The sequence below is a fragment of the Haliotis asinina genome, unplaced genomic scaffold, assembly GCF_037392515.1.
Source record: "Haliotis asinina isolate JCU_RB_2024 unplaced genomic scaffold, JCU_Hal_asi_v2 scaffold_17, whole genome shotgun sequence".
Classification (NCBI taxonomy): Eukaryota; Metazoa; Mollusca; class Gastropoda; order Lepetellida; family Haliotidae; genus Haliotis; species Haliotis asinina.
In genome coordinates, this window is record NW_027133889.1 from 1,837,986 (window position 1) to 1,910,074 (window position 72,089).

Sequence of the window (72,089 nt, forward strand, 5' to 3'; positions counted from 1 at the left end):
AACTCTAGCATTGATCCCCTGAGTGAGGTTTAATGAGAGTAACTATAGAATGTGTTAGCACCAAGGGTTAGGTTAGGGTCGAAAATGTTGTAAATGGGCTCCGGGAAGGGTAGGATGTGGATTAGGTTAGGGGCGAAGATATTCTATAGGATCTCCCATTCTACTTACACCTTGTTGCACTAATTTACACTCATGGCCACGCATACCCACTTACAAACACCCATAGCAACTTTAAAAGCGCACACAGGATATTACAATACAGATTACAAACTAACCTTGAGAGTGCGCAATAGTGTTCCCATCTCCATATATCCAAATGGGGGAACTCTGATTCGCGGAGTTGAACAACTCGACGCTTCGACTGCTTGAGAGTGATTGAATAATCAAATCCATCAGTTTCAGAGATTCAGCAATTATATAATCCAAACAAAAGGCGGTAGTGGGTGTGATGGATAGATAATCTCTATTTCCTCCGAAATCGAAGATACATATATATGTGTATTTACAGGTTATAGAGTCTCACAGCCCAAATTAGTGCAGGTATTTTAGTTGATATATCCAGGGTTTCACAGGGTTTGCTATTAGTTTTATACATTTAAACCATATGTCTTGTTCAAGCTCTTGGGCATAAGCATTCGGAAGACCACCCAGCATAAATGAGACAAAGAGGTCTTCGTCATTCCATAAACTCACAAAGGTGTCAACATCTAGAATGTCACCTAGTGACTCGATCATGGCGTTTCTATTACTTTGTTTGGGGGAACAGTGAAGAGATACATGTTTCACAATGTCATAGGCTACCATGCCACATTCACACTCAAGAGACTGAATGCTAAGTGTGCTGATACGTAGAAGTGCAGAAATATTACAGAAACATTCTGGCTATTGTGGATGGACCGCACTTTGAGAGACCTTGGATACTCTTACAAAACTGGTTTTGAACAGTTTCCAGCATGGCATATTCCTTTTCAGTTAAACGAGTCCAAACATTACAAAAGTACAAACCGCATGGAAGAATAACTTTTTCCCAGATACGGACACAACAAAATGGGTTAAGTCCACCAGAACATAGGCCATGATTCTTATTGGAATTAAAGAGTATCCTAAGCCTTTCACATACAGATTGCATACGTTCTATAGTTCTGCCCGATGAATGGATTTGGAGACCAGCAAATTTTACCAGCAAATGTGTATTTGTAGGTATTTCCTTCTCACCAATGTATATTATAGGATGGACATTCCTTTTCTCATCTCCAAATACAAGAAATAGGCTCTTTGAGGCATTATATAACGCAACTGCCATGTGCGTGCATACTTGTGTACAACATCAAGCAGGCTTTGAAGTCCACCCGGGTATGCACTTAACAAAGTACAGGTCGTCAGCTAACAGCACTCCGGGTGTTTTGCCCCATGGTGGACATCTGCCCAGCCCAGAGTCAACAATACTATGAAGTAAGTCGTTTATATATATCGCGAAGAGCCAAGCTGATAGTGCACGACCTTGACCTATCCCATGTTTTACATCAAATACATGAGAAGCACAGCCACCAGTGCTGACACATGATTTCATTGATGTATACATAGTGTATATAATTCGCCATAGTTTTCCTCGAATTACAAAATTGTAAAGCTTATAGAGAAGTCCATTGACACAGACTCTCTCAAACGCTTTCTCATTATCAAGGAATGCACAAATAACCTGGTGAATTCTTTCGACACAGTAGGCAATACTTTCAGTTAGCGTAAGCGCTGCCGTTTCCGCCCCTGCACCCTTCCTAAAGCCAAACTGGTGAGGAAAATCGTTTTCAGCTTTCGTCCATGTTTCAATTCTTTTGAGCCGTAGTCTCTCAAAAAGTTTTGAGAGAACAGGGGTAAGAGTGATACCTCTATAGCTGCATGGGTCATGTTTGCTTTTACCATGTCCTTTGTAAACTGATAGAACATTACCAACACTAAATGTATTTGGTACATACTCAAATGATACAGTGGCATTAAATAATGATACAATATGGTCAACAACAGACTGAGCAGCATATTTTACATGCTCGTTTGAAATAACATCTGGCCCTGGCGATTTGGCTTCTATTTATTTATTTTTTTTAGGCGTTTTACAGTATCAAGTACCTCATCTTTAGTAAACGGGGAAAGAATGACAGAATCGCTGTGTTTATTTACAGAATTACGTACAACATCTTCTACAAACTTATCAATGTGCTCTGTGAATCCGGTATCAAAACATTCTAGGCCTTGGGGTATTGACAGGTCACAAAAGTACCTTGTAAAGAGATGTGTTACAGGAGTCACCCGTATAAGTTAGAGGCTGTGTTTGCTCATTTTACGCTTGAACCGTTTTGTAACTCTAAAATACTCTTGGAGGTCTACCTCAGCTGCTTGGTAAAATTCATCAAATGTTTCATTTCTGTAACGCTGCTTCGAAATGCACGTTTAGCTTGTTTATATTCAATAAAATATTTGTCATCTGAGCGATGGCTTTTGCCGTTAGAAATCCATTTTTTTCGGTAATTACACATGTGATCATGGTGTCTCTTAAGTTCATACTTTCGCCAGTATGGCTTTAAATGTGTTTGGAATTTGGAAGTAGGGATTGCAAGCACAGTTGCATCATGTAGACATTCTGTGATGTAACAGTTGTGATACTCGATGTATTCATCGGGAGATGAAAAATAGCTCTACATATTTCTAAAGTAATTTTCAGTTTCATACAGCATAAAGTCAGTGCAGTTTGCTTTCCGTCATTTTGGATGTGCACCGTCATAGCTTACATTATCATCGTCCATATTGAAACATACTAAGATAGGGCTGTGATCAGATACAGAATATGGGACGCTTGTATCTACAAAATAGCCTACAACACTACTGCGAAGTTCAAGGTCTATGAACACATAGTCAGTCATGCTTCTAACACTCCCGCATTTACTCCTAAATGTGTATGTACTGCTGCTACCAAGCGGTACAACTGAGATAAGGTTTCGAGCTGCGACAGCGAGTGCTAATGACTTTACCCAGCCTTTTAAAAGAATGACGATATTGGCATTACAATCACCAAGTAAGATTGTTGTACCTAGCTGAGCGCATTCGTCATACACGTCTAGCATATCATACATGACATCAAAGTACATACTGTCTAGACTGAATAATCAAGTCCATCAGTTTCAGAGATTCAGCAGTTATATAATCCAAACAAAAGGCTGCAGCGGGTATGTTTTTTGGCCATTGTTTGGCTGCTATTCGTGCCTTGTTTGATGGGCTTTTTGCGCTTACATGAATTTTACAGCAGCTGTCAGGTGATATCAACTTATGGTTTGCCTCACACCAACATAAACAGATATAAGTATACAGTAATCAGTCTGCATGGGACCATCACTGATATGGTCAGGAAGAAGTTGTGTGCGGTTACTGCAGCTGGGAATCACTGACCGTGAATAATTATAAATTGACATGTGCTCAGTTGCTATCGCTGTTGGACATACATTTTCTGATATACGTGTGAAATAGCGAAGTACGTGCATGTTTGGTTGACAGTGTGTCGTACATTAATGTGTAGAGTACTGGTAGCGGCGGTCGGGATACACGTGTAAGTGTCAGGGGGACAATTCAATTTGATCTTTTAAATGTAGTGAAAAGTATACCTCAAAATGTTACGTAATCTTATATATGAGAGTCTCAAAGCTTTCCATCCGCATTCTGGCTGAAAGACTCTATCAAATGCACACTTACAGATCAGATTACGTAGTCATGGAATGCTGACCTTCAAAATTCATCAATAGGTAAATATTACTCCTTATATTAGAATACTCCAAACTTATGTAATCCGCCTCCCATTGAAACAATGTGTCTGGATACCACAACTCCGAACATGCAGACACAGATTACCGATCGAAACCGGCAGATAGTGTAAAATAAACACAGAATAAAGACTATGTACAATCTGTAAACTCAATGCTATATGTGACGAATCTCATATTATTTTATCATGCAGAGCACTAAATGATTAAAAAAACGTATCCCATATTTATTTTTGCAATAATCCCCATCTTGATAAATTTATTTTCTTTATGAATTCTGACTATTATCCTTGATAAACGATTGTCTTGCTTGACGAAAATTGTATTACCCGTTTTCTTTGCACGTCTACATTATTTTCATATACATATAAGCTATAATGGCACATTGTATCTATCAAAATGTTCAAAATTTATGTGTGTTCTTTATATCATTTTTTGTCTTATTTATGAGAACAAAAATCCCGATTTCTAATTCCTGTAAGATACACTCATGGTTCCCGAGGTGCATCGGTCAACATGCCTTCTTAATCAAGGGTACAGCCTACCAATCATAGACACAGCCATCCAGAACAAGTGTTGGTTTATAACGGGTCTGCGTTTTGGGAGGATACCGTTATAGGCGTGGGGCCAGTTAACAAAAAACGCGCTAAGGGATGGTCGCGCATAGAGATGGTCGTGCTGTGTCTCTTTATTGGATGTCCAGTGCATGAACAACTCAAGTCTGTCTCAACAGTACACGTACTGTCCTGATAATCTGCTTGCATACGTAGACAAACGCGATAAGCAGATAGTGATGAACTTGAATTAACTAATGACTTCATATATGTTTCCTGATTATCTGCTTGCATACGTAGACAAACGCGATAAGCACATAGTGATGAACTTGAATTAACTGATGACTTCATATATGTTTCCTGATTATCTGCATACGTAGACAAACGCGATAAGTAGATAGTGATGAATTCTTTGAATGTCATTTAGAAGTGAAAATACATAAGAATGAAGATTTTTATGGATATCAACTTCTTTATGTGAGAACACAACGTTTCGGAGTTAATGCTTACTCCTTCATCAGGTGATTGAGAAAGGGGATACAGAGGTGTATTTATATGTACAGGTAAAACAATAACAAAGTAACAAGTGGAATGAGTTAACGAAAGCTGGAAGCCAGTATAAACAAGCACTGATAGGAAGCCGATAAACAAGCACTGATAGGAAGCCGATAGTTATGATAACAATGATGGAAGCCAATGGTAATGCATTACAGTTGATTGGATATGTTTACATAACACAGATACGGGGTAAGACGTGACAGACACCATCAAGCAAGCTCCCAAGCCCCGCCCCAACCTCACGCACCAAGAGAGACAGGCCATCACCGAACTCAAGAAGGATGACAGCATCACCATCACCGAAGCTGACAAGGGCAAAGCAGCAGTCATCATGGACACCGCAGAATTCCTCCAGCTCGTCAACAAAAGCCTCTCAGACACCACCACCTACCTCAACATCAAGAAAGATCCGACGGCCAGACTGGAAAGACAACACAAGAAAACCCTGAAGGACCTCCATGAGAAGAGAGAAATCAACGACATCATCTTCAACCAGCTGAACCCCATCAACTCCCAAGCCCCATACGGAAGAGCCACCATCAAGATCCACAAGAACCCGCCCAAAGCCCGGATCCTAGTCTGTTCAAGAGGTTCAGTTTTCTACAACACCGCCCAGTTCCTCACACGTCTCCTCGCTCCACTTGGCAAAGATGGCAAGTCCTACATCAGCGACTCTTCATCCTTTGTCAACCAGCTGAAAGAATCCAACCCCACAGGCACCATGGTCAGCTACGACGTCGTGGACCTCTTCACGAACATCCCACTAGAGGAAGCCCTGGACATCCTTCGCAGCAAGTTAGCCAACCGGATAGAAGACTTGGACACCCCGCTCACCATAGACAGCATCATCAACCTCGCCCGCAGCTGCTTTGACACCTCCTACTTCACATTCAATGGTAAGATATACAAGCAGATCCACGGTCTCCCCATGGGCTCACCTCTTTCTCCTCTCATTACAGAAATCTTCATGACCTCCTTCAAGGAAGCAGCCCTCTCCACAGCTCCGTTCCAGCCCCTCTGTTGGTACCGCAAAGTCGACGACACCTTCACCACCATCGCCAATGACAACGACCCCAATGAGCTCCTCAACCACCTCAACGACCAACATCCAAGAATCAAGTTCACCATGGAGACTGAGACCAACCAACACCTGCCCTTCCTCGATGTATCCCTCCACACCACAGACGATGGACTTAGAACCTCAGTATACCGCAAGCCGACGCACACCGACCAGTACATCCACTACAACTCCTGCCACCATCCTCAGATCAAGCAAGCTATCATCGCCACCCTTACCAGACGTGCCAAAGCCCTCTGCCACCCCGATGCCCTAAACAATGAACTGGACCACCTCAGAAAGACATTCACCACACTCAACGGTTACCCTCCCCAGCTCGTCACAGCCACCATCAACAAGACCCTCAAGGACCGAGAACCCCGCCCCAAACCTTCTCCATCACCCATCAGAGTAACCATACCCTACCTTGGCCCCATCAGTCATCAAATATCACGCCTCATCAAGACCAAAGCCAGCATCGATGTCACCTTCTCCAGTGGCAAGACCATCAAGACCTACCTAAAAGCCAACGGTAAAGGACCCAGCTGTGAACACCCTAACCCAAGAGGATGCATCTACCAGATCCCTTGCAACTGTGGCGACCTATACATTGGAGAAATGCTGAGACCAATCAACACCAGAATGAAGGAACATCAGACCTCAGTCAGCAAACTTGACCAGAAATCGGCCATCTCTGAACACATTCTCAAGAACCCTGGACACTCAATTCGATGGGAGGACACTAGGATACTATCTACCAACAACAACAACTGGCGCCAAAGGAAACTGCAAGAGGCCATCGAGATCCGGAGACAGAAACCAGCCATCAACCGCGACCAAGGAGTGTACCTACCAAGTGCCTGGGACTTATTGATAAATTAATCTCATCTATCTGTGTACATTCTATCTATGTAATTCATGTATAGTCAGTCTACCCGAGTACATCCTTACCTACTTGTGTTTGTACATCATCAACCCTCATGTAAACATGCTCACCCCCTATCGTGTGTTATGTACATCATCCTATCATGCGTAATGTATCACCATTGGCTGCCATCCTTATCCCCAATCATGTACATCGTCCTTACCCCGTATCTGTGTTATGTAAACATATCCAATCAACTGTAATGCATTACCATTGGCTTCCATCATTGTTATCATAACTATCGGCTTCCTATCAGTGCTTGTTTATACTGGCTTCCAGCTTTCGTTAACTCATTCCACTTGTTACTTTGTTATTGTTTTACCTGTACATATAAATACACCTCTGTATCCCCTTTCTCAATCACCTGATGAAGGAGTAAGCATTAACTCCGAAACGTTGTGTTCTCACATAAAGAAGTTGATATCCATAAAAATCTTCATTCTCAGATAGTGATGAACTTGAATTAACTGATGACTTCATGTATGTTTCCTGATTATCTGCTTGCATACGTAGACAAACGCGATAAGCACATAGTGATGAACTTGAATTAACTGATGACTTCATATATGTTTCCTGATTATCTGCTTGCATACGTAGACAAACGCGATAAGCACATAGTGATGAACTTGAATTAACTGGTGATTTCATATATGTTTCCTGATTATCTGCTTGCATACGTAGACAAACGCGATAAGCACATAGTGATGAACTTGAATTAACTGATGACTTCATATATGTTTCCTAGCCTCATTACCTGTATACCTGCTGTGTTGCTAGTGTGTATCTCTTTTGGAAGCATACGAGTGACCACTGCGAACGACTTATTGTGGGATTTGTTTGCACGCTATATACGACCGCGATATGATTCATGGAACACAGGAAAAGCGATTCAAATATAGAAATTGTTTTTATGTCGATTGCTGGCAATATATATCAAAATGAACCGATGTAATAGTTTTCAAAGAAATTATATGCTTTCGTTGTTTAGAGTTACATCGTTTTATGACAACATGTCCTTACTGAGTTAATGTCTGCGAATGTGTGTCACTGTAATAGCTTTTAATGAATTCCCTATTCATGTGTATATCGCTCTTGTCACGGTATGGCATCACCAGGCACTTAAAAGGTTTGCACGATGAATGTACTGAAGTGTATGCATACAACCGTTTCGGTATCTGAATACAAAATTATGATGTATATGTGAGTCCAGCGGGAGATATACATGGCGTGTTGACCTTGATATTGCAAGTAAATTTGCCCTCAGTACATTTCGTTACACTCCTCTACTGAGTCTAACAAAACCTTATGGGAGGTCGCGTCACGTAACCTTTGAGATTGACCAATCAGAACACAGCTTACCAAATGGCAAAAGGGGACATTCGCACATACATTTTAAACTTTTTATCTCGAAAAGTTTCGGACCCGAACGATTCCGAATAGCGTACGCTCGCTTCTTGGTGATGCACACTGTCAATCGTAACTACTCGGGTCATTCCAGAAAGCAGGTTACGGAAAGAGGCGAGTAGTTACGAATGGCACACTGTGTTAGTCACAACTATGACAACGGTGAGTGAACAGTCGCTAAAATAGTGTTTTTGACAATATTCAAGGATGTCATCTTGCGGAAATATTAGCCAATGTTAACCATGTCAACAGAAACTCCAAAGCGTATATCCTGCAGGTGAAATAACTCTGTTATATGCGGATCTTTGTTTTTGGAGAGATCTGTGTCGGTGACCTAAATATTTTGAAAGTACCTCCGATTCCTAAACAGTAGCCGTTGTCTGATTGGTTCAGTCCATTTAACCCTCTCTCTTTTGCTTTTGATTGGATGGTCATGGGTCGCTCAAAGGTTACCTGACGCGACCTTCTACTAGGTTTTGTTAGATTCAGTGGTGGAGTGTAACGAAATACACTGAGGCTAAGTTTACTTATACTGGCTATTGCTACCTATCTGTGCTTGCATGGCACGTGTCGTGCCACACGCTCTCGTCTACTTGGGGCCACACAACTCAGAGCCAGTATGCCATCTCACTTGATATACAGCACGCCCATCCCTGTCCTTTCCTGACCCATCCCAAAGTGTGCCTATGGTATTTAAGTCATTAGGACCACACCCTTCACAGGCGGTCTTGCATTCTGGAGGTCTGCCAAAATAAGTTTTCGTCTGTTTAGTTGTGAAACTAAAGTAAAATAAACCCGATCTGGCCAAGGTGTTGTTTTAAACCTGCCACGCCAATGTCCCATTGAAGGTACTGGGTAGAAAATCTTATGTATTTCGAATAAATTTGATGGGTAATGACTTATTCAGGCCCACACATTGTATTTCTACGATTTCCTGTCGACAATGACGGGACACAGATTTTATACCCTTTGTCATTCGTGCCCTCACAACACTTCTGATTTGGGGTGCCTGTGTTTGTATGAGACTGACTAAACCAAATGAGGAGAAATTCATAAATTAAAAACAAATCAGTCCATCTGGCATATTTGCATTCCCGGGTGTGAGGTGGGCACTAAATGACACACAACTTGTGTATAAATGTAAGATTCCCTTTATGATTGTCTATCAATATAGACCAAAAAACTCTCGCAAAGCTTACCACCTTATGTATTGGCACAGATAATATTCAAATGATTTATAACTTTTAATGAATTTACACCCATAACTGAAATACTAATCTGAAATGCCATTCATACGATACTAGTGAGTGAGTTTTACGCCACACTTAGCAATATTCTAGCTATATGACGACCAGACAATCCAGTGATCAACAACATGATGATTGATCTGCGCAATTGGGAACCGATGATACGTGCCAACCAAGTCAGCGAACCTGACCCCCCAATCCCGTTCGTCGTCTCATACGACAAGCACAGTCGCCTTTTATGACAAACATGGGTTGTTGAAGGCCTATTCTACCCCGGGACCTTCACGTGTCTTATGATACTAAGGTCATATGTTGTGATGTTTTGAACAAGCGGAATAACCTCTCTGTACATGCATCGTATCCTATTCATGCAGCATCTAAAATTTCACTGAAACTGAATGTTTCCTAAAACAATATGTTGAGGGTCAAGATTACAGCTTGGTACTTTCCACGGTTGGGTGCTATTAGCTGAGGTATCCAACTTCAACAGCTCCATTCAAACATATGTGAAATAAGGAAAGGTGTCATGATAGTCTTTACCCATGAAGAGGCGATTAACGGATGGGCACAAGTAATCGTATCTGAATGGGCACATATTGTTGTATCCGAATGGCGTAGATTGATCGTCATGCTGTTGATCATTGGATCTGTCGGAGACTCGATCATTTACAGACCACCATCATATAGCTGGAATATTGAAAACTAAACTCACTTGCTCATTCATGATAGCCTTTATGGTGTTATGTGTAAATAGATTCCAAGTCTCCATGACCTCCCCGACTGAAGAGGATTGTTTGTTCCGATAACTTGACCAGGTGAGTCCTTACAACACCCTGAATTTCGATGTTCTCCCAGCTGCAGATGTGTCACTATAACACCCTGAGTGTTGATGCTCTCGCAGGTGTATGTCCTTATAATGTCATGTGTGTTGATGCTCTTTGAGGTGTATGTCCTTATAACATCATGTGTTAATGCTCTTTTAGGTGTATGTCATAAGATCCTGTGTGTTGATGCTCTCCAAGGTGTGGGTCCTTATAAGACCATGTGCTGATTCTCTTTGAGGTGTATGTCCCTGTAACACCCTGAGTATTTATGCTCTTACAGGTGTATGTCCTTACAACACCATGTCCTACTTGCACACAGCGATCTTAGCGCTATGACTATCTAAAGCCTATACATTCATTGTAGCACTAACATCGCTCTGTGCATCGCTCTGTGTGTTGATGCCAGGAGTGTGTCCTTATAACACCCTGAGAGTTGTTTCTCTCCCAGGTGTGAGTCTATAACACCCTGAGTGCTGATGCTCTCCCAGGTGTATGTTCTTATTACACAGCTAGTGTTACTGCACTCGCAGGTGTATGAACTCTTAACACCATGTGTTGATGCCCTCCCAGGTGCATGTCCTCATAACACCCTGAGTGATGATGCTCCCGCAGGTGTGTGTGCTTATAACACCCTGAGTGTTGATGCTGTCATAGGTTTGTGTCTTTGTAAAACCATGTGTTGATGCTCTTTGAGGTGTATGTCCTCACAGGACCATGTATTGATGCCCTCCCATGTGCATGTCCTCATAACACCCTGAGTGATGATGGTCTCGCAGGTGTGTGACTTTATAAGACCATGTGTTGATTCTCTTTGAGGTGTATGTCCTTTTAACACCCTGCGTTGATGCTCTACCAGGTGTGTCCCTTTAACACCCCGAGTGTTGATGTTCTCCCACGCATATGGCATTAGAACACCCTGTGAGTTGATGCTCTCCCAGATGTATGTCCTTATAACACTCTGTGTTGATGCTCTCCCAGGTGTGTCCCTATAACACCCTGAGTATTGATGCTCTCCCAGGTGTATGTCCTTATAACACCCTGAGTGTTGATGCTCTTCCAGGTTTATGTTCTTATAACACCCTGACTGTTGATGCTCTCCCAGGTGTGTGTCCATATACCACTCTGTGCTAATACTCTTCTAGGTGTATATCCTTCTAACACCCTGTGTTGATGCTCTCCCAGGTGTATGTCCTTATAACACCCTGACTGTTGATGCTCTCCCAGGTGTGTGTTGATGCTCTCCCTGGTGTATGTCCATATAACACTCTGTGTTAATACCCAGATAGCTGATGCTCTCACAGGTGTATATCTTCATAAGATCCCAAGTGTTGATGCTCTCACTGGTTTGTCTGATAATCAGGAGACATCAGGGTTTTTAACCCAACTGCAACAGGATCGTGTCACATCTATTCTGATAGGTTTATGCTGCTAATGTTACTTTGTGTAACAAATTGCTTCAATAAAAGACCATAACTGTCTTAGAGTCTTTAAATGTTTATGTACAACATATTTATACACATTCATTCAAAATCTGAATTCAAATATGCAAACAACATACATCAGTGTGTAAATTTGTGGGTGACAATGGTTCTTTGACAGGTGAAACTTGCATGTATGTATATCATCATATAACTGCAAAGCAGGAATGTATTGCAACATATAAATATGATATCTAAACTGCCCGAGTTGTTGAAGTAAAATTGACAAGAGACCAACTGGTGTGTATTATTAGAATCCTTTCATAAACAGGAAGAAAAAAAACACAAAACAATGATACTCCTGAAGTAACGATAATAATTGCTTCCAAATAAGAACTGCTCATGTTAACACTGAAGATTATCTTACCTGTAAAATGCCCCATGACCAATTAATGAAAAATCAATTAGTCTATTCTAGTTTGTCCGAAATACTCATTTTAATTTAGTACATTTATGTCAAAAGTAATTTCCTATTTTAACAGTACCACATTAAAGTATGCAGCTCTCATCTCTTGAGAGTTTACATAATGTTTCCTGATAATAAAGTGGAAGTACAAGAAGTAGGAGCTTCAGCTGGACGATGGAGGGATGATGGACGCACCAGACAGGTCCATGCGGCGGATCTCAACTGTAATCTGGTTCAGATCTTGAAGGAACACTTGGATCTGGGGAGATATGGCCACACATACATAAAAGAAGGGAAATGAACAATCATCTTAAACAGGTGGTCATAATCTCAGTGATCAGAGATCAGAGATGCTGAACTGTAGGGCTGTGTAGTTCATGTGTCGACCATCACCACTCGGCGATCTGCAGAGTAAGTAATGAAACAAAAACAGGACTGTTGATTGGCTCATCTCTGTGTTCAGAACATCAATATTACAACGACCATTGTTTACATGTCAGCAGATGGGTTCCATTGAGAGACAGATATCAGGAGCCATGTGGGTTCTGTTATATACACTTAGGAGCAAAAGAAACGATACCACATTTTTAAGCCAATTAATCAAAGATGACAAAATATAAACAAAACATCAATGTTGTAATTCGAAGACAAATAGGTGAAGAGTGTGGAACATCAAATTCATTAAAAGAGGTCAATAATTGCGAGAGCTAATGACATAAAACCACATGATATTTATACACTGAACTACAAAAGAAACGTCGTACATGTACATATTTCAAACTGTTTTATTTATGTGGAAACATATTTCTTATTTAAGGTTGAAATTGAAGGAACTGTTTTGTCCTGTTGATTAACAAGTACACCAGAAACAAGTCTGACAACACATGGTGCCACATGATGAGGTCATGTCCTTGACATTCAGGGTTGAAGTCAGTAGCGTGTGTGACCACCATTTGCGTTGATAACTGCCATGCAACGCCTATACATGGAGTGTGTCAAGTGGTTGATGAAGGCCATGGGGATAGCATTCCATACTCTGAGAAAACCTGCCGTGAGTTCTGCAGCAGTTGTCGGCCTTGGTCGAAGGTCATTCATCCTTCTCTGAATTCCATCCCAGAGGTGCTCAGTTGGGTTCAGATCTGGACTTAGAGCAGGCCAGGGCAATGTACGGATGTTGTGCTGTTGGAAGAAGTCCCTCGTTATCCTGGCTGTGTGAGCACGTGCATTATCCTGTTGAAACACGTGGTTTGGATGACGGGCGAAATGTGGCACAACGTGCGCTCTTAACACTTGATCGATGTAACGGACAGCAGTCACTCCATTTCCTCGACCTGGACCAATATTCTGGAAGACCTGGGGTCCAAGTTTGTGGTTCAGTCTAATGCCACCCCAAACCATGATGCTTGGTCCTCCCCACGAGTCCCTCTCCATAAGACATGCATCAATGTACCGTTCACCCCTCCTTCTCCAAACTCTGGCTCTGCCATCTGCCACGGATATGCAGTAACGACTCTCGTCTGAAAAGATGACAGTCCTCCACTGCTGATAGCGCCAGTTCCGATGTTGTTGGGCCCACAGACCACGTTCCCGACGATGTCAAACTGTCAGGACAAGACCCTGAGCAGGATGTCGACAGGCCAGGTTGAACGTTCTCAGCCGACGACGAACTGTTGCTGCAGAAATGGGTCTGCTGTGGGTTCCAACAGTCGCTCGAGCCGATTCTGTCGCTGTGCGGAAGCGATCCTGCAAGTGCTCCCGATGAAGATGACGATCTTGACGTGCTGTTGTTACCCTGGGACGGCCACTGCGCTGACGGTCGTTAGTGCTGTTGGTTGCATTGTACCGCTCCTGCAGTCTCTCGACTGTCCGAACACTACTGTTGAAGTCGTTGGCAATGACCCGTGGACGTTGACCAGCGTGAAGACGTCCGATGGCTTGTTCCCTCTCATTTCGAGTCAAACGTGGCATGGTGACAGTGATCAGGAATCGAATAACAGGGTGATGGTTTGGGATCCTTTTTACACCCACTAGACCAGGGATTTGCACGTGCATCATGCTTTTCAGAAAGTTGCGTTCGAGAGCATTACCATGTTCACGGAAAGGGTATGAGTTTGAATCCTACTCAGAAATCTCATTTCTCTAAAATGATGTGTTATTAATGGTCAGTGCCATATTTGTAATGTTACAATAGCATAAACTGTGAGTCAACCTATCAAATTCCACATCAGGTGTGAGTAAGATGACTTTGAAAAGTGCGACGTTTCTTTTGTAGTTCAGTATATGTTCTGTATTCGATCACTCCAGTTTTATGAGATAAGACAATGTCAGTGACACAGAGACACGCATGTGAGTCAATATCGAGTGTGGTCACCACCGGCATAAATACAGGCTCTAACACGACGTCGAAGAGATGAGGTCAGACATCTGATCAAGTGAGGAGGTAACCTGTTCCATTCCTCCCTCAACACTTGGATGAGGGTTTGCCTGTTCACTGGGGCGACTTGTCTGGCACGAATCTGTCTCCAAAGATGGTCCCACAAATGCTCAATGGGTGAAGGATCCGGAGAGCGTGATGGCCATGGCAGGATAACAACGTTGTTAGCGTTTAGAAAGCCTTGAACATGTTCAGCTGTGTGACATGGGGCGTGGTCCTGTTGAAAGACGGTTCTTGGATTCTGTTGCAGGAAGGGTAAAACAACTGGCCGAAGGACTTGGTCGAAAAACGCTGCCCATTCAAATTCCCATCCACAACAACCAGATCTGTCATTCCGTCATATATAGTCTGGTTCATAATTATTGAGAATTTTTCTTCTTACTTTGAGCTATCCTAACACCTCAACTGATTCACTGATACTTAAAACTAAGTAATGGTATAAGGGAGGTAACTCATCTTGGCCTACTGAGTATAGTACAATTAGAGTTACCTCCCCTGAATTTGTAGCAGACGTCATTTTCCTCAGCACTGTCAACAATGTCTGCTGAAGATAAAAGAAGGTTGATTTTTGAGTTGTGTAATCAAGGAATTGATGATGTAAATACATTGGCAGAGAGAACAGGAACTCCTCTTTCTACTGTGTATAGGATTAGGAAGAATTTGAAAGAGGGAAAGGATTTGGGGCACCAGAAAGGAGCAGGGAGACCCAGAAAATTGGACTTCTCAGATCGCGTCCGGCTGGGAATTTTAGCGTCTAAAAGGCAAAGGGCAAGCATCTCCAACATCAGGTATGAAATGATAGAAAGGGGATCAACAGTTGTATCAAAATCTACAGTTAGAAGAAATTTGATTGATCTTGGATGGGAGAAAAAGACTGGAATTCCTTCTCCTCTCATGAAACAAGAACATAAAGACAGGCGTGTTGAGTGGTGTTTGGCACATGAAAACTTTGACTGGGAAAATGTGATTTTAACTGATGAAAGCTCAATATGGGTATATCCCAATAATGTGAAAATGCGGACAAAGTCTGCGTCAGCACCGTTGTATCGACGACCTAAATACAACCCATAGTTTCATGTATGGGGAGGGATATCCTTATTAGGAACGACCCCGCTGTGTGTGTTTGAGGGAAATCTGACAAGTCAACGCTACACTAACATATTAGATAATTTTCTCCTTCCAAGTACACATGTGTTTTATGGAAATGACTGGATTTTGCAGCAAGATAATGATCCTAAACACACCGCAAAACATGCCAAGCAGTGGTTTCAGGAGAAAAATGTGACTGCATTACCATTTCCTGCATATAGTCCTGACTTAAATCACATTGAGAACATTTGGGGGATGATGAAGGAATGTGTGAATCAAAAGGGGTTGACAAAAATTGAAGACATGAAGAGAGAAGTGGTCCGATACTGGGACAGCATAACTCACGAGACACTAACCTCTCTGATAGGAAGTATGCCTACCCGTCTTAGACTGTGCCGTGAAGCTCAAGGAGACTTGATAAAATATTAAATTGTTACCTACACAACATGAAAAGGTCAGTTCACTTTCACAATACATTCAATTTTATCCGATTTGTTCTCGTTTAATAATATGAAATGCTTTAGCTATTCTCAATAATTTTGAACCATACTGTACATATCCTCCCCACACCATAACGCCCCCTCTCCAAACGACTCAACCTCCTGCACGTAGCAACGTGCCGTCCGCTCTCCCCTGCGTAGATGCACTCGTTGCCTGCCGTCAGGTCTGTTCAGGAGGTATCTGCTCTCGTCTGTAAACAAGACTATCCCACTGTCTGCTCTGCCAACCTTGAACGACACGTGCCCATCTCACCTGTTGATGTCGATGTTGAGGCCAGTGTAGGGTCTGTAGGCTCGGATACCATGCTCATGAAGTCTCCTGGACACAGTCCTCCGGCTGATACGATGACCCAGGGCAGTCGCTGCTGATGACGTCACAGTGAGAATTGCGCAAATGCAGTGGGCTGATCTTCACGTACTGATCTTCAGCTGGGTTCATGACCCGAGGTCTGCCACTCCTCGGCCTGTCCTGTGTCCTGCCTGTCAGTCTGTAACGGGTCATTAGCCTGGTTATTGTAAGTCGGCTACAGCCAAAGATCCTTGCGAAGTGAGTGTTAGTACCGTCAAGTTGCCAATTGCCCTTTCTCTCTCTACTGTCGATAATCTCGGCATGGTCGCAAATGTAATCGCAAAATGTAAATGTCGACAAACATTTTCATGTGCTTTTATACCGAATATAGTAGGTGTATCATGCGTGCATGTGCACTAAACTATTGTGAATAAGTTTTTCTGGCTTCTTGTTTTGCACGTGCATCCTTGTTTCATTGCGCCAGCCTTATTGCATTCGGGTGAATGTCCCTAGCCATAATTTCCCATAATATTGACGTCCAAACACCATTTATGACTTTTATAAGTTTGGTATCGTTTCTTTTGCCCCTGAGTGTATAAGCCATGAGCTGAGTACCTGATGTCTGGTACAAAAAAGTCTTCTCATATTTTACTGAAAGGAAACAAAGATTAACCAAACTTTCAAACAACTGTCAAGTCCTCTCAGCATTTTGTCATCCATGTACAAATAACCTGTTTAAAAGGATAGATGCATAGAGGAAAGTTACTAGGCCCTATATGATGATAGACTGGGTTGTCAGTCACGGTACCATAATTGCCATTATGCTACTTTGGTGTACATGGGTTATGGGTTACAGTGACCTATTTTCTTTTTATAGCAATCTACTGATCTACTTCATTTTACAGTGATCTACTTCATGTTACAGTGATCTACATCTTGCTACAGTGATCTACTTGTCAGCAATCAACTTCTTGTTACAGAGATCTGCTTTTAGTTACGGTGATGCACTGTATGCTACAGTGATGCTATGCTTTTGATTGGCCCATGTTGAAAAATTAAGGTTAACCCGTGAAATACTTCGTTTGTACAGTTTAATCTGCTACTATTTTTCAATCGTGCCGCTACATCGGCTGGGTTACAATAAAAAAAGACAACTGAATTCGCAAAAACATACGAAACATGACAAAACCGGCTCCATGTAAAACAGGAACTGAGCCGAATTCAGAACAAGTGATCTGCTTCTAGTTACAATGACCTACCTCATGTTACACTGGTTCTCTTTATGTTGGAGTGATCTACATTATGTTACAGTGATCTCCTTCATGTTACAGTGACATACTTTGTTACAGTAAACTACTGTATGTTCCAGTGATCTACTTCATGTTACAGTGATATGCTTCTTGTCACCGTGATCTTCATGCTGCAGCTATCTACTTCCAGTTAGCATGATCTGCTTCAAGTTGCTGTAATCTGCTTTACACTACAGTGGTTTACATCACCTTACAGAAGTCTTCATTGAGGTAGTCATGTTTTTCTTTTGCTTTGTATTTACAGAGATCTTCTTCATGTTACAGTTACTTACTTCAGCAGTCTACTTTGTTAATGATGCACTTTAAGTGAGTGATCTACTGCATGTTTTAGGGATACACTTCAGTTTGCAGTGATCCAAATTGTGTTACAGTTGTATCCTTCTTGTTAAAACGATCTTCATAACTCTATGTTCTGTTATATCATGATGCCATCTACATTTTAGTCAGTTAGCATATATATCCAAACTATATGACCTTCCCTGTAAACTAGTGATAACAAGTTTGATACGTAAGTACAGCTACATAAAATGGTATTTCACCATTAGTATTCCGCTTATTACTTTCTAGCATAAATCACCATCTACAGTGTGATGACTCAGCTTTCGGTGACTCTAGCAAGGTCCAATACCATTGTGACAGAGGTATTAGTATTATGAAATCATAATTGTCAACGTTAAACACTGTGCAGCCACTCACTGGAGCACAGTCTGATATCAGCATGACAGGACACAGTGGGACACCACAAGGTAACAAAGGGTAAACACTGTACAGACACTTACTGCATCACAGACTGATATCAGAATGAAAGGACCCACTGGTAAACCACAAGGTAACAAAGAGTAAAAGCTGTACAGCGACTCACTGTATCACAGTCTGATAGCAGCATGACAAGACACAGTGGTAAACAGCAAGGTAACAAAGAGTAAACACTGTACAGCGACTTACTGCATCACAGACTGATATCAGCATGACAGGACACAATAGTAAACCGTAAAGTAGTAATAACCAGCACATGTCGACCCACCAACGTGACTCATATTTTTCTTATCTCAAACAAAGCAGTAAAACATTTCTGTTAAAGATTTGGATTTGAATTTCAAAGTGACTGATTAACTGGTAAAAGGAAATGTGGTAGTGCTACAGTGGCAATTCTGTGAACAAGTTAGTTGTGATTATCAATGTCTTCACTTCTGTGTTCAGAACACATATGGGTTATTCATGATACAAATAACTAGCAGTGTCTTCAACCCTGTGTTCAGAACGCATCTGGGTTATGCATGATACAAATAACTAGCAGTGTCTTCAACCCTGTGTTCAGAATAAATCTGGATTATTCATGACACAAATGATTAGCAGTTTCTTCAATCCTGTGTTCAGAACACAGCTATATGGTGCAATAGACTCACAGTGTCTACAGCCCTGTGTTCGAAACACATCTTGGATATCTACAAATGACGTTGATTCCAGCATGTGTCTAAGTTTGATATTTATTGATCATTTTAATATAACAAAAGTTCAGAACAAAAACTCCTTATACTGTATGAATGGGATTTATCTGTCAACTCTTATGAAGTTTATTTGTACAACATTTCTCTGGTTTGTCTCCTTGATGGTACCATAGGATGAGAAGTATGTTCACTTAGCCTGTTACAACCAGAAAGCACTTCAGGACATTTTGTACCACTAGAAACAAGGCACTGACCAGAGACTGACTGCAAAGACAAAAGAAATATCAAGGCCTCCAGAGAGAGCTGTCCACCCTGGAAGATAGATATGATAATACAACCTATTGGTAGGATAGGATATCTAACTGAATGAATAATGTAAAATTTGCAATATGAATTATGACTATAGTGATATTGATAGAGTCAGAATTGAATTGTGCACATAGTAGAATATGCATCTTTAATTGGCAATATTTGGTGCACTAAAAAACTGAAAATGGCCTTTGTTCAACTAATGGTAATGCACCTCAAGCTCACTCCAGTGTTTCCAGAATTCTACTTAGTGGGAAGAAACCCTTCGGCATCTCGTGAGAGGCAACTAACCGGATCAGTTGACTTGGCTGACACATGTCATCGTATCCCGTTGCGTAGATTGATGCTCATGATGTTGGTCACTTATTTGTTTGATTGAGACTTAGTTATAAACGGACCGCCAGCATATAGTCGAGGCATTGCTGATTGTTGTGTGTAACTTCAAACAAACAAAATACACTCAGACACAACTGGTTGTACCGGAAAGACTCCAGCTTTTCCAGATACAGTTGAGCCCATGTGTTTTAGTTACACAGACAATGACATCATCAACACACGGTGGATCCAAGGACACCCAAGAGAAAAGTACTAACTTTAGTACTGAAACTATTAAGGATGTAGTAAACAAGGAGCCACACTATCACTATAACAAGAAACACGTAGGAGGGGTCGTCTCAAAAGGTATGTCAGGACGGGTATCACAGATGGTGGTTGGAATCTCCCAGGGGAAGCAAGCTAGGGGAGCAAACAGCATGTCATAACAATATACAATCATCGCCATTCTTGGAGTAAAATGTGACCGTGTAAATGAATCGTTGGAATCTTTAATGACACCAGGTGTTTGCAAATAGGATAAAAAACATTGGCACAAACACGGCAGTATATCAGATCATCTGTGACGTGACGTAGGCCGTTTATTTTACTTCTGTTTGTGTGTGCCTGTGTATGCGCCTCTCTCTCTCTCTTTCTCTCTCTGTCTCTCTCTCTCTCTCTTTCTGTGTGTGTGTATTCTTGCATGCGTACACGCATGTATGTACGTATGTACGTATGTACGTATGTATCTAACAATATACAATCATCGCCACTCTTGGAGTAAAATGTGACCGTGTAAATGAATCGCTGGAATCTTTAATGACACCAGGTGTTTGCAAATAGGATAAGAAACATTGGCACAAACATGGCAGTATATCAGATCATCTGTGACGTGAAGTAGGTAGTTAATGTTTCTTCTATGCCTCTCTCTCTCTGTCTCTCTCTGTGTCTCTCTCGCTCTCTCTCTCTCTCTCTTTCTGTGTGTGTGTGCATTCATGCATTCGTACACGCACGTATGTACGTATGTATCTGTTATGGGTGTATGGATGAAGGCACGGATGAAGTGTCGAATGTGTGAGTGTGATTATCCCATTCGATACAGGAAATTTCTGCATGTTCTTATGCCAAAATATTCGTTGATGCATCTTAACTGGTGTTTAGAGGACAGGATTCTGAATATTGATGCAGTTACTTTCAGTATCACTTCTTAGGGGGATATTGATAACTTGTTATGAGGAAAACATGTCAAGCCTTAACATCGTTTTTAGCAATATCCGGACGAAACTCGTGATTTTGGGGGCCTTTTCCCCCACGTTTGTTGTTGAAAGCCGTTATTTGTCAGCTACATGAACTGAGGAGCATGGGTTCCTAAAAATCGATTCTAACCTAGATCTTTATGGGTGTAAAAATGATGGTCATACCAGGAGATCTCACATATCTGGTTGGTTGGTTGGTTGGTTGGTTGGCTCGTTCGTTCGTTCGTGTAATGTGTTTGAGAGAGAGTGTCAGTGTTCGTGAGTATGTTGTGTGAGTGCGTGTTTGTGTGAGTGTGTGTGACAGTGACTGCGTGTGTTGTTTTCAGGTCGCGCTCCGCAATCTTCCAAATTCATGACGACAGTCTGTAAATGCATGAGTCTGAACCAGTCTATCCGGTGAACAAAATCATGAGCACCTACCTACACAACTGGAATACGATGACTAGCTCTAACCACGTCATCGAGTCTGACCTCCCGCTCCAGTTGATCGCTTCTTACTACAACGACTTTACAGTGATTTGGAAGGATTATAATGAAACATATGTTTTGTTTTAGAATAGCTATATTTCATTCCTGTTCCATTGTTCGAATGCAGTTTCATTTCTCAGCAAATATAGCTGATCTCACCATATTATATTCCGTCACTTGGTTTTATATCCATTCTCTAACAGTCGATTATGCATGCTCTGTCGGCAACACACACATAATTGACATCAGTTATCGAGAAATAGTTCGGTCGAAGGGGAGGTAACTCTGTGAGGGTTATCTCGACAATGGCAATTTCCTCAGTCTGAGATAAAAATACGCAGATAGTGTCTCAGACAAAAATGCACTCCTTGTTAAAACAAATACAAACAATTCACTTAATGGTTCCAATGTTATTTACAATTCATCTGCGAATATAAGCGTTATATTTACCTAGTGAGATACTGAATCAGTTTGAGACACATGTTTCCTAACCTGACCACGGCGAGGGGAGAGGCAATGTACTGCTTATGTTGTATAATTTTTAAAGAAATAAAGTATCGTCTTATTGGCGAGGAAGTGAAGGCCAGAGTAGAAAAATAGGAGAAAGTGCGTGTAGTAAATAGACTTATATGTACATATGGTATTCATATACAGATCCTATTTACCATCAAACAAGAAGAATGTTTACTTAAAAAGGATAAAATGAGAAAAGTTATGTGAAGGATATAAAGTGAAAGGTTATCTAATTAATGCGGCATTATGTGCAATTATTCAATCTTAGTAAAAACATTAACCTTACAGGTTTCAATTTATTAAAAATATCAAAATAATGCATTGTATTAATATATATAGTTACTGAATGCATACCTAGGTGGAGATTTTTGGATCGAATATATATTATGCGTACAGGACTCTCTTACCACATCACATGGTCCCGCCGCGAAACTGGTGTAAAACTAGCAGACATGTATATTAACATAGCATGCAATGTCGTAAAAGATCCGGTTTGTATGGCCATTGTCGGTACACTAGGTAACATACAACAATTCAGTTGCGATAACGTGCGCATTAAGATGTGACCCGGAAGTGACATATTCAACAAGGAAGTCGAACCTCCAGGTGGGTGCGTCGTCATGTCTCAAAACATCCCTGTTAAACCTCTCCTGATGTAGTTCCAGTCAAAACCAGAGAAATACGTAGATTGTAGATGATAAGTGATCTACTTAGGTCACAATTAAAGCTTATATAGCCGAGCGTCAATCAAACAGGTAATCCTATCATTGTCTATCCCACATGAGACGCCATTCCTCGTAGTACATGTTGCAAAATCTGTGTAATTTAACTTTTAAAACGCCAGATGAGATCTATTTGACTTAGACAGTTAGACATAGAGTAGAGATTGGAGCGTAATTTAAAAGGAATAATCTAAGGGGGCTTTTAGGGGGCGTAAACGAAGCCACGCGACAGGTAGGACAGGGTATTTTTAGATCAAGGTTGCATGTCACGATCACCTAAACACCCTGTGATTGTGCTGTGGAGTACGCAGGTCGGAGTTGTGACTAGGAAGACAGCACACTGTGTGTGGGGTATACGGGTGGAGTACTAGTGTGTGCTGGAAGATTCGTTTGATGCGACGTATTAAGTGATATTGGTGAATTTGATTATCATAAATGATTGATAGCAGAAGGTTCATGAGAAACAGTTAGGATTAATAAAATAGGTATACGGGTGTAGTACATTGGGGATAGTATATGCTAATAGATATTCTGTTATCAATCATTTATAATAATTAAATCCACCCATATCACCCACACGTACCATCTGTCACTAAACACTTATCGTATCAAACGAATCTTCCAGTAAACACTAGTACTCTACCTGTATACCCCACACACATTGTGCTGTCCACATACTAGGGTGGTAAATGATAGTGTATGCCAGTGGACATCAAAAAGTGGAGATTGGCGGTAAGAAGTGTACATACTGGGGCTGGGGGATACGGGTGGGGATGGATAGTATAGGCTAGCAGATATCCGTTGTGTGTATTAAATGGCGTACATACATAGATGAGTGGGGTGGATAGTGTAAGCTAGTAGATATCACACAGGGTAGGGTGCCATTCTTGTGAAGTGCAATCGATGGACTACAGACAAATGTTTTATGTGTTTTAGAATGGACGCCTTCCCCAAGTGTTCTGTCTGCCAGCAGCAGTTTACCTTGAAAGGTTCCGCCCCCTACCTACTGCCCTGTCTTCACACTGTGTGTGAGACATGTGTGACATCTGTAGCTGGTGGTGTCATATCATGCTCTACATGTCAGAGGGAGGTCAACCTCACAGACAGAACGCTCCACAAGGATGGAGTGAGACAGAAGGAAATATTATATCTGACAGCCAAATATCGACCCACAGAGCTTCTCTGTACACATGGAGATGACGGCAACCAGGCTGTGTGTTGGTGTCAGGAGTGTGAAGAGCTGCTCTGCGAATACTGCCAGAACTTGCACAATCGTTTTAAAGGTACTAGACGACATGTTGTGGTAACCTTGACGGATACAATACCGAAATGTATGTATCTAAACTACACAATCGTTATCCTCTTGAGTATTTTGACAAAAACTGCAACAGTTTACTCTGTGCTGAATGCAAGCTTGGAGAGCATGCTGATCACGACGTTGCAGATTTAAATGTGGCTGCTGATGCTGCTAAAGGACGGATAGAAGAACATGAGAAGAACGTGTCTGCATATCGTATTTCCCACCAAGGATACCTGGAGAGTATCAGCAAAGCCATAAGTGACACAAAGAAGACAAGCAGTGATCTGAAGCAGGCCATTCGCCACACTTTCCATTCACTGCGGACACAACTCGATCAAAGAGAGAGAGAGAGAGCTGACCATCGATCTGGAGAATCTGGAGAATCAGAATCAGCAGGAACTGTCAAATCTACACAGCGAGCAAGTTACCTCTGACAATGAAAGTGAACGATACAAGTGTACCTCAGACTACATCGAGACAGTACTCAGATATGCTTCAAACTGGGACTTTCTGACACTGGAGATTTCAGTACAAGACGCAACGGAGAAGTACCTCACATCACTACCAACAGACTCGTACGGCGCACCTGCAACTACTTTCAACACGATTGGATTGGATAAACTGAAATCCGACATTTCGGAATTCGGGTCTATCAGTGCAAATGGCTCAGACCAAGGTACTTACTTCTCTCTCTCTCTCCCTCTCTCTCACATACACACACATAGATAGATAGATAGATAGATAGATAGATAGATAGATAGATAGATAGATAGATAGATAGATAGATAGATGCATTTGTAATGGTTATTTATTATTTTACAGACAACGCAACACAGACAGATGGCAGTCATCTAATTAATGATGAGGGCAAATAAGAGTGGGTAAGTACTGTATAATGAAAAACAAAACATGCCTATATGTCTTGTTCCTTTGTTAGTATACAAATTACAAAGTCAAATATAAATTAATGGGTCACAAATATATTATTAACTCACCAAAGTCTTGGTTTAAGAGTGAGAAACAATTATACCGAGCGTTAGGCAGCAGTTATGTAGGTCAAGTACGGACAAAGAGGCAGGTAGTTTAGTGTACTCCAGATAATCCGTGTGTGCCCGTGTGTCAACACAGCAATTAGCCTATAAAGACACAGTCACTGATTCTTGAACATTTGAGCTCAATTCGACCATCGCCATCAACTTAGAAATTTCTCGGCCTCGTGTCCACCTCTGTCAAAACATTCACAAAGAGAAGTAACTCTAGAGAACTACCTTAATGTCCTGCCGCTAAAATACTAATAGCACTGAACACTTATGTACAAATTGTGACCCATCATAAATATCACATAATAAAAAATACAATTTACAGAAAATACACTCTCGTAACAATGTATATCCTTTTGCTACAACCTGGAGAGCCTCTAAGGTTCTGTTTTTTTATTCAGTCGTATTTTCTGTTTCATCATAATCCAGATATGAATATATTCAGGTTCATAGAGACCCATCAATCCTCAAAAGACAACTTCACTTCGTTCAAACGTTGCTTCGTTTATCTGGTTAGATCATCAATGTTCATCACTCAAAGACCATTCTCTACTAGTAACTTCAGAGGTAAGTGCGCTGAAAAAACTCACCCCTTCGACACTGTGTCTGCATATTTTGGTTGTTGTTCAAGGGCTAGTGACAAAAACAGGCCTGGTAGGTACCAAAGGCTACACATGGTTCTATAGCTTACTGTGTTACCAGCACAACAACTGGATGGCGAGAGTTGGTTAGTTTTTGAAAGGCATTTAGAAATTGGACGAACATGCCACGTTCTATGAATAACAACTTCCTTTTTATTCTTACACGAAGTTTCAAAGCTAATCCTTTTTCCTTCATGAAATGAATAGCAAGTTGAACTGCAGTTGGCCAGTAAAAGCCACTTCGGAAATTAAAATAGATTGAATACATGCCACGTTCTATGAATAACAACTTCTTTTTTATTCTTACACGAAGTTTCAAAGCTAATCCTTGTTCCTTCATGAAATGAATAGCAAGTTGAACTGCAGTTGGCCAGTAAAAGCCACTTCGAAAATTAAAATAGATTGAGGTTTGTGTTGATAGATGTTATGGTGTATTCAAAAGAGCCGTACCCAGATCTTTGAACAAACTTTCACGATTAAAATCAAATTTTGTTTTAGCACGTCTTCTTTCTGTGATTAAGAGGCGACTAGCGAGATCAAGCTCCGCGAATTGGTTGGCATATGTCATCGTATTCCAGTTGCATTGGTCGATGCTCATGATGTTGATCACTGAATTGTCTGGTCTTGCCTCGATTACTTATAACTGCCTCCATAGAGCTGAAATGTTGCTCAGTAGGGCGTAAAACTAAACTCACTCACTGATTCCTATGCTACTGTGCCATGATATACTGTACAGCAAAGAAACGCATTATAGTTTAGCTGGAATACTTTGAGGTGCGTCATGAAACAACAAACCATCTGACCACTGATGAACAGGAATGGTCACTGACTGCTGTTTTAACTGCTGTATAGAACTGGAATGGTACTGGGTTTGCAGACATACCTCCCATGATTTTAAGAATCCACGTTGTGCTGGGTTTGTAAATCTATCTTTGTTTCTTGAACTCGGTCCGAGGTATGTTCTATGATGACTGATTATTAGGCAGTAAGTAAAGGAAACCTTTTGATAGCAGACCTTTGAAATGTGTAGTATCTGCTTTCGATTTTTTAACAAAGATTCTTTGAGACTGTTGATCACAGTTCATATTTCCTGATGCCATTTATACGATATAGGAACGAGTATTCAGGGTTGGATGGTTTGATAACTGATACATATGTTGGGGTTTATCAACAAATAGTACTGATAGTTTGCACTGAATATATGGTAGGTACAAAATGGTCTACAAAGTTGTACTTGAGAAGCTTAGCCGGATTTCTCGTTTACACCCTTAAGCAAAATGGCATTCCCCCAACAATCCAACATATCGTCAGTGCATAGTGATTCAGATGACAGAAACACATATACATGTGAGTGAGTGAGTTTTTGCACAGCTTGTAGCAATATTCAAGCAACATAACAGCAGGGAACACCAGAATTGGGCTTCACACATTCTTCCCATGTTGGGAATCAATCCCGGATCTTCAACATAACGAACCAACGCTTTAACCTCTACACTACCCCACCGCCCTAGAACGTAGAGGAGATATTGTGTGTTTTCCTTAATTAAGGTGTATCTCAGATCGAGTGACATATATTGTCAGGGATTATGCTACACCATGACGTACGAACCGTCCTACTTATCGAATACGTCATTACTTGTCGGCTGTCGTTTTTAAACATTTAACGAAAAATGAATTATAACACAATAGTTCTATAGCTTGTAATCAGATGGCATTTAGCGTATAAACTTAGAGCATGGATCACTGGTATCAAATTTCATTATTCAAATATCTTATTCACCAGACAGATTAACTTAGACTGTTCCTCATTTCACAGGCCGAGTGAACATGAGTTCAAGGCATATCGCATGCGTGTGACATGTTTTAGTTAATTTGAGTACAACCCTTCCCAACGGTGGATTTCTATAAAATAACCGTTTTCAGGGAGATAGCAGCACTTCCGTTTATGGCATACACAAATGTTGCATAAAAGAATGGGTTCCTTACTGTCTGTGCTATAAGAGATAACGTCTTTGGTGCTGAATTCTTTGTCTGTGAGGTAAAATAGTCAATAAGCACTGTATCGCATTTTCAAAATATAAAAGATTCTCGTCATGTTTCAAAGTGGGTTTTGACAACATCTGGAGTATTAATTAATGATGTCCCCGTCTACAGTTTGACAAACATCGTCTCACTTGGCGCCCTTACTTCACGTCCAAAACGGTTGAGGACGTGTAAACGTGTGTTTGCTAGAAAAGCCTAAGCATGTCATATGTTCATATGAAGATCCGAGTTCAATTCGGTCTTTAGCAGTACATGCTTGTCGTACAAAGGCGACTGACTAGTGGTATAGGGTGGTCAGGATCCCTGACTAGTAATATGCCCATGACGTTGATCACTGGATTCTCTGGTCCAAACTCGATTATGTACAGACCACCGCCATGTTGCTGGAAGATTGCTGAGTGCGACATTAAACAACAATGAACCAGTCAACCATATTCAGTTGAAACTCACCCACAACTTGCTGACTTTTATTAAGGACAAGAAACAGAGGTATTACATCAGCTGGTAGTAAATGAGACGTACAATTAAACAGAAACGCAGACCGTGATTTTGCTCACAGACGACGGGAGGATCATGCTACAAGCAAGCGGAGGGTCTCTCTGACCCTCAATACTGTCTATTTTCTACACGGATTCTAAAGCGGTTCCACTTTTACCAACGGCCAGACACAGAAACTTTGCTAAATTATCTTTAACATTAAGAACAAATTCTTAGCTTTGAAGAAGTAGGTAGGTAGAATTAAGCTATCTGTTGATACTGTGTCTGTTGAACACTCAGACGTAAAAATATCGTCAAACAACCACTTTGGGGTCTCATTGTTTACTAAATCGTATAAGAAGAGTTTAGAATACAAATAATGATAGTTTTATCTTGATATGAAGTTTATGGAAATGTGTTTTCAGGCTGCAAGTGTCTATTTTTGATAACAGACAGCTTACTATCTCAACTAACAATTTTTGACAAAATGTTTCATGGAGAGTTTATTTCATCGTCAGTGTAAATCTGCATGGGAAACATTTAGAATACCCATATACGTATTTTGACAGCGTTATAATATCTATTCATATCACAGGAATGACACAATTCACACACAGACGAAAATGGAAGCCGATATTCAGTGCATTGTTTTGTGAACATTGAAACGAGGTTGACAATAAAATGTCTAATTTGTTGTTTGATCATGAAGTCGGGAAATTTGTTAAACTATAAACAAAAGGTATATTTCCAGGTCTTCAACTAGAACTGGACGCTGCTCGAGCCAACACAGACATGTGCCTCGTAACTACAGACGGTCAGCTGGTCAACTCGCGGCCCGCCACACGACACAGACACAGCAGCAGGTTACGGGAGTATCTGGGTTCATGTGCCACCACCCGCATTTCCCTTCCTCCATCTCCCTTTACTGTCACCCCTGCCCCACACCCCCCACAGTACTGGCAGACACACTCTAGGGTGGGTGTGGTGGGTGGAGGGGGAAGTGTCTTGTCCTGGAGGTGGATGTGGTGGTGCAGAGTCAGGTGGACAGTGAGTGGTATGTTTATCAACAGCGCCGTTCCTGGTGTGTCAGTGCAGAGAGATGTGGCACACACCGGGGGAGTCTCTGTACCAGGGTGTGTCAGTAGGGGGAGAAGGGGAAGTGTTACAGTAACACAATGTCTGACACACCCTGCACACAGGCCATCCTCCACTATGGCGTTGTGCTGGATGTGTGGAAGGGGGGACTCGTTTTAAACATAGGAATGCAAGGACATGGCTTGACTTGACGAGTCTATCACGAGATATTTGTAGGATGTTGTTTGTACGTCAGGGAAGATTCTGTAGCAATGGACGTTTAAAATGCATCACGCCATCACTATTACAAAGCTAAAACGTGAAATAACGCCGCATGCCTTTGGATACGGTTGGTCGATTCGTTGCTTAAAGCCAGCTATATGGCGGCTGACTGTAAATAATCGAGTCTGAACCAGACAATCCAGTGATCAACAGCATGAACATAGCGTTAGACATTCCGGATACGATGTCATGTGTCAACAAAATCGGCAAACCTCATCACCTGATCCCATTAGTCGCCCCTAAAACTGCATGGTTTACTGGACACCAATTCTCACCCAGATCTTCATGCGTCCCTTTGGATATGACATCGTGGTGATCGCGCGTGGCTCCTCCCCACTGACTTATTCACACTCGTTCATCCCACATGCACCCTGGGCGAGAGATAAAAGACTCACAGCGCGTGTTAATGGTTGCCACCCATTGGTGGTGTATCGGCAATGTAACAAATGAGAACAGAGGAACATTTGGTTCTTAGTGACAAATTATATCCAGTGACAAATGGAAAACTTAATACATGGGGTGTTTGTTTGTTTGTAATATATTGTAATAGTTATCTCAAAAACACTCAAACACAGTAACCGTCATTGCACTGTGTCAGGTTAAATTACTCGTCGCAAAAGCTTTGTCTCTCACGCACGATACGTAAAAAAGTTGATTTTTTTTCTGGAATGTGTGCTTAATTATATTACGTCATAAGGTCAGTGATTAGTCAGTTTGACAGTCACAACAACTCTTAAAGTACAAACTGATCCCATGCTCAGAGAGCTTACGTTTCATCTGTCTGTGCTTCGCCTGATCCACCATGTGACATCATTAAAGGGACTTAACTGTAATCTACGTGACGTCCAATCTCCCTACAGCGACATGCCTTTCGCCGAGCTCCGTCTACTGACGCCACTTCAGGAACATTATCATACTGTTTCAAAATGGAATCTGATTCCAACGCAGAGAAAAGCAGCTGGCCGCAAATGTAAACAATGATTTGTATCAACACAAATGTGGAAAGGTATTCTACAAGCTGATGATAGCAACACTTCATTATTATTTTAAAGGTAGTCAACTGTAATATATGTCTATACGTCCAAACTCACTACAGCGACATGCCTTTCGATTCCAACGCAGAGAAAAGCGTTTAAAAAAGATAGTAGCATTTCATTTCTATTTTCAGTATGATAATTTTTTGTTTTTCTATCATCGTCACTTTGTTCCGTTTCCGTCTGGCTAAACCTCGCTCAGTATACAACAAGAAGGAAGGTCATATTTGTTTACAAAAGAATGAAAACAGTACTTACCAAACGTTCCAGAGTCTGTATTTACCGGTAAGTGATGCCAAAATGGACACCCTTTATCTCTCAATTATAACATGTGGGCAGAGAACTATCATTATCTTGCACAGTTAGCACATGATAACACGCATGAACCAAGTCAGGGGTCCTGATCAAACTATCCGGTTGGTCGCCTCTTACGACAAGACTGTATTGTTAAAGATCAGTTGTGACACGGGTCTCTACCTGTGGTCATCACTTACTACCAGTGGTCCCATACAAACACTTTTTGACAGTGTTTTGCTGTCTACGCGCAATGTCATTTGTTTCAGTGGACAATCGATCGTTCTGTAGCGTCGACATTTAAGATATACATGAAATACAATGAAGCCCATTGCATACTTGGTGAATGGAACATAACACTTGGCTTATGACAGTGATCCTATCGCTGTTGACTGTGGTCGCACCAAGCGCACCTTCATCCCTGATACGGTTTCAGTACATCATCATCTCGTCCATGAACACGATTTATCCACCAGTATATATGAGTTTGTTTGTAGCATGAAATGACACATAGAGTTACAGAGCATATAACTATCTCACGTTGTAGGGTATATAACTATCTCACTTTGTAGGGTATATAACTCAGTAGTGACTTTGACGTCATCCTCTTCAAAGATTTGTGATCCACTTTCATTGTTGGGATGTCTCTTAAGAAATGTGGCTGATCTCACCCAAGTTATATGTCTCCTGTCAGTTATGTTATACTCATGCCCTAATTGTCGATTAAACATGCTCTGTTGGCAACTCACACAAAATTCACACCACGTGTGGAGAAAGATTTCGGTCTCAGGGAAATAACTTTGTGAGGGTTATCTCGACTGATGAACTTCTCTGTTAGAGATGAGCCCGTACACACTGTGTGAAACAAACAATGCATTCCTTGTTAAAACATTACCCAATGAAATTGAGTGATTGTTTACTTACAATTCATATACGAACAGAGGTGTTACATTTAGCTGGAGTGAGATTGAGTGAGTGAAAGACAGCGTGATCGTATTAATGTTTTCTAACCTGACCACGGCGAGGGAGTGATGCAACGTACTGCACAGGTCGTGCCATGTTTAAAGGAATCGAAACATGGTCGTACTTGTGAGAAGCTGACATGCTGACCAATTTGGAAAAGTTAAAAAATGGGAGAATGTGTGTGTAGTACTTTTCCTGAGAATATTAACACCGGATTATATACTCATGTATCTTATTGATATACATATCTTAATTATCATCAAACAACAATAATGGTTACTAATAACGTAGAAAATTTTAAACTATCAAAGTCAAACGTTATTGCAAATATGCAAATATTTTGAAGATATATTTGCCTGCATTATATGTAAAGATGACATTTTAGGAAAAACATTCATTTCACAGTTTTAGATTTATTCAGCAATCACATTAATGCATTCTATTGATGCATAGTTACAAAATGCATACGTCTGTGGAGATGTTTGGTTAAAATGGATATTAAGCATGACTTTCTTACCAAATCGCATGGACCCACTACGAGACACTCGTTAAAATGGTAGACATTTATCTCAATATAATTGGCAGTGTCGTCCAATAAACCAGTTTGTACGGCCATACCTATCCATTGGATAACCTGCTACAATTCGATAGCTATAAAACTCGCGAAATAAGATCTGACCCGGAAGTGACATACACAACAAGGAAGCCGAACCTCCAGGTAAGTGTGTCCTGGCCTGTCTCAATATATCCCAGTAAAACTGTCTTGATGTAGATATAGCTCCAGTCAAAATCGGAAAAATACGTAGATGGTAGATGATACATTTTCTACTTATGTCACACGTTAAGCTTCTACAGCCGTGCGTCAAATCAAACAGGTTATCCTATCATTGCCACTCTTACCTCAGACGCCATTACCTCTAATGTAATGTAACACCGATACAGCAAAAGCAGACCTTTTGACTTTGTGGCAATTAAACAGGGTGTTGATTGAAGCCTACTTTACAAGATAAACCTGAAACCTGAATTTGAAGAATCGTCGCCAGGTATGCTTTCAAGGCGGCCTGAACGACAGGGTAGGTAGGACAGGGTGTTTTCAGACTGACAAAGCTGGAGACATGTCACAATGACCTAAACACCCGGCGATTGTGAGGTAGGATATGTAGGTCGGAGTTGCAGGGTGGCAGCACAAGGTGTGTGGTATATACGGGTGGAGTAATAGTATATATTAACAGATCCGTTTGATACAATAAGTGTTTAGTGGTAGAGGTAGATGAAAAACATGGATGGACTTGATTATTTTAAATCATTGTTAGCAGAAGGTTTATGAGAAATGCTTAGGGTGAATAAAATGGGTGTAAAGGTATAGTAAATTATGTGTACTGGTGGGTAGTACTGGGTTTGTGGGTGAGTGTGGATAGTATATCACAACGTGGAGATTGGGGTTAAAATGTGGTATATATGGTGTATATACGGAGGTATGGGTGAAGTTAATAGTGCATGCTAGTAGACATCACAAAATGGGGATTGGCGTTAAGATGAAATAAAGGTGGTGAACATACAGGGGTAAGTGGGGGTGGATAGTGCATGCTAGTAGATATCACAAAATGGGGATTGGCGTTAAGATGTAATGTAGGTGTTGAACATACAGGAGTAAGTGGGGATGGATAGTGCATGCTAGTAGATTTCACAAAGTGGAGAATGGGGTTAAGATGTAGTATAAGTGGTGTACATGCAAGGGTGGATAAGGGTGGATGGTGTATGCCGGTAGATATGCCAGTGTGGAGGGGATAGATGTTAAGGTGTAGTAAATGTTGTAAATTCAGGGGAGGGTAGGTGCAGTGTACGGGTGAGTGAGTGAGTGAGTTTAGTTTTACGCCGCACTCAGTAATATTTAAGCTATATGGCGGCGGTCTGTAAATAATCGGGTCTGGACCAGACAATCCAGTGATCGATCAGCATCGAGCTGCACAATTGGGAACCGATGACATGTGTCAAGCAAGTCAGCGAGCCTGACCACCCGATCGAACAGTGTACGGTAGTAGATGTTAGACACTATAGCAGGCTATGGTTGAGGTGTAAAATGTACAGACGGGGGTGACTGGAAGAGGATAGTGTATACGAGTGGATAGTAAACACTGTAGGTGATTGGGGTAGAGGTCTATAGCGTACAGACTGGTGTGACAGTGCATGTAGTAGATGTCATATCATATGGCCTGTAGGACAGTTGTTGGATAAAGTATATTTAGGTCACATATCCAGTGTCGGCCTTTTGATCTTATTTTGAATAACGTATCGACATATAAGCTTACCTAACGTACAACCTTAAATTCAAATGAGCTAAATGAAATTTAGAACACAATTCTACCGTTATTTCTGTAATGAGGTAATTCTTTTCTATAGAAAACATGGTATTCATCTTCTACTAAATAAAGGTATTAGTTTTTACACACAAATTCTGTATAAGGCATATTGAACAATACCCTATTACAAGTAATGTTGACACATGAGTTGTGAACTGGTGTTCGAAATTTATACATTGCGCTCACTGCTCATATCTCTCGGATTACAGCAACATATAATTCGGATTTCAGAAGGGATTTTATATCAACAGTATACCTTTGAAAACTTGACTTGCGAAATCATTTTTCAAAATAAATATATCTTAAATATATATGCAGTCAAAAAATGCTATGGTGTGGGATACTGAGATGTTGAATGTAGTTTGTATTTGGAGAAAGCAGAAGGTGTTAGGTGTACGTGTTGAGTAACCAGAAGAGATACATAAAGGTGATGAACTTACGTATGCTGTAGCAAAATCCTTGTCAAACTACAAACGCGTGAAGGTCCGGCAAAACAGGCCTTCAGCAACTAAGGCAACTAACGAGATCAAATGGTCAGCTATATGGCAGCAGTTTCTAAATAGTCGACTTTTGGATCATACAGTGATCAGCAGCATGAGCATCGATCTGCGCAACTGGAAACCGATGACATATGTGTAAACCAAGCCAGCGGGCCTGACAACCCAATCACGTTAGTCACTTCTTATGACAAGCATAGTCACCTTTTATGTTAATCATGGGTTTGCTGAAGGCCTATTCTACACCGGACCTTCACGGTTCAGCAGTGACAGAACATCCCATCGGTTGACAAACATTGGCTTCACGACTCAGACAAGACGGTATCTGTGCCTGCAGATGTTATGTGATGTACAGTTGACGCTTCAACATCGACATCTAGGTCTTTGGTGAGAACGCACGGTTTGCCAGTAGTGAAAGAAACAGTGGCGGAGAGAGATGTTCCAGCTGTTCAGGAATGCAGACGTCGTGGTGAACGTGTTTGTTTGTGTGTGTGTTTTCTTTTTTTAGTAAAATTAGAACATGTGTGTCATTGATGTTGTAAGCTGTTTTTAATATATTTGGGTGGTTTGTTGACTGTGACTGGAGAAAAATGGATTGATTGCCCAAATGAATCAGTAACAGCAGTTAAGGTGACTATGAATATTTAATTCAAATGCAGGTTTAATCAATACTCCGGTTGAGCGTATGCATTTTCCTAGAATCAATATGCCCTTTCTGAGAAGTGCAATCGATGGAACAGAGACAACTATATTATTTGTTTCAGAATGGACGCCTTCTCCAAATGTTCTGTCTGTCTGCAGAAGTTTACCCTGAAAGGACCCGCCCCATACCTACTGCCCTGTCTTCACGCCGTGTGTGAGGCATGTGTGACATCTGTAGCTGGTTGTGTGATATCATGCTCTACATGTCAGAGCGAGGTCAAACTCACAGACACAACACTCCAGAAGGATGCAGTGAGACAGAAGGAAATATTCCATCTGACAGTTAAACATCGTCGCACCGACCTCCTCTGTACAAACGATGACGGCAACCAGGCTGTGTGCTGGTGTCAGGAGTGTGAAGAGTTCCTCTGTGAATACTGTCAGAACTTGCACAATCGTTTTAATGCTACCAGACGACATGTTGTGGAAACATTTACGGATACAACACTGGGAAGTATGTATGTTGAGTCAGTTTGTAAACTACACAATCGTTATCCTCTGGAATATTTTGATAAAAGCTGCAACAGTTTAATCTGTGCCAAATGCAGACTTGGCGGGCATGCCGACCATGATGTTGGGGATTTAAATGAGGCTGCTGATGCTGCTAAAGGACGGATAGTAGAACATGGGAAGAACGTGTCTGCATATCGTATTTCCCACCAAACATATCTGAAGAGCATCAGTAAAGCCATAAATGACACAAAGAAGACAAGCAGTGCTCTGAAGGAGGCCATCCACCACACTTTCCATTCCTTACGGACAAAACTCGACCAAAGAGAGAAGGAGCTGATCATCGAGCTTGAGAACCAGACGAAGCAGGAACTGTTAAGTCTGCACACCAAGCAAGTTACCTCTGAAGGTGAAAGTGAACGATGCAAGTGGACCTCAGACTACATCAAGACAGTACTCAGATATGCTTCAAACTCAGACTATCTAACACTGGAGAGTTCAATACAAGACACAACGAAGACGCACCTTGCATCACTACCTCCACACAGGCTCAGGACACATGTAGCCACTTTCAACACGAGAGGGCTGGATAAACTGAAATCCGAAATTTCGGAATTCGGGTCTATCAGTGCATATGGCTCAGATCAAACAGGTACCTACTTACACACACACACGCACACACACACTCTCTCTGTCTTTCTCTCTCTCTCTCCCTCTCTCTCTCTCTATATATATATATATCCTTCTCTCTCTCCCTCTCTAACTCAAGCACACTCGGTAATACCAAAGGTAATAGTCATTAATAAACTTAAATGTGTTGGGTTCATTTATTCTCAAATGTAAATGAACCTTTTTTGTGTGTTTCATGAGCACTTCAAAGAGCATGTTAGAACATGTAGAGAAGCAACTCATTCGGTATTCGTCGAGTTTAGGTGAAATAATACATTGTCGTCAAAAAAAGCATCATTTTTGAGTAAAAGCTTCGTGTTATCAAAGCCTAGGGTGTTCCCATACCTTTTTTGGGTTATAGTATAGAGAGAGAGTGAAAATGTGATGACCTTTTTGTGAATTCTTCAGTCGAGTGTCACTTTATGGTGATATGATCATGTTCAGTCCGAAGACTTTTCTACAACAATTCAGTTAGGCGTAGACAATTTGATTTGTAACAGTTGTTGGTTATTTTACAGACAATGGAACACAGACAGACGGCAGTCATCTAACAGATGCTGACAGCAAACACGAGCATGTAAGTACTTCGTAATGACTGCACATGCCTATGTGTCTCGTTTCTTCCTTAGTAATCAATATTAACAATTTGCGATCAACAGCGAAATATGTTATTATTGTCTGTACACAAAACTGATGTTTGAAGTTTAAACAAACCTACTGCTCTTTCAATTTTGAATTGCGACATTAATGTATATCCTTTTCTTACAAGCTGGAGTTCTTGGAGGTTCCTAACGATCCAACAGCAATGCCACGTTTTGGTAAGTAAAACACTGAAATAGGAAACAACTTTACGAGAACTGTCTGACCTACACCAGCGCTAAAAGAAACACATCACCTTGACACATCCCAGATGTCGAAATGACAACGATTGTTGTTTTCACCAATGATTTGACTCCCATTTTTAGACAGAAATCGCATGTAAAAGCTTCCATGATTTTCGCGAAACGAGGTTAATGATACTTGACAGGTTCGAGAAGATAGCGATCGTCTACTTCAGGTGATAAAGCCTATAATCACCGATTGTAAAGCCTAGAGTATCTTCAGCCTTAAATTCTCTGAGGATTGTAAGCTATCTCGCCAGGTATGGTCGACCCTCCCATGTTTTGGGATCACAGGACTCAGTTGTCTCTATAATCCTCTAATCTCCAGCACAGGCTTTAACTGCTACCACTACATGAGTTTAGTTATTCAAGACACATTTATGACTCATCATTCAGATTACTGATGGAAAGTGCTTCTATTCAGCATTTCTATGGCTCTGTGGTTATTCGTCCCTGTCATCGAGGTCAGTGACCAGTTTCCTCATCTTCCAGACATCCATCTGGAAGTCATCCTATTTAGACTCAACAGACAACTTCATTTTGTTCTAATGTTGCTTCATTAACATCGTTAGATAATTAATGCTTACAAGTTAAAGACTATTCTCTACTAGAAATTTCAGAATTAAGGGCAATTTATCGCACTGAAAAACCTCACCCATTCGACATGGTGTCTGCATACTTTGGTAGTGCTTCAAAGGCTAATGACAAATGTAGGTCTGGTAGATAAAAGTCTACACATGGTTCTGGAGCTTACTGTGTTATCAGTACAACAATTGGATGGAGACAGTTTGTTATTTTTTTGAAAGGCATTTAGAAGTTGGACGAACAGGAATACATGACACGTTCTATGGATAATAACTTCTTTTTATTCTTTACACGAAATTTCAGAGCGACTTATTGTTGCTTCATCAGGCTGGATGTGTTCAAGTAACATGTTTCAGGAGGATCCAGGTTAGACAAAGATTCCACTCATGGTAGATGAAGCAATGTTGAGACAGGAGTAGTGTTCATGAATATTTCAAAGGGACAAAGCAAAAGGACGCAGTCATATAACATGATATGGATAGCTTTTACGTATATTTTGATAAGAATGCATTTAATAATCTTATACATCATCGGCACCATTTAGAAATGGACGGCAGCTGAATAGCAAGTCGAATTGCAGTTGGCCAGTAAAACCCATTTGGGAAACTTAACAGACTGAGCTTTGTGTTGATAGATGGTATGGTGTTCTCAATAGAGCCGTACCCAACTTTCATTCTTAAAATCCAATTTAGTTTTAGTACGTCTCTTTTCTGTGGACCCGTGAAGGTCCCTGGGTAGAATAGGCCTTCAGCAACCCATGCTTGCCATAAAAGGCTACTGTGCTTGTCGTAAGAGGCGACTAACGGGATGGCTGGTCAAGCTTGATTGACACTCGTCATCGGTTCCCAATTGCTCAGATCGATGCTCATGATCTGTGGATTATCTGGTCCAGATTCGATTACTTACAGACCGCTGCCATATAGCTCGAATGGTGCTGAGTGCGGCGTAAAACTAAACTCACTCACTCTGTTCTTTCTGTGATTCTTCCATGTGTAGCGAGGATGCATGTTGCAGATGCTGGGTGTGAAAGCTGTAGACGTAAAACAGGGACGATGACGCCGGTGACTCTGCGGTGTAAGTACAATCAGATTCTAACTGTCTAAACTGTTAATGAAGCGCCGTTGTCTCCACTTCACATATATGCGTGAAGTTCTGGCTTAAAATCGGTCTTCAGTAACCCAAGTTTGTCGTAAGAGGCAACTAGCAAGATCGGGTTTTTAAGCTCCTCGGTGGAAATATATCATCTTACCCTAGTTGCATAGATCGATGCTCATGATGTTGATCACTGAATTGTCTGGCCCTGCCTCGAGTAATTATAACCGTGGCCAAACAACTGAAATGTTACCGATTATGGTGTAAAACTAGACTCATTCACTCATTCCTTTGCTACTGTAAATTATTTACTGAGAGCAAAAGAAACGCATCTGTTGGAATATTTCTGAGTGCACCGTTAACCACAAACCAACCGACCATTCATAAAAATGATTGGTCAATGACTGCCGTTTAAACACCAACTGTAGTGTTCGTGCTGTAGACGGTATGCTATACAAATATACAGTTTAGAGGGTGCTGTACGCAGGATGTCCTACAATGATTGCTGTACATAGGATGCTGTAGTCAGCTTGCTGAACATAGGATGCTGTACATAGGATGCTGTACACGGGATGCTGTGCATAGGATGCTGTACTTAGGATGCTGTACACAGGATGTTGTACACGGGATGCTGTACACGGGATGCTGTATACGGGATGCTGGACAAGGGATGCTGAACACAGGATGCTGTACATAGGATGCTGTAGTCAGCTTGCTGAACATAGGATGCTGTACATAGGATGCTGTACTTAGGATGCTGTACACAGGATGTTGTACACGGTATGCTGTACACGGGATGCTGTACATGGGATACTGCACACAGGATGCTGTACATGGGATTCTGTACGCAGTATGTTGTACACGGGATGCTGTAGTAGGCGTCCTGCCAACAACAGGCTGCAGACGGGACGCTATAGACAGTATGCTGTAGACAGGATGATGTACACGGGATTCTGTACACAGTATGCCCTATACAGGATGTTGTACACAGGATTCCATGTAAAGGGTGCTGTACACACAGAATGCTATACACAGGATGCAATACACAGGATGGTGTACAGGGAATACTGTACACAGGATATTCTACACACGATGCTCTACACAGGATGTTCTACACAAGATGCTCTACATGGATGCTCTACACAGGATGCTGTTCTGGGCGCGCTGTACACGCGATGATGTACCCGCTGCTACTGAATTCCCTGAATACACACTACTGTGGTGTGATGGTCATTCCTTTCAACACCGTTTGAGAAAGTGAATTGTATTTTACGCTGATTCTAGCAATCTTGCAATACTATCGCCGCGAGAGTACAAGGCTCTGTGGGTTGTGGTATTCTTAGCTCTATAAATACTGGAATGGCTCTGGGTCTACAGACATACCCTATATGATTTAAAGAAACAACGCTGTGTTGGGTTGTAGATTTATCTGCATTTCTTGAAGATGGTACATATACATATTCTATTATCACTGATTATTAGACATCAAGTAAAGCAACGCTTCTGAGAGAAGACCATTGAAATCTAAGGCATCTGCTTTCGATTTTTCAACAATAACTCTTTTAGATCGTTGATCACACTTCATATTTCCTGAGATCATTTATACGACACTGGAACGAGTACTCACGACTGGATGGTTTGATCATTGATAAATGTTGGAGTTGAATATATGGTAAGTGCAAAAGGGTCTTCATCTTTATACTTGAGAAGCTTAGCTGGATTTCTCACTAACACCCCTAAGCAAAATGGCCTTCCCCCATCAATCCAACATATTGTCAGTGTATTCGTGATTCAGATGACAGAAACACAGACGCATGTTTACATTCACAACTGCCGATCTATTTCGACTTTAATATGCTGTGTAGAGTGTAGAGTGAGTGGGTTAGTATGATTTGACACAGCTTGTAGCACTATTCAAGCAACATAACAACGGGGAACACCAGAATTGGGTTTCACACGTTGTACCCATCTGAGGAATCAAAGACCGGTCTTCAGTGTAACGAATCAACATTGTAATCTCTAGGCTACCCCACCGCCCCACTAAGTAGAAAAGATATTGTGTGCTTTCATGAGTTTGTATCTCAGATCGCATGGCGTGGTTAAAGGAGATATTTTAAGGGTTGAAAGCTAAAACATATTTCATATGACTTAGGAACCGTCCTATTTATCGTATACGTCATTACTTGGCTGTCGTTTTTAAACAGTTACCGAGAAAAAACATAACGCTATCCTTGCATAGCTTGTAATCAGATGACATTTGGCATTTAAAATGAGAGTTGCTCATAACATCGATCAGTGGTGTCAAATATCGCATTCACTAGACAGGATCAAAAGGAATGGGGCTCCTATTGTTTGCTGCTCTGAGAGATGACGTCTTTGGTGTTGAATTCTTTATCTGTGGTGTAATGTAGTTACTTAACAATGTGTTGCACTTTCAGGTCATAAACGGTTTCTCCACGTGTTTCAAAGTGGAATTGAACGTCATTGTTGTTGTCGATGTCAACATCTGGAGTAATGCTTAATGGTGTCCCCGTCCACAGATAGAAATCGGCTCACACGGTGCCATCACTTCACGTCCAAAAGCGTTCGAGGACGTATAAACGTTCGTAGGGTAGAAAAGCCAAACATGTCATATGCTACTATGCCCATGACGATCCGGGTTAAAATCGATCTTTAGTAGTGCACGCTTGTCGTAAAAAGGCGACTGACTAATGGTACAGGGCGGTCAGGTTCCCTGACTGTGCTCATCATGTTGATCACCGGATTCTCTGGTCCAGTCTTGATTATGTACAGACCACCGCCATGTTACTGAAAGATTGATGATTGCGGCATTAAACAACAGTGAACCAGTCAAACATATATTCAGTGGAAACTAATCCTCTTCTTGTTGAGTTTAATAGGAAACAATAAACGGAGATATTACATCAACTGGTAGTAAAAGAGAACTACAATAAACAGAAACACATGCCGGGATTTTGCTCACAGACAACTGGAGGATCATGTCACAAGCAAACGGACGGTCTATCTGACCATCGATACTCACTGTCTATTCTCTAACTTAACTGGCTCTGTTTAGTTCAAAGGGGTTCTACTTTTACCAACGGCCCGACACAGAAAATTTGCAAATTATCTTTAGCAATATAAGTTATCACATCGTGTCTCGGGAAATACGGGGTTTTATCAGTCCCTCGTAAGGTTGTATTCCCCGATTCTCACTTCTCACGTCGTCACCAAGGTGTAACGGGAGGATATGACTTTCGCAGCGGGAGTATAAAAGTCGTATACTCCCGCTGGCGGATCGTGATGGATGTACATGGTGTTTTATCAGAGTCAAGTGGACCAATGAAAACTCGACATTCTTACATGAGGCCATATAATAGGATTTAATTCTCAGCTATAATGTTAACTGTTCTTCATAAACTTATCAAATTCCATCTGTATCATTTAGTTTAATATCAGTGAAATGTGTAAGATGAAAGCCTACAATTATAATAATAAGATGCGAATATATGTAGCTCAGCTAGACGGCAGATAATACAGTTTACTGAAAGGTGACAGTACTTGGAAGTGCTTGATCGTTATTCGAAAATTCTAGGTTTTACATGTTGAATTGAATATTCACTGAAATGAGTAAACGTGTTTGACTGTTTTTCATAGAATAGAAGACTGTAGACTATCCCTGATTTCAGATACTGTCTGTGAAGGAAAGATGATTCATGCGACATCGTTAAAGATGAATGTTTACTCCCTACCAAAGTCAAAACTTGTTTCAAAGTACACGTTCATGTTTTATTTCTTTCTGAAACTGTAGCTAAAGAGTTAATCATATCTGAAACTGACAAGTTTGAGAACAGTGTTATAAAAACAAACATGAGAGAATACATGTCACAGCCAATACACATAACGTGACAACCTGTGTCCCGCCAAGCGACTGTGTTCAGGCTGTGGTTAGTGATTGATTGAAGCTGACGTAGAAGTTACCTGATGATACTGTGGCTGTTGAACACTCAAATATCGGCAAACAACTACTTTGTCAGTCTTATTGTTTACTAAATCGTATACGAAGAGTTTAGAATACAAACAATGATAGTTTCATCATGATGGGAAGTTTATACAAATGTGTTTTCAGACGGCAAGTGTCAATTTCTGACTACAGACAACAAACCAGCTCAACTAACAATTTCTTACAAAATGTTTCATGGAGAGTTTATTTCATTGTCAGTCAATGTAAAATTGTATGAAAAAAATTTAGAATACCCATACATATATTCACAGCGTTATAATATCTATTTATATCACAGTTATGACACAATTCACACACAGACGAAAATGGCAGCCGATATTCAGTGCGCTGTTTTGTAAACATGGAAACGAGGTTGACATTAAAATGTCTAATTTGTTGTTTGAAGTCGGGAAATTTGTTAAACTGTAAAACAAAATGTATATTTCCAGGTCCTCAAATACAACTGGACGCTGCTCGAGCCAACACAGACTGGTGCCACGTAACTACAGACGGTGAGCTGGTCAACTCGCCGCCCACCACACAACACAGACACAGCGGCAGGTTACGGAAATATCGGGGTACATGTGCCTCCACCTCCATCCCCCTTCCTCCACCATCCTCCCCTGGCCCACACACCCCACAATACTGGGAGACACACTCTAGGGTGGGTGTGGTGGGTGGAGGGTTGGGGTGGCTTGTCCTGGAGGTGGGTGTGGTGGAGGAGAGTCAGCTGGACAGTGAGAGGTATGTTTGTCTACAGCCCCGCTCCTGGTGTGTCAGTGTATGGAGCTGTGACACACACCGGGGGAGTCTCTGTACCATCGTGTGTCAGCAGGGGGAGAAGGGGATGTGTTACAATAACACAATGTCTAACACACCCGGCACACAGGCCACCCTCCACTATGGCGTTGTGTTGGATGTGGGGAGGGGACGACTCGCCTTCATCGACCTGGACAGAGAGGTTGTTTTAGCCAAGGTGGATGTTGAGTGGAGGGAGTCTCTTCTTCCCGTGTTTGGTGCTGGTCGGCGAGATCTCTACACAGTCAACATGAAGGTGATAAGTGGGGTAGACATCCCCATGACTGACACCAAGAAGTCACTTATCTCTGACGCCTTGAATTAGACAATGAAATAACCATGACATTGTGTAAACATGTAAATGTGACTTATTTATTTATACTGTCAAATGTAACTGTAGTGATTGAGGCGGACGTATAAGTTGTCTGTCCATGGGCTGTTTGTTGTGTACAAGAATGTAACGAGGTCAGCTAAATGTGTTGTTTTTCTACTTGACTCGATTCTGTAGGATGTTACAAACATTTTGTATCCAGACGTGACTATTGTTATGATTATTATTCTGCAGTAGTTAACCAGTTTATCATACATTTCATACGTGTCTGGACATTGTTACAACAAATAAGTGAATGCACAAATTCATCCAAAATTATTCCAGATCGTGAATATATTACCATATTTGGTTTCTACTACGTAATGTAAGTGTTTTAAATCCTCACATTAACAGTTTGTGATGAAATTATTGTCGTTGTGAATCCACACACGTCACATTTGATGTCAGTGACGAGGTGTGGTGAAAGTGATTGAAGCGGACATAGAATGTCCTCGTGTACGTGGCGAGACGCATATTCCGAAACACAATCAAGTTCACAGAATCTTTTGTTTCTCTGATTAGCTAGGTTTTATTGTCAGTAAGAAGTGTTTGAAATCTACACTTGAACAATATTGGGGTGTAGTGAAGCGGAAATGGCAGATTCTAAATATATGCTGTAACACTACACAGACACGGGAATGACTAAAGAAAAGAAAAATGACATCAGTTTCTGCTTGTTTAATGGTATTATTTATTCTGCAGTGACCAACACATGCACTAGCTACTTAAAACAAGAGCAAGTATGACAAGTTATATCAGCGACACCAGAGGTTAAAATCATTCTATTTCTCAGATTTGATTATGGGGCAGTTCCAATGAGCTGCAGTCAAAGGGAAGTAACTCTATGCGGGATGCTGTGACCGAACCTGTTTTTGCACTTCGCCACTCTCGATGCTCATACTGTTGATGTTTGGATTGTCTGGTCGAGATTCGATTATTTACAGACCGCTGCCACGTAGGTGAAAGAATAATCACTAACTCAACTTTACTGTGAGGACTTATAGTCTGTTGCTGTTTCAACCGACCATGTTCATTTAGATACACACCTATTATTTCGTGTCAGTGACGTTATGTGATGAAAGTGATTGAACCGGACACAGAAGGGCCTCGTGTACGAGGCGCATATTCCGAAACACAAGCAAGCTCACACACTCTGTTCTTTCTCTGCTTTGATGGGTCTTATTGTCAGTAAGTCACCTGCGTTGGGGTAAGTGTAGCCTTAATGGGAGAATTTTGGTGTATTTAGTCTTCCATGTGCAGCAAATACACCCACAACAAAAACCAATATAAGTGTAGGTGATAACATGACTGTGTGACGTGGACTGGCTTCCGTCACTTAAAAACGCGTACCACTTGTTCCGTGCCCAGCCTATCTTCAGAGACTTTAGAGTCTTTAGACACTGATCTGATATGATATGATCACATGTTTCAACTCATTGTTTTGACTCATTAACCCTGTATCCGTCTAAAAAATTGTATATGTCTGAGGAAAGCACATTAACGGATGTATTTATGATATAACTCAAAGGTGTATTAGGGCTATGATTTTAGCACTCGTTAGTTTTGTGTCCACACCTATACTAACAGTCAACACTAGACCCAGTCGTCAGCTGTGTGGCAAGGGCGGTCACGTAGCTTAGTGGTGAGGGCGTTCGCTCGTCACGTCGAGGTTACTGTTTTGATCAACCTCGTGGGTAGAATATGTGAAGCCCTTTTCTGGTATCCGCCGCCATGATATTGCTGGAATAATTATAAAAACTCACTCATTAGTTTGCTTGATAATGATATCATTAGTAACATCAGAGTTTCACAGACATATTTACAGGAGAGAACAAAGTGAAGTGTCATCATGTACTAGCTGTGCGTCAACAATACCAACACCTCTCAAATACTGTTTTGTAAATGAGAGATGTATTTGAAGCAGGCTGTACAAAATTGGTCGAGCATAAATCTGAATGAGGTGAACGGTGAACACATTAATGTGTTTCAGCTCCTTTATTGTGGATTGATTCACGAGTTGGAAAAAGTTTGCTGAAATGAACAGACCTTTAAACACATTACCATAATTCTGTGACCAGTCACTCATGTAACAGTCGATTCGTGAATGTGGTGTACGTTTATGAAAACATCCTGTATGTAATCACGTGGAATTTATCGATTTATTATTAGCAGGGATAACCTACAATCTGTATATATTCTCCCTGTTAATAGTGATGTGATCACGATTGGATTTAATATAACATTGATTCCGACACTAATTATTATTAGACGTCGGTTTCATGTCTGTAGAGAAACTAAAGTAATGCAAGTCAGATTTCAATCGGGTTTCAAATATTTGTGTTCAAATCTTAATTGCACTATCCATCAAATCATCTAGCCGTCACAACGTGCACGTGTGTATTGTGCTTCTGAACATACAAATATAAGCCTAAAGTGCAGCTCAGGTAACAAATACAGCCGTCATTCAGCATGCTTTTAGTATCCGTAAGAAAACGTTGTTTTGAAACGTCGCCCTGGTATTTGGTAGATAACGAGACTAGTACTGCAGTCAAAGGGAAATAACTGGCCGAACGTGTTTCCACACGTCTCCTGTCATGTAGATTAATTGTTTGGTTTGATCTTTCATGCTGCACTCAGCAGTATTTCAGATATATGGCGGCGGTCTGTAAGTAATCAAATCTTGACCAGACAATCCAGTGATCAACAGCATGTGCATAGATCTACATAACTGCGATACCATAACATGCTTCAACCATGTCAGGTAGCCTGACCGTCCGATACTGTTATTCGCCTCTTACCACAAGCATGGGTTACTGAATTTCTGTTCTCTTCATCACAGGTTTCTTATGCAGGAACACACACAAATAAATACTGACCTTTATACACGACGCCATATTCAATTAGTTCATTTTAATATGTACAAATAGCGCTACAGTCATTCCACCAGATGCAGGCAATCGGTGTTTAACCATGTCTTCAGCATATACACGGTAATGGACATTACAAATAAACAAGAACCTGTTTTTTTGTTTGTTTGGTTTTTTTTTTTTTGTTTTTTTTGTTTGGTTTTTTTTTGTTTTGTTTTTTTTGTTTTGTTTTTTTTTTTGGGGGGGGGCTTTAGCTTTTGTTTAGGCAAGGCTGACGTGAAAACAAAAACAAACTGTGTCACTTCTGTTTTGTCAGTGCCAGAATGTAGTTAATGAATTCAAAAGTGCAATGTCACCAGTAAAGTTCTATTTTTCAACAAGGTGCGGTACATTGCTGCTGTTGATTGTTTTCTTGTATGATGCATATGGGTGTTACGTTTGTATGGTTTTCTTAAAACAGACAATTTGAATATTTCTTTCAAGTTCAAACTGTAGTGTAACCTCGGTTACGTGTAGCAAGTTAAACATGTTTTACTTTGTAGGTGTTAGAATTACAGTGATAACGCCTTTTCTGAATTATTACATTAATATTAATGGTATCGTTTCATGTTTATGCTTTATTTGTTACCTGCATGTCAAATTATAACCTCCGCAACAGGGAGAATTATTCAAACATGTGAATCTGGATAAAGTTATTGTTTTGACTGCTTATGGTGTATGCTTCATACAATCACTTTTGGAATGAAACATTTAATTTCCATGTAAGTTTTCATCAGACACGAATGTTTTCATTTCACAATATCTGATAATAAAAGGTCGAGTTAAACAAAGTTCAGTGTGCTTCAACAGAATGCATGATATTCTTCTTGAGTTTGGCAAATATTTAACTGGCTAATCATGATGGCAAATATTTAACTGGCTAATCATGATGGCAAATATTTAACTGACTAGTCATGATATGGAGAGATTAAATCTGAAGTATATGAACATATTCACCTCAGCAACAGAAGATTGTCCATGTCCCCTCAGAGTCAGGCACCTAATCGCCAGCAATACCAAAACAGAGCTAGAATTTGTACAATACTAAGAAAGTGCAATTCCAAATATGACATGCGTTACATCTGACCACTTTCTAAATGGCATTGTGTAATCATAACTCTTGGCCATGGGAGCTGTGCCAATTTACAGAGGGGTACACAAAGCACACAGTCATAAACTACCAGTTGTCCGACTTCCATTGTTTTGTGGAAGTTGCGGTGGCTGAGCGGTCTAGGCGGCTCACTTTGTGTGCTGGCGACTAGATGTCTGACTCTCAGCGTGTGGGTTCGAGTCCCGGATGGTACAAACAAAGATTTGTGCTTTACTAAGAAAGTGTAAACCCATAGGAAACATACGTTACAGGATAGAATATGATATCTATCTGTACGTATTTTGTACTTATTTAGTTACATCCAACAACACACAACGCACTAAAAACGTTTACTCCTTACCACAACAATATCAAGTCTGGAAATGAAAGTATATTCTACATGGAAAGAATACACTTTGTCGATGAATGTATCATGTACATGTCACGTGGGCGTTAGTTATGTACACTACAATGTGTACTGATGGTGCTGTATTCACCGTATTGATTTCAATATTCCACAATGCATATTTTTGGGTGTTGCCGTCACCGCAATGTGTAGTAGTGGTGATGAATACTTAGTAGTAATGCATACTTCTGGATGTTGTCATCACTGCAGTGTGTAGTAGTGGTGCTGAATACTTAGTAGTAATGCATACTTCTGGATGTTGTAATCACTGCAGTGTGTAGTAGTGGTGATGAATACTTAGTAGTAATGGATACTTCTGGATGTTGTCATCACTGCAGTGTGTAGTAGTGGTGATGAATACTTAGTAGTAATGCATACTTCTGGATGTTGTCATCACTGCAGTGTGTAGTAGTGGTGCTGAATACTTAGCAGTAATGCATACTTCTGGGTGTTGCCATCACTGCAGTGTGTAGTAGTGGTGCTGAATACTTAGTGGTAATGCATACCTCTGGGTGTTGCCATCACTGCAGTGTGTAGTAGTGGTGATGAATACTTAGTGGTAATGGATACTTCTGGATGTTGCCATCACTGCAGTGTGTAGTAGTGGTGCTGAATACTTAGTGGTAATGCATACTTCTGGGTGTTGTCATCACTGCAGTGTGTAGTAGTGGTGATGAATACTTAGTAGTAATGCATACTTCTGGATGTTGCCATCACTGCAGTGTGTAGTAGTGGTGCTGAATACTTAGTAGTAATGCATACTTCTGGGTGTTGCCATCACTGCAGTGTGTAGTAGTGGTGCTGAATACTTAGTGGTAATGCATACTTCTTGGTGTTGCCATCACTGCAGTGTGTAGTAGTGGTGCTGAATACTTAGTAGTAATGCATACTTCTGGGTGTTGTCATCACTGCAGTGTGTAGTAGTGGTGATGAATACTTAGTAGTAATGGATACTTCTGGATGTTGTCATCACTGCAGTGTGTAGTAGTGGTGATGAATATTTAGTAGTAATGGATACTTCTGGGTGTTGCCATCACTGCAGTGTGTAGTAGTGGTGCTGAATACTTAGTAGTAATGCATACTTCTGGGTGTTGCCATCACTGCAGTGTGTAGTAGTGGTGCTGAATACTTAGTGGTAATGCATACCTCTGGGTGTTGCCATCACTGCAGTGTGTAGTAGTGGTGATGAATACTTAGTGGTAATGCATACTTCTGGATGTTGCCATCACTGCAGTGTGTAGTAGTGGTGCTGAATACTTAGTGGTAATGCATACTTCTGGGTGTTGTCATCACTGCAGTGTGTAGTAGTGGTGCTGAATACTTAGTAGTAATGCATACTTCTGGATGTTGCCATCACTGCAGTGTGTAGTAGTGGTGCTGAATACTTAGCAGTAATGCATACTTCTGGGTGTTGCCATCACTGCAGTGTGTAGTAGTGGTGCTGAATACTTAGTGGTAATGCATACTTCTGGGTGCTGCCATCACTGCAGTGTGTAGTAGTGGTGCTGAATACTTAGTAGTAATGCATACCTCTGGATGTTGTCATCACTGCAGTGTGTAGTAGTGGTGATGAATACTTAGTAGTAATGCATACTTCTGGATGTTGTCATCACTGCAGTGTGTAGTAGTGGTGATGAATACTTAGTAGTAATGGATACTTGTGGATGTTGTCATCACTGCAGTGTGTAGTAGTGGTGATGAATACTTAGTAGTAATGCATACTTCTGGATCTGGTCATCACTGCAGTGTGTAGTAGTGGTGCTGAATACTTAGCAGTAATGCATACTTCTGGGTGTTGCCATCACTGCAGTGTGTAGTAGTGGTGATGAATACTTAGTGGTAATGCATACCTCTGGGTGTTGCCATCACTGCAGTGTGTAGTAGTGGTGATGAATACTTAGTAGTAATGGATACTTCTGGATGTTGTCATCACTGCAGTGTGTAGTAGTGGTGCTGAATACTTAGTGGTAATGGATACTTCTGGATGTTGCCATCACTGCAGTGTGTAGTAGTGGTGATGAATACTTAGTAGTAATGCATACTTCTGGGTGTTGTCATCACTGCAGTGTGTAGTAGTGGTGATGAATACTTAGTAGTAATGGATACTTCTGGGTGTTGCCATCACTGCAGTGTGTAGTAGTGGTGATGAATACTTAGTAGTAATGGATACTTCTGGGTGTTGTCATCACTGCAGTGTGTAGTAGTAGTGATGAATACTTAGTAGTAATGCATACTTCTGGGTGTTGCCATCACTGCAGTGTGTAGTAGTGGTGCTGAATACTTAGTGGTAATGCATACTTCTGGGTGTTGCCATCACTGCAGTGTGTAGTAGTGGTGCTGAATACTTAGTGGTAATGCATACTTCTGGATGTTGCCATCACTGCAGTGTGTAGTAGTGGTGCTGAATACTTAGTGGTAATGCATACTTCTGGGTGTTGCCATCACTGCAGTGTGTAGTAGTGGTGCTGAATACTTAGTAGTAATGCATACTTCTGGATGTTGCCATCACTGCAGTGTGTAGTAGTGGTGCTGAATACTTAGCAGTAATGCATACTTCTGGGTGTTGCCATCACTGCAGTGTGTAGTAGTGGTGCTGAATACTTAGTGGTAATGCATACTTCTGGGTGTTGCCATCACTGCAGTGTGTAGTAGTGGTGCTGAATACTTAGTAGTAATGCATACCTCTGGATGTTGTCATCACTGCAGTGTGTAGTAGTGGTGCTGAATACTTAGTAGTAATGCATACTTCTGGATGTTGTCATCACTGCAGTGTGTAGTAGTGGTGATGAATACTTAGTAGTAATGCATACTTCTGGATCTGGTCATCACTGCAGTGTGTAGTAGTGGTGCTGAATACTTAGCAGTAATGCATACTTCTGGGTGTTGCCATCACTGCAGTGTGTAGTAGTGGTGCTGAATACTTAGTGGTAATGCATACCTCTGGGTGTTGCCATCACTGCAGTGTGTAGTAGTGGTGATGAATACTTAGTAGTAATGGATACTTCTGGATGTTGCCATCACTGCAGTGTGTAGTAGTGGTGCTGAATACTTAGTGGTAATGAATACTTCTGGGTGTTGCCATCACTGCAGTGTGTAGTAGTGGTGATGAATACTTAGTAGTAATGCATACTTCTGGGTGTTGTCATCACTGCAGTGTGTAGTAGTGGTGATGAATACTTAGTAGTAATGGATACTTCTGGGTGTTGCCATCACTGCAGTGTGTAGTAGTGGTCCTGAATACTTAGTAGTAATGGATACTTCTGGGTGTTGTCATCACTGCAGTGTGTAGTAGTGGTGATGAATACTTAGTAGTAATGCATACTTCTGGGTGTTGCTATCACTGCAGTGTGTAGTAGTGGTGCTGAATACTTAGTAGTAATGCATACTTCTGGGTGTTGCCATCACTGCAGTGTGTAGTAGTCGTGCTGAATACTTAGTAGTAATGCATACTTCTGGATGTTGTCATCACTGCAGTGTGTAGTAGTGGTGCTGAATACTTAGTAGTAATGCATACTTCTGGGTGTTGCCATCACTGCAGTGTGTAGTAGTGGTGATAAATACTTAGTGGTAATGCATACTTCTGGGTGTTGCCATCACTGCAGTGTGTAGTAGTGGTGCTGAATACTTAGTGGTAATGCATACTTCTGGATGTTGCCATCACTGCAGTGTGTAGTAGTGGTGCTGAATACTTAGTGGTAATGCATACTTCTGGGTGTTGCCATCACTGCAGTGTGTAGTAGTGGTGCTGAATACTTAGTAGTAATGCATACTTCTGGATGTTGCCATCACTGCAGTGTGTAGTAGTGGTGCTGAATACTTAGCAGTAATGCATACTTCTGGGTGTTGCCATCACTGCAGTGTGTAGTAGTGGTGCTGAATACTTAGTGGTAATGCATACTTCTGGGTGTTGCCATCACTGCAGTGTGTAGTAGTGGTGCTGAATACTTAGTAGTAATGCATACCTCTGGATGTTGTCATCACTGCAGTGTGTAGTAGTGGTGCTGAATACTTAGTAGTAATGCATACTTCTGGATGTTGTCATCACTGCAGTGTGTAGTAGTGGTGATGAATACTTAGTAGTAATGCATACTTCTGGATCTGGTCATCACTGCAGTGTGTAGTAGTGGTGCTGAATACTTAGCAGTAATGCATACTTCTGGGTGTTGCCATCACTGCAGTGTGTAGTAGTGGTGCTGAATACTTAGTGGTAATGCATACCTCTGGGTGTTGCCATCACTGCAGTGTGTAGTAGTGGTGATGAATACTTAGTAGTAATGGATACTTCTGGATGTTGCCATCACTGCAGTGTGTAGTAGTGGTGCTGAATACTTAGTGGTAATGAATACTTCTGGGTGTTGCCATCACTGCAGTGTGTAGTAGTGGTGATGAATACTTAGTAGTAATGCATACTTCTGGGTGTTGTCATCACTGCAGTGTGTAGTAGTGGTGATGAATACTTAGTAGTAATGGATACTTCTGGGTGTTGCCATCACTGCAGTGTGTAGTAGTGGTCCTAAATACTTAGTAGTAATGGATACTTCTGGGTGTTGTCATCACTGCAGTGTGTAGTAGTGGTGATGAATACTTAGTAGTAATGCATACTTCTGGGTGTTGCTATCACTGCAGTGTGTAGTAGTGGTGCTGAATACTTAGTAGTAATGCATACTTCTGGGTGTTGCCATCACTGCAGTGTGTAGTAGTCGTGCTGAATACTTAGTAGTAATGCATACTTCTGGATGTTGTCATCACTGCAGTGTGTAGTAGTGGTGCTGAATACTTAGTAGTAATGCATACTTCTGGGTGTTGCCATCACTGCAGTGTGTAGTAGTGGTGATAAATACTTAGTGGTAATGCATACTTCTGGGTGTTGCCATCACTGCAGTGTGTAGTAGTGGTGCTGAATACTTAGTAGTAATGGATACTTCTGGGTGTTGTCATCACTGCAGTGTGTAGTAGTGGTGATGAATACTTAGTAGTAATGGATACTTCTGGGTGTTGTCATCACTGCAGTGTGTAGTAGTGGTGCTGAATACTTAGTAGTAATGGATACTTCTGGGTGTTGCCATCACTGCAGTGTGTAGTAGTGGTGCTGAATACTTAGTGGTAATGCATACTTCTGGGTGTTGCCATCACTGCAGTGTGTAGTAGTGGTGCTGAATACTTAGTAGTAATGGATACTTCTGGATGTTGCCATCACTGCAGTGTGTAGTAGTGGTGCTGAATACTTAGTAGTAATGCATACTTCTGGATGTTGTCATCACTGCAGTGTGTAGTAGTGGTGCTGAATACTTAGTAGTAATGGATACTTCTGGATGTTGTCATCACTGCAGTGTGTAGTAGTGGTGATGAATACTTAGTAGTAATGCATACTTCTGGGTGTTGCCATCACTGCAGTGTGTAGTAGTGGTGCTGAATACTTAGCAGTAATGCATACTTCTGGGTGTTGCCATCACTGCAGTGTGTAGTAGTGGTGCTGAATACTTAGTGGTAATGCATACCTCTGGGTGTTGCCATCACTGCAGTGTGTAGTAGTGATGATGAATACTTAGTAGTAATGCATACTTCTGGATGTTGCCATCACTGCAGTGTGTAGTAGTGGTGCTGAATACTTAGTGGTAATCCATACTTCTCGGTGTTGCCATCACTGCAGTGTGTAGTAGTGGTGCTGAATACTTAGTAGTAATGCATACTTCTGGGTGTTGTCATCACTGCAGTGTGTAGTAGTGGTGATGAATACTTAGTAGTAATGGATACTTCTGGGTGTTGCCATCACTGCAGTGTGCAGTAGTGGTGCTGAATACTTAGTAGTAATGGATACTTCTGGGTGTTGTCATCACTGCAGTGTGTAGTAGTATTGATGAATACTTAGCAGTAATGCATACTTCTGGGTGTTGCCATCACTGCAGTGTGTAGTAGTGGTGCTGAATACTTAGTGGTAATGCATAGTTCTGGATGTTGTCATCACTGCAGTGTGTAGTAGTGGTGATGAATACTTAGTAGTAATGCATACTTCTGGATCTGGTCATCACTGCAGTGTGTAGTAGTGGTGCTGAATACTTAGCAGTAATGCATACTTCTGGGTGTTGCCATCACTGCAGTGTGTAGTAGTGGTGCTGAATACTTAGTGGTAATGCATACCTCTGGGTGTTGCCATCACTGCAGTGTGTAGTAGTGGTGCTGAATACTTAGTAGTAATGGATACTTCTGGATGTTGCCATCACTGCAGTGTGTAGTAGTGGTGCTGAATACTTAGTGGTAATGGATACTTCTGGGTGTTGCCATCACTGCAGTGTGTAGTAGTGGTGATGAATACTTAGTAGTAATGCATACTTCTGGGTGTTGCCATCACTGCAGTGTGTAGTAGTGGTGATGAATACTTAGTAGTAATGGATACTTCTGGGTGTTGCCATCACTGCAGTGTGTAGTAGTGGTCCTGAATACTTAGTAGTAATGGATACTTCTGGGTGTTGTCATCACTGCAGTGTGTAGTAGTAGTGATGAATACTTAGTAGTAATGCATACTTCTGGGTGTTGCCATCACTGCAGTGTGTAGTAGTGGTGCTGAATACTTAGTGGTAATGCATACTTCTGGGTGTTGCCATCACTGCAGTGTGTAGTAGTGGTGCTGAATACTTAGTAGTAATGCATACTTCTGGATGTTGTCATCACTGCAGTGTGTAGTAGTGGTGCTGAATACTTAGTAGTAATGCATACTTCTGGGTGTTGCCATCACTGCAGTGTGTAGTAGTGGTGCTGAATACTTAGTGGTAATGCATACTTCTGGGTGTTGCCATCACTGCAGTGTGTAGTAGTGGTGCTGAATACTTAGTAGTAATGGATACTTCTGGGTGTTGTCATCACTGCAGTGTGTAGTAGTGGTGATGAATACTTAGTAGTAATGGATACTTCTGGGTGTTGCCATCACTGCAGTGTGTAGTAGTGGTGATGAATACTTAGTAGTAATGGATACTTCTGGGTGTTGTCATCACTGCAGTGTGTAGTAGTGGTGCTGAATACTTAGTAGTAATGGATACTTCTGGGTGTTGCCATCACTGCAGTGTGTAGCAGTGGTGCTGAATACTTAGTGGTAATGCATACTTCTGGGTGTTGCCATCACTGCAGTGTGTAGTAGTGGTGCTGAATACTTAGTAGTAATGGATACTTCTGGATGTTGCCATCACTGCAGTGTGTAGTAGTGGTGCTGAATACTTAGTAGTAATGCATACTTCTGGATGTTGTCATCACTGCAGTGTGTAGTAGTGGTGATGAATACTTAGTAGTAATGGATACTTCTGGATGTTGTCATCACTGCAGTGTGTAGTAGTGGTGATGAATACTTAGTAGTAATGCATACTTCTGGGTGTTGCCATCACTGCAGTGTGTAGTAGTGGTGCTGAATACTTAGCTATAATGCATACTTCTGGGTGTTGCCATCACTGCAGTGTGTAGTAGTGGTGCTGAATACTTAGTGGTAATGCATACCTCTGGGTGTTGCCATCACTGCAGTGTGTAGTAGTGGTGATAAATACTTAGTAGTAATGCATACTTCTGGATGTTGCCATCACTGCAGTGTGTAGTAGTGGTGCTGAATACTTAGTGGTAATCCATACTTCTGGGTGTTGCCATCACTGCAGTGTGTAGTAGTGGTGCTAAATACTTAGTAGTAATGCATACTTCTGGGTGTTGTCATCACTGCAGTGTGTAGTAGTGGTGATGAATACTTAGTAGTAATGGATACTTCTGGGTGTTGCCATCACTGCAGTGTGTAGTAGTGGTGCTGAATACTTAGTAGTAATGGATACTTCTGGGTGTTGTCATCACTGCAGTGTGTAGTAGTATTGATGAATACTTAGTAGTAATGCATACTTCTGGGTGTTGCCATCACTGCAGTGTGTAGTAGTGGTGATGAATACTTAGTGGTAGTGCATACTTCTGGATGTTGCCATCACTGCAGTGTGTAGTAGTGGTGTTGAATACTTAGTAGTAATGCATACTTCTGGGTGTTGCCATCACTGCAGTGTGTAGTAGTGGTGCTGAATACTTAGTAGTAATGCATACTTCTGGGTGTTGCCATCACTGCAGTGTGTAGTAGTGGTGCTGAATACTTAGTGGTAATGCATACTTCTGGGTGTTGCCATCACTGCAGTGTGTAGTAGTGGTGATGAATACTTAGTAGTAGTAGATACTTCTGGGTGTTGTCATCACTGCAGTGTGTAGTAGTGGTGATGAATACTTAGTAGTAATGGATACTTCTGGGTGTTGTCATCACTGCAGTGTGTAGTAGTGGTGCTGAAAACTTAGTAGTATTGGATACTTCTGGGTGTTGCCATCACTGCAGTGTGTAGTAGTGGTGCTGAATACTTAGTGGTAATGCATACTTCTGGGTGTTGCCATCACTGCAGTGTGTAGTAGTGGTGCTGAATACTTAGTGGTAATGGATACTTCTGGATGTTGCCATCACTGCAGTGTGTAGTAGTGGTGCTGAATACTTAGTAGTAATGCATACTTCTGGATGCTGTCATCACTGCAGTGTGTAGTAGTGGTGCTGAATACTTAGCAGTAATGCATACTTCTGGATGCTGTCATCACTGCAGTGTGTAGTAGTGGTGCTGAATACTTAGCAGTAATGCATACTTCTGGGTGTTGCCATCACTGCAGTGTGTAGTAGTGGTGATGAACACTTAGTGGTAATGCATACCTCTGGGTGTTGCCATCACTGCAGTGTGTAGTAGTGGTGATGAATACTTAGTAGTAATGGATACTTCTGGATGTTGCCATCACTGCAGTGTGTAGTAGTGGTGCTGAATACTTAGTGGTAATGGATACTTCTGGGTGTTGCCATCACTGCAGTGTGTAGTAGTGGTGCTGAATACTTAGTAGTAATGCATACTTCTGGGTGTTGTCATCACTGCAGTGTGTAGTAGTGGTGATGAATACTTAGTAGTAATGGATACTTCTGGGTGTTGCCATCACTGCAGTGTGTAGTAGTGGTGATGAATACTTAGTAGTAATGGATACTTCTGGGTGTTGTCATCACTGCAGTGTGTAGTAGTGGTGCTGAATACTTAGTAGTAATGCATACTTCTGGGTGTTGCCATCACTGCAGTGTGTAGTAGTGGTGATGAATACTTAGTTGTAATGGATACTTCTGGATGTTGTCATCACTGCAGTGTGTAGTAGTGGTGATGAGTACTCAGTAGTAATGCATACTTCTGGATCTGGTCATCACTGCAGTGTGTAGTAGTGGTGCTGAATACCTAGCAGTAATGCATACTTCTGGGTGTTGCCATCACTGCAGTGTGTAGTAGTGGTGCTGAATACTTAGTAGTAATGCATACTTCTGGATCTGGTCATCACTGCAGTGTGTAGTAGTGGTGCTGAATACTTAGTAGTAATGGATACTTCTGGATGTTGTCATCACTGCAGTGTGTAGTAGTGGTGCTGAATACTTAGTAGTAATGCATACTTCTGGATGTTGTCATTACTGCAGTGTGTAGTAGTGGTGCTGAATACTTAGTAGTAATGCACACTTCTGGATGCTGTCATCACTGCAGTGTGTAGTAGTGGTGCTGAATACTTAGCAGTAATGCATACTTCTGGGTGTTGCCATCACTGCAGTGTGTAGTAGTGGTGCTGAATACTTAGTGGTAATGCATACCTCTGGGTGTTGCCATCACTGCAGTGTGTAGTAGTGGTGATGAATACTTAGTAGTAATGGATACTTCTGGATGTTGCCATCACTGCAGTGTGTAGTAGTGGTCCTGAATACTTAGTGGTAATGGATATTTCTGGGTGTTGCCATCACTGCAGTGTGTAGTAGTGGTGCTGAATACTTAGTAGTAGTGGATACTTCTGGGTGTTGTCATCACTGCAGTGTGTAGTAGTGGTGATGAATACTTAGTAGTAATGGATACTTCTGGGTGTTGTCATCACTGCAGTGTGTAGTAGTGGTGCTGAATACTTAGTAGTAATGGATACTTCTGGGTGTTGCCATCACTGCAGTGTGTAGTAGTGGTGCTGAATACTTAGTGGTAATGCATACTTCTGGGTGTTGCCATCACTGCAGTGTGTAGTAGTGGTGCTGAATACTTAGTAGTAATGGATACTTCTGGATGTTGCCATCACTGCAGTGTGTAGTAGTGGTGCTGAATACTTAGTAGTAATGCATACTTCTGGATGCTGTCATCACTGCAGTGTGTAGTAGTGGTGCTGAATACTTAGTAGTAATGCATACTTCTGGATGCTGTCATCACTGCAGTGTGTAGTAGTGGTGCTGAATACTTAGCAGTAATGCATACTTCTGGGTGTTGCCATCACTGCAGTGTGTAGTAGTGGTGATGAATACTTAGTGGTAATGCATACCTCTGGGTGTTGCCATCACTGCAGTGTGTAGTAGTGGTGATGAATACTTAGTAGTAATGGATACTTCTGGATGTTGCCATCACTGCAGTGTGTAGTAGTGGTGCTGAATACTTAGTGGTAATGGATACTTCTGGGTGTTGCCATCACTGCAGTGTGTAGTAGTGGTGCTGAATACTTAGTAGTAATGCATACTTCTGGGTGTTGTCATCACTGCAGTGTGTAGTAGTGGTGATGAATACTTAGTAGTAATGGATACTTCTGGGTGTTGCCATCACTGCAGTGTGTAGTAGTGGTCCTGAATACTTAGTAGTAATGGATACTTCTGGGTGTTGTCATCACTGCAGTGTGTAGTAGTGGTGCTGAATACTTAGTAGTAATGCATACTTCTGGGTGTTGCCATCACTGCAGTGTGTAGTAGTGGTGATGAATACTTAGTGGTAATGCATACTTCTGGGTGTTGCCATCACTGCAGTGTGTAGTAGTGGTGCTGAATACTTAGTAGTAATGGATACTTCTGGGTGTTGTCATCACTGCAGTGTGTAGTAGTGGTGCTGAATACTTAGTGGTAATGGATACTTCTGGGTGTTACCATCACTGCAGTGTGTAGTAGTGGTGCTGAATACTTAGTGGTAATGCAAACTTCTGGGTGTTGCCATCACTGCAGTGTGTAGTAGTGGTGATGAATACTTAGTAGTAATGGATGCTTCTGGATGTTGCCATCACTGCAGTGTGTAGTAGTGGTGCTGAATACTTAGTAGTAATGGATACTTCTGGGTGTTGTCATCACTGCAGTGTGTAGTAGTGGTGCTGAATACATAGTAGTTTTGCATACTTCTGGATGTTATCATCACTGCAGTGTGTAGTAGTGGTGATGAATACTTAGTAGTAATGGATACTTCTGGATGTTGTCATCACTGGAGTGTGTAGTAGTGGTGATGAGTACTTAGTAGTAATGCATACTTCTGGATCTGGTCATCACTGCAGTGTGTAGTAGTGGTGCTGAATACTTAGGAGTAATGCATACTTCTGGGTGTTGCCATCACTGCAGTGTGTAGTAGTGGTGCTGAATACTTAGTAGTAATGCATACTTCTGGATCTGGTCATCACTGCAGTGTGTAGTAGTGGTGCTGAATACTTAGTAGTAATGGATACTTCTGGATGTTGTCATCACTGCAGTGTGTAGTAGTGGTGCTGAATACTTAGTAGTAATGCATACTTCTGGATGTTGTCATCACTGCAGTGTGTAGTAGTGGTGCTGAAAACTTAGTAGTAATGCATACTTCTGGGTGTTGCCATCACTGCAGTGTGTAGTAGTGGTGCTGAATACTTAGTGGTAATGCATACTTCTGGGTGTTGCCATCACTGCAGTGTGTAGTAGTGGTGCTGAATACTTAGTAGTAATGGATACTTCTGGGTGTTGTCATCACTGCAGTGTGTAGTAGTGGTGATGAATACTTAGTAGTAATGGATACTTCTGGGTGTTGTCATCACTGCAGTGTGTAGTAGTGGTGCTGAATACTTAGTGGTAATGCATACTTCTGGATGCTGTCATCACTGCAGTGTGTAGTAGTGGTGCTGAATACTTAGCAGTAATGCATACTTCTGGGTGTTGCCATCACTGCAGTGTGTAGTAGTGGTGCTGAATACTTAGTGGTAATGCATACCTCTGGGTGTTGCCATCACTGCAGTGTGTAGTAGTGGTGATGAATACTTAGTAGTAATGGATACTTCTGGATGTTGCCATCACTGCAGTGTGTAGTAGTGGTCCTGAATACTTATTGGTAATGGATACTTCTGGGTGTTGCCATCACTGCAGTGTGTAGTAGTGGTGCTGAATACTTAGTAGTAGTGGATACTTCTGGGTGTTGTCATCACTGCAGTGTGTAGTAGTGGTGATGAATACTTAGTAGTAATGGATACTTCTGGGTGTTGTCATCACTGCAGTGTGTAGTAGTGGTGCTGAATACTTAGTGGTAATGTATACTTCTGGGTGTTGCCATCACTGCAGTGTGTAGTAGTGGTGCTGAATACTTAGTGGTAATGCATACTTCTGGGTGTTGCCATCACTGTAATGTGTAGTAGTGGTGATGAATACTTAGTGGTAATGCATACTTCTGGGTGTTGCCATCACTGCAGTGTGTAGTAGTGGTGCTGAATACTTAGTGGTAATGGATACTTCTGGGTGTTGTCATCACTGCAGTGTGTAGTAGTGGTGCTGAATACATAGTAGTAATGCATACTTCTGGATGTTATCATCACTGCAGTGTGTAGTAGTGGTAATGAATACTTAGTTGTAATGGAATCTTCTGGATGTTGTCATCACTGCAGTGTGTAGTAGTGGTGCTGAATACTTAGTAGTAATGCATACTTCTGGATCTGGTCATCACTGCAGTGTGTAGTAGTAGTGCTGAATACTTAGCAGTAACGCATACTTCTGGGTGTTGCCATCTCTGCAGTGTGTAGTAGTGGTGCTGAATACTTAGTGGTAATGCATACCTCTGGGTGTTGCCATCACTGCAGTGTGTAGTAGTGGTGCTGAATACTTAGTAGTAATGGATACTTCTGGATGTTGTCATCACTGCAGTGTGTAGTAGTGGTGCTGAATACTTAGTAGTAATGGATACTTCTGGGTGTTGCCATCACTGCAGTGTGTAGTAGTGGTGATGAATACTTAGTAGTAATGCATACTTCTGGGTGTTGTCATCACTGCAGTGTGTAGTAGTGGTGATGAATACTTAGTAGTAATGGATACTTCTGGGTGTTGTCATCACTGCAGTGTGTAGTAGTGGTGCTGAATACTTAGTAGTAATGCATACTTCTGGATGTTATCATCACTGCAGTGTGTGGTAGTGGTGCTGAATACTTAGTAGTAATGGATACTTCTGGATGTTGTCATCACTGCAGTGTGTAGTAGTGGTGATGAATACTTAGTAGTAATGCATACTTCTGGATCTGGTCATCACTGCAGTGTGTAGTAGTGGTGCTGAATACTTAGCAGTAATGCATACTTCTGGGTGTTGCCATCACTGCAGTGTGTAGTAGTGGTGCTGAATACTTAGTAGTAATGAATACCTCTGGATCTGGTCATCACTGCAGTGTGTAGTAGTGGTGCTGAATACTTAGTAGTAATGCATACTTCTGGGTGTTGTCATCACTGCAGTGTGTAGTAGTGGTGCTGAATACTTAGTAGTAATGGATACTTCTGGGTGTTGCCATCACTGCAGTGTGTAGTAGTGGTGCTGAATACTTAGTAGTAATGGATACTTCTGGGTGTTCTCATCACTGCAGTGTGTAGTAGTAGTGATGAATACTTATTAGTAATGCATACTTCTGGGTGTTGCCATCACTGCAGTGTGTAGTAGTGGTGCTGAATACTTAGTGGTAATGCATACTTCTGGGTGTTGCCATCACTGCAGTGTGTAGTAGTGGTGCTGAATACTTAGTAGTAATGCATACTTCTTGATGTTGTCATCACTGCAGTGTGTAGTAGTGGTGCTGAATACTTAGTAGTAATGCATACTTCTGGGTGTTGTCATCACTGCAGTGTGTAGTAGTGGTGCTGAATACTTAGTAGTAATGGATACTTCTGGGTGTTGTCATCACTGCAGTGTGTAGTAGTGGTGATGAATACTTAGTAGTAATGGATACTTTTGGGTGTTGTCATCACTGCAGTGTGTAGTAGTGGTGCTGAATACTTAGTAGTAATGGATACTTCTGGGTGTTGCCATCACTGCAGTGTGTAGTAGTGGTGCTGAATACTTAGTGGTAATGCATACTTCTGGGTGTTGCCATCACTGCAGTGTGTAGTAGTGGTCCTGAATACTTAGTGGTAATGGATACTTCTGGGTGTTGCCATCACTGCAGTGTGTAGTAGTGGTGCTGAATACTTAGTAGTAGTGGATACTTCTGGGTGTTGTCATCACTGCAGTGTGTAGTAGTGGTGATGAATACTTAGTAGTAATGGATACTTCTGGGTGTTGTCATCACTGCAGTGTGTAGTAGTGGTGCTGAATACTTAGTGGTAATGGATACTTCTGGGTGTTGCCATCACTGCAGTGTGTAGTAGTGGTGCTGAATACTTAGTGGTAATGCATACTTCTTGGTGTTGCCATCACTGCAGTGTGTAGTAGTGGTGCTGAATACTTAGTGGTAATGCATACTTCTGGGTGTTGCCATCACTGCAGTGTGTAGTAGTGGTGCTGAATACTTAGTGGTAATGGATACTTCTGGGTGTTGTCATCACTGCAGTGTGTAGTAGTGGTGCTGAATACATAGTAGTAATGCATACTTCTGGATGTTATCATCACTGCAGTGTGTAGTAGTGGTAATGAATACTTAGTTGTAATGGATACTTCTGGATGTTGTCATCACTGCAGTGTGTAGTAGTGGTGCTGAAAACTTAGTAGTAATGCATTCTTCTGGATCTGGTCATCAATGCAGTGTGTAGTAGTAGTGCTGAATACTTAGCAGTAACGCATACTTCTGGGTGTTGCCATCACTGCAGTGTGTAGTAGTGGTGCTGAATACTTAGTGGTAATGCATACCTCTGGGTGTTGCCATCACTGCAGTGTGTAGTAGTGGTGCTGAATACTTAGTAGTAATGGATACTTCTGGATGTTGTCATCACTGCAGTGTGTAGTAGTGGTGCTGAATACTTAGTAGTAATGGATACTTCTGGGTGTTGCCATCACTGCAGTGTGTAGTAGTGGTGATGAATACTTAGTAGTAATGCATACTTCTGGATCTGGTCATCACTGCAGTTTGTAGTAGTGGTGCTGAATACTTAGCAGTAATGCATCCTTCTGGGTGTTGCCATCACTGCAGTGTGTAGTAGTGGTCCTGAATTCTTAGTAGTAATGAATACCTCTGGATCTGGTCATCACTGCAGTGTGCAGTAGTGGTGCTGAATACTTAGTAGTAATGCATACTTCTGGGTGTTGTCATCACTGCAGTGTGTAGTAGTGGTGATGAATACTTAGTAGTAATGGATACTTCTGGGTGTTGCCATCACTGCAGTGTGTAGTAGTGGTGCTGAATACTTAGTAGTAATGGATACTTCTGGGTGTTCTCATCACTGCAGTGTGTAGTAGTAGTGATGAATACTTAGTAGTAATGCATACTTCTGGGTGTTGCCATCACTGCAGTGTGTAGTAGTGGTGCTGAATACTTAGTGGTAATGCATACTTCTGGGTGTTGCCATCACTGCAGTGTGTAGTAGTGGTGCTGAATACTTAGTAGTAATGCATACTTCTTGATGTTGTCATCACTGCAGTGTGTAGTAGTGGTGCTGAATACTTAGTAGTAATGCATACTTCTGGGTGTTGCCATCACTGCAGTGTGTAGTAGTGGTGCTGAATACTTAGTGGTAATGCATACTTCTGGATGTTGTCATCACTGCAGTGTGTAGTAGTGGTGCTGAATACTTAGTAGTAATGGATACTTCTGGGTGTTATCATCACTGCAGTGTGTAGTAGTGGTGATGAATACTTAGTAGTAATGGATACTTCTGGGTGTTGTCATCACTGCAGTGTGTAGTAGTGGTGCTGAATACTTAGTAGTAATGGATACTTCTGGGTGTTGCCATCACTGCAGTGTGTAGTAGTGGTGCTGAATACTTAGTGGTAATACATACTTCTGGGTGTTGCCATCACTGCAGTGTGTAGTAGTGGTGCTGAATACTTAGTAGTAATGCATACTTCTGGGTGTTGCCATCACTGCAGTGTGTAGTAGTGGTGCTGAATACTTAGTAGTAATGCATACTTCTGGATGTTGGAATCACTGCAGTGTGTAGTAGTGGTGCTGAATACTTAGTAGTAATGCATACTTCTGGGTCTTGTCATCACTGCAGTGTGTAGTAGTGGTGCTGAATACTTAGTGGTAATGCATACTTCTGGATGTTGTCATCACTGCAGTGTGTAGTAGTGGTGATGAATACTTAGTAGTAATGCATACTTCTGGATGTTGCCATCACTGCAGTGTGTAGTAGTGGTGCTGAATACTTAGCAGTTATGCATACTTCTGGGTGTTGCCATCACTGCAGTGTGTAGTAGTGGTGCTGAATACTTAGTGGTAATGCATACCTCTGGGTGTTGCCATCACTGCAGTGTGTAGTAGTGGTGCTGAATATTTAGTGGTAATGCATACTTCTGGGTGTTGCCATCACTGCAGTGTGTAGTAGTGGAGCTGAATACTTAGTAGTAATGCATCCTTCTTGATGTTGTCATCACTGCAGTGTGTAGTAGTGGTGCTGAATATTTAGTAGTAATGCATACTTCTGGGTGTTGCCATCACTGCAGTGTGTAGTAGTGGTGCTGAATACTTAGTGGTAATGCATACTTCTGGGTGTTGTCATCACTGCAGTGTGTAGTAGTGGTGCTGAATACTTAGTAGTAATGGATACTTCTGGGTGTTGTCATCACTGCAGTGTGTAGTAGTGGTGATGAATACTTAGTAGTAATGGATACTTCTGGGTGTTGTCATCACTGCAGTGTGTAGTAGTGGTGCTGAATACTTAGTAGTAATGGATACTTCTGGGTGTTGCCATCACTGCAGTGTGTAGTAGTGTTGCTGAATACTTAGTGGTAATGCATACTTCTGGGTGTTGCCATCACTGCAGTGTGTAGTAGTGGTGCTGAATACTTAGTAGTAATGCATACTTCTGGATGTTGCCATCACTGCAGTGTGTAGTAGTGGTGCTGAATACTTAGCAGTAATGCATACTTCTGGGTGTTGCCATCACTGCAGTGTGTAGTAGTGGTGCTGAATACTTAGTGGTAATGCATACCTCTGGGTGTTGCCATCACTGCAGTGTGTAGTAGTGGTGATGAATACTTAGTAGTAATGGATACTTCTGGATGTTGCCATCACTGCAGTGTGTAGTAGTGGTCCTGAATACTTAGTGGTAATGGATACTTCTGGGTGTTGCCATCACTGCAGTGTGTAGTAGTGGTGCTGAATACTTAGTAGTAGTGGATACTTCTGGGTGTTGTCATCACTGCAGTGTGTAGTAGTGGTGATGAATACTTAGTAGTAATGGATACTTCTGGGTGTTTTCATCACTGCAGTGTGTAGTAGTGGTGCTGAATACTTAGTGGTAATGGATACTTCTGGGTGTTGCCATCACTGCAGTGTGTAGTAGTGGTGCTGAATACTTAGTGGTAATGCATACTTCTGGGTGTTGCCATCACTGCAGTGTGTAGTAGTGGTGATGAATACTTAGTGGTAATGCATACTTCTGGGTGTTGCCATCACTGCAGTGTGTAGTAGTGGTGCTGAATACTTAGTGGTAATGGATACTTCTGGGTGTTGTCATCACTGCAGTGTGTAGTAGTGGTGCTGAATACATAGTAGTAATGCATACTTCTGGATGTTGTCATCACTGCAGTGTGTACTAGTGGTAATGAATACTTAGTTGTAATGGATACTTCTGGATGTTGTCATCACTGCAGTGTGTAGTAGTGGTGCTGAATACTTAGTAGTAATGCATACTTCTGGGTCTTGTCATCACTGCAGTGTGTAGTAGTGGTGCTGAATACTTAGTGGTAATGCATACTTCTGGATGTTGTCATCACTGCAGTGTGTAGTAGTGGTGATGAATACTTAGTAGTAATGCATACTTCTGGATGTTGCCATCACTGCAGTGTGTAGTAGTGGTGCTGAATACTTAGCAGTTATGCATACTTCTTGGTGTTGCCATCACTGCAGTGTGTAGTAGTGGTGCTGAATACTTAGTGGTAATGCATACCTCTGGGTGTTGCCATCACTGCAGTGTGTAGTAGTGGTGCTGAATATTTAGTGGTAATGCATACTTCTGGGTGTTGCCATCACTGCAGTGTGTAGTAGTGGAGCTGAATACTTAGTAGTAATGCATCCTTCTTGATGTTGTCATCACTGCAGTGTGTAGTAGTGGTGCTGAATATTTAGTAGTAATGCATACTTCTGGGTGTTGCCATCACTGCAGTGTGTAGTAGTGGTGCTGAATACTTAGTGGTAATGCATACTTCTGGGTGTTGTCATCACTGCAGTGTGTAGTAGTGGTGCTGAATACTTAGTAGTAATGGATACTTCTGGGTGTTGTCATCACTGCAGTGTGTAGTAGTGGTGATGAATACTTAGTAGTAATGGATACTTCTGGGTGTTGTCATCACTGCAGTGTGTAGTAGTGGTGCTGAATACTTAGTAGTAATGGATACTTCTGGGTGTTGCCATCACTGCAGTGTGTAGTAGTGGTGCTGAATACTTAGTGGTAATGCATACTTCTGGGTGTTGCCATCACTGCAGTGTGTAGTAGTGGTGCTGAATACTTAGTAGTAATGCATACTTCTGGATGTTGCCATCACTGCAGTGTGTAGTAGTGGTGCTGAATACTTAGCAGTAATGCATACTTCTGGGTGTTTCCATCACTGCAGTGTGTAGTAGTGGTGCTGAATACTTAGTGGTAATGCATACCTCTGGGTGTTGCCATCACTGCAGTGTGTAGTAGTGGTGATGAATACTTAGTAGTAATGGATACTTCTGGATGTTGCCATCACTGCAGTGTGTAGTAGTGGTCCTGAATACTTAGTGGTAATGGATACTTCTGGGTGTTGCCATCACTGCAGTGTGTAGTAGTGGTGCTGAATACTTAGTGGTAGTGGATACTTCTGGGTGTTGTCATCACTGCAGTGTGTAGTAGTGGTGATGAATACTTAGTAGTAATGGATACTTCTGGGTGTTGTCATCACTGCAGTGTGTAGTAGTGGTGCTGAATACTTAGTGGTAATGGATACTTCTGGGTGTTGCCATCACTGCAGTGTGTAGTAGTGGTGCTGAATACTTAGTGGTAATGCATACTTCTGGGTGTTGCCATCACTGCAGTGTGTAGTAGTGGTGATGAATACTTAGTGGTAATGCATACTTCTGGGTGTTGCCATCACTGCAGTGTGTAGTAGTGGTGCTGAATACTTAGTGGTAATGGATACTTCTGGGTGTTGTCATCACTGCAGTGTGTAGTAGTGGTGCTGAATACATAGTAGTAATGCATACTTCTGGATGTTGTCATCACTGCAGTGTGTACTAGTGGTAATGAATACTTAGTTGTAATGGATACTTCTGGATGTTGTCATCACTGCAGTGTGTAGTAGTGGTGCTGAATACTTAGTAGTAATGCATACTTCTGGATCTGGTCATCACTCCAGTGTGTAGTAGTAGTGCTGAATACTTAGCAGTAACGCATACTTCTGGGTGTTGCCATCACTGCAGTGTGTAGTAGTGGTGCTGAATACTTAGTGGTAATGCATACCTCTGGGTGTTGCCATCACTGCAGTGTGTAGTAGTGGTGCTGAATACTTAGTAGTAATGGATACTTCTGGATGTTGTCATCACTGCAGTGTGTAGTAGTGGTGCTGAATACTTAGTAGTAATGGATACTTCTGGGTGTTGCCATCACTGCAGTGTGTAGTAGTGGTGATGAATACTTAGTAGTAATTCATACTTCTGGGTGTTGTCATCACTGCAGTGTGTAATAGTGGTGATGAATACTTAGTAGTAATGGATACTTCTGGGTGTAGTCATCACTGCAGTGTGTAGTAGTGGTGCTGAATACATAGTAGTAATGCATACTTCTATATGTTATCATCACTGCAGTGTGTAGTAGTGGTGCTGAATACTTAGTAGTAATGGATACTTCTGGATGTTGTCATCACTGCAGTGTGTAGTAGTGGTGATGAATACTTAGTAGTAATGCATACTTCTGGATCTGGTCATCACTGCAGTGTGTAGTAGTGGTGCTGAATACTTAGCATTAATGCATACTTCTGGGTGTTGCCATCACTGCAGTGTGTAGTAGTGGTGCTGAATTCTTAGTAGTAATGAATACCTCTGGATCTGGTCATCACTGCAGTGTGTAGTAGTGGTGCTGAATACTTAGTAGTAATGCATACTTCTGGGTGTTGTCATCACTGCAGTGTGTAGTAGTGGTGATGAATACTTAGTAGTAATGGATACTTCTGGGTGTTGCCATCACTGCAGTGTGTAGTAGTGGTGATGAATACTTAGTAGTAATGGATACTTCTGGGTGTTGTCATCACTGCAGTGTGTAGTAGTAGTGATGAATACTTAGTAGTAATGCATACTTCTGGGTGTTGCCATCACTGCAGTGTGTAGTAGTGGTGCTGAATACTTAGTGGTAATGCATACTTCTGGGTGTTGCCATCACTGCAGTGTGTAGTAGTGGTGCTGAATACTTAGTAGTAATGCATACTTCTTGATGTTGTCATCACTGCAGTGTGTAGTAGTGGTGCTGAATACTTAGTAGTAATGCATACTTCTGGGTGTTGCCATCACTGCAGTGTGTAGTAGTGGTGCTGAATACTTAGTGGTAATGCATACTTCTGGGTGTTGTCATCACTGCAGTGTGTAGTAGTGGTGCTGAATACTTAGTAGTAATGCATACTTCTGGGTGTTGTCATCACTGCAGTGTGTAGTAGTGGTGATGAATACTTAGTAGTAATGGATACTTCTGGGTGTTGTCATCACTGCACTGTGTAGTAGTGGTGCTGAATACTTAGTAGTAATGGATACTTCTGGGTGTTGCCATCACTGCAGTGTGTAGTAGTGGTGCTGAATACTTAGTAGTAATGCATACTTCTGGATGTTGCAATCACTGCAGTGTGTAGTAGTGGTGCTGAATACTTAGTAGTAATGCATACTTCTGGGTCTTGTCATCACTGCAGTGTGTAGTAGTGGTGCTGAATACTTAGTGGTAATGCATACTTCTGGATGTTGTCATCACTGCAGTGTGTAGTAGTGGTGATGAATACTTAGTGGTAATGCATACTTCTGGATGTTGCCATCACTGCAGTGTGTAGTAGTGGTGCTGAATACTTAGCAGTTATGCATACTTCTGGGTGTTGCCATCACTGCAGTGTGTAGTAGTGGTGCTGAATACTTAGTGGTAATGCATACCTCTGGGTGTTGCCATCACTGCAGTGTGTAGTAGTGGTGCTGAATACTTAGTGGTAATGCATACTTCTGGATGTTGTCATCACTGCAGTGTGTAGTAGTGGTGATGAATACTTAGTAGTAATGCATACTTCTGGGTGTTGCCATCACTGCAGTGTGTAGTAGTGGTGCTGAATACTTAGTGGTAATGCATACTTCTGGATGTTGTCATCACTGCAGTGTGTAGTAGTGGTGATGAATACTTAGTAGTAATGCATACTTCTGGATGTTGCCATCACTGCAGTGTGTAGTATTGGTGATGAATACTTAGCAGTTATGCATACTTCTGGGTGTTGCCATCACTGTAGTGTGTAGTAGTGGTGATGAGTACTTAGTGGTTATGCATACCTCTGGGTGTTGCCATCACTGCAGTGTGTAGTAGTGGTGATGAATACTTAGTAGTAATGGATACTTCTGGATGTTGCCATCACTGCAGTGTGTAGTAGTGGTGCTGAATACTTAGTGGTAATGGATACTTCTGGGTGTTGCCATCACTGCAGTGTGTAGTAGTGGTGCTGAATACTTAGTAGTAATGCATACTTCTGGGTGTTGTCATCACTGCAGTGTGTAGTAGTGGTGATGAATACTTAGTAGTAATGGATACTTCTGGGTGTTGCCATCACTGCAGTGTGTAGTAGTGGTGCTGAATACTTAGTAGTAATGGATACTTCTGGGTGTTGTCATCACTGCAGTGTGTAGTAGTGGTGCTGAATACTTAGTAGTAATGGATACTTCTGGGTGTTGTCATCACTGCAGTGTGTAGTAGTGGTGCTGAATACTTAGTGGTAATGGATACTTCTGGGTGTTGCCATCACTGCAGTGTGTAGTAGTGGTGCTGAATACTTAGTGGTAATGCATACTTCTGGGTGTTGCCATCACTGCAGTGTGTAGTAGTGGTGCTGAATACTTAGTAGTAATGCATACTTCTGGATGTTGCCATCACTGCAGTGTGTAGTAGTGGTGCTGAATACTTAGTAGTAATGGATACTTCTGGGTGTTGTCATCACTGCAGTGTGTAGTAGTGGTGCTGAATACATAGTAGCAATGCATACTTCTGGATGTTATCATCACTGCAGTGTGTAGTAGTGGTAATGAATACTTAGTAGTAATGGATACTTCTGGATGTTGTCATCACTGCAGTGTGTAGTAGTGGTGCTGAATACTTAGTAGTAATGGATACTTCTGGGTCTTGTCATCACTGCAGTGTGTAGTAGTAGTGCTGAATACTTAGCAGTAATGCATACTTCTGGGTGTTGCCATCACTGCAGTGTGTAGTAGTGGTGCTGAATACTTAGTGGTAATGCATACCTCTGGGTGTTGCCATCACTGCAGTCTGTAGTAGTGGTGCTGAATACTTAGTAGTAATGCATAATTCTGGATGTTGCCATCACTGCAGTGTGTAGTAGTGGTGCTGAATACTTAGTGGTAATGGATACTTCTGGGTGTTGCCATCACTGCAGTGTGTAGTAGTGGTGATGAATACTTAGTGGTAATGCATACTTCTGGGTGTTGTCATCACTGCAGTGTGTAGTAGTGGTGCTGAATACTTAGTAGTAATGGATACTTCTGGGTGTTGCCATCACTGCAGTGTGTAGTAGTGGTGCTGAATACTTAGTAGTAATGGATACTTCTGGGTGTTGTCATCACTGCAGTGTGTAGTAGTAGTGATGAATACTTAGTAGTAATGCATACTTCTCGGTGTTGCCATCACTGCAGTGTGTAGTAGTGGTGCTGAATACTTAGTGGTAATGCATACTTCTGGGTGTTGCCATCACTGCTGTGTGTAGTAGTGGTGCTAAATACTTAGTAGTAATGCATACTTCTGGATGTTGCCATCACTGCAGTGTGTAGTAGTGGTGCTGAATACTTAGTGGTAATGCA

The 72,089-nt window shown here is 41.5% G+C and overlaps 1 protein-coding gene and 1 long non-coding RNA gene across 3 annotated transcripts; both read left to right on the plus strand.

Annotated features, from left to right (window-relative positions):
- The first annotated feature begins 23,848 nt into the window (after window positions 1–23,848).
- Window positions 23,849–30,435, plus strand: LOC137269825 (uncharacterized). Its single transcript, XR_010955071.1, has 3 exons — window positions 23,849–24,885; window positions 25,032–25,090; window positions 29,162–30,435. It is a non-coding gene; the product is annotated as an uncharacterized lncRNA (long non-coding RNA).
- A 2,318-nt stretch (window positions 30,436–32,753) lies between these two features.
- Window positions 32,754–45,125, plus strand: LOC137269807 (protein PML-like). Of its 2 annotated transcripts, none has more exons than XM_067803644.1 (6): window positions 32,754–32,775; window positions 35,679–36,718; window positions 37,254–37,312; window positions 37,505–37,553; window positions 39,216–39,275; window positions 43,746–45,125. In XM_067803644.1, the coding sequence occupies exons 2-6, from the start codon at window positions 35,680–35,682 to the stop codon at window positions 44,417–44,419; spliced, it is 1,881 nt and encodes a 626-aa protein (XP_067659745.1). In that variant the 5' UTR covers window positions 32,754–32,775; window position 35,679; the 3' UTR covers window positions 44,420–45,125. The 2 variants fall into 2 exon arrangements, with proteins under 2 accessions (XP_067659745.1, XP_067659746.1); XM_067803645.1 differs by lacking the exon at window positions 32,754–32,775 and adding an exon at window positions 35,286–35,301 and having other exon boundaries at window positions 43,746–44,830.
- The last annotated feature ends 26,964 nt before the right edge of the window (window positions 45,126–72,089 follow it).

What these genes read in the sequence shown, in the direction of transcription:
- LOC137269807 (XM_067803644.1), top strand. Translation starts at nt 35,680, where the DNA reads ATGGACGCCTTCTCCAAATGTTCTGTCTGTCTGCAGAAGTTTACCCTG. An exon ending in ATATGGCTCAGATCAAACAG is followed by an intron (nt 36,719 to 37,253) that starts GTACCTACTTAC and finishes GTTATTTTACAG; the next exon opens with ACAATGGAACACAGACAGAC. An exon ending in CTGACAGCAAACACGAGCAT is followed by an intron (nt 37,313 to 37,504) that starts GTAAGTACTTCG and finishes TTTTCTTACAAG; the next exon opens with CTGGAGTTCTTGGAGGTTCC.